Source organism: Callospermophilus lateralis, chromosome 17 (genome assembly GCF_048772815.1).
Source record: "Callospermophilus lateralis isolate mCalLat2 chromosome 17, mCalLat2.hap1, whole genome shotgun sequence".
Lineage (NCBI taxonomy): Eukaryota > Metazoa > Chordata > Mammalia > Rodentia > Sciuridae > Callospermophilus > Callospermophilus lateralis.
The window spans coordinates 50723-122811 of record NC_135321.1 but is presented as its reverse complement, the minus strand read 5'-3'; the positions used below and the strand labels follow the sequence as shown (position 1 = coordinate 122811).

Sequence of the window (72089 nt, the reverse complement as noted above, 5' to 3'; positions counted from 1 at the left end):
TCTCAATGTAGAGGATCTGGGGAAATTCCTACCTAAAGATCATGGGTAAGGTAGTCTCACACTTTGATTGAACACTGCAGAGATTCTGGGAAACATGTCCATGTGGATTGGTGGGTAATGTAGTCTAGCAATTTCACCACTCATTTCAGGAACACCTGAAAGCTTCAAGGATCACAAGACTGGGGACAATGCAATTTTCAAAACTGCCACCTAGCTACATAGAATCCAAGAACTAGTACCCTAAAAATTATAGGTAATGTAGCTCAACAATTTTAATGCTAACTGCAGGGTTAGGTTTAAGGTAAGATTGTTAGGGTTATGGTTAGGGTTAGGGTCAGGGGTTAGGATTAGAGTTAGAGTCAGTGAAGTGATTTCTATGATACCAAGACTCACAGCAGTACTGTACTCTACATGGTAACCTGGGGAATTTAGGCTCTATTGATGGTACCACTCTCAGAGTTACTGGCTATATGTGCCTAACCACAGAATAGGGTTTCTATTATAGGCAGTTTCACTGGCTCATGAACTCTGTGAAAAACCATATAACTTATCTTATATGATGGTAGGATACACAAGCCTGGTGAGCAAAATGTAGAACATAGTTAACTGTTTCTAATATGTTAGAATTCCCAGAACTATTGAGATCTATCTATGGTTCTTGGGATTTATGATGAAAAATCTACCATAGGGTCTATGGGAGCCATATCGGAGCTTTCCATTATGGCAGGATTCATAGATCTGCTGACCTTTATGTGTAGAAAAAGGAACCAGTTTCTATGATGGGAGGAAAGCAAAGCTGCTGTATCTACAAAGAGACTCAGAAAAGTGGTGTTGTATTTTCTAAGGATCCCCAGGTCTTCTGCACTTTACTTGGAGATCCAGATAAGTAGTGTCTTATAATAGCAGTTATAAAAGCTATGCTGGTCTCCATGTGAAAAGCAAGTGAAATAGGGTTCAATTGTGGTAGAAGTCAAATGACTGATTTACTGTGCGTCCAAAGCTAGGGAACTGGGTTTCTCTCATATCATAACACACAGATGTGCTCAACTGTATGTGAAGACAGAAAAATGGGTTTCTGTGATGGTAGGTACCCCAGTGCTTCTAAACTCTGTGGTGGCCAGCCAGGAATCTGAGTTTCTTTTGTTGACAATGTGATTATTGTTGCTGGGTCTACATATAGAGATAGGTAACTGGCACTATAGGATGGCAAGACATGCAAAACTGCCAGATTCTACTTTGAGAGTCAGGGAAATAGGGTTTTATGATGATAGGTGTTTGAAGGCTGCTGGACTTTATTTTGAAATCCAGACAACAGGGTTTAAATTAAGACTGACTCCAAGGACTGCATGGCTCTCCATGGAGGCTTGGTCAATTGCAATCTATGATTTCCTAATACCCAAAGCTGCCTTAAAAAATGTGGAGTCATAGAACTGGGTTTTTTTGATGACAGGACACCCAAAGCTACTTGAATCTCTGTGGAGAGTAAAAAATGACAAATTCTATGATGAAAAAACTTATAGAATTGTTAGGTTTTTCAGGGATAGCCAGAGAATAGGAGAAATAAAAATACCAGGAATTCCAAGCCTTCATGATCATATTTGGAGAGTCAAGGAACTGGAGTACTGATGACAGGAATCTCCATGGTGCAGGACTCTTTGTGGAGTTCCAGGGATTTGAGGTTCTATCATGACATAACTTGAGATTTGACACTATAATGGTGAAACTCACAAAGTGGTTGAGATTTATGTATCCTAGGGAAATGAGGTTATATTATGGCAGAATTCACATTTTTTTGGTCTCTTGGTGAAAATTGAGAGATCTTGATTTTATGTTGACAGGACTCAAAGTGCTACTGTGGTACATGCAGAGAACAAAGGGATGAAATTAAATCGATGGTAGAATTCCCATCCTGTATGAGCTGTACGTGAAAAACCAAAACAACAACAAAACAGGTTTTCTGTTTATGACATGATGCACAGGGCTCCTGGACTCTACAATGAGAGATGAAAAACTGGTGTTCTATGACAGCAGGACAACTGAGCTTGATATAGAGAAAAGAAACTGTTTTCTTTTTTTAAGAGAGAGAGAGAGGGCTGGGGATGTGGCTCAAGCGGTAGCTCGCTTGCCTGGCATGCATGTGGCCCGGGTTCGATCCTCAGCACCACATACAAACAAAGATGTTGTGTCCGCCAATAACTAAAAAATAAATATTAAAAAAAAGAGAGAGAGAATTTTAATATTTATTTTTTAGTTTTCAGTGGACACAACATCCTTGTTTGTATGTGGTGCTGAGGAAACCTGGGCTGCACGCATGCCAGGTGAGCACGCTACCACTTGAGCCACATACCCAGCTCAAGAAACTGTTTTCTATGATAGCATAAACACCAGAGCTGCTATGAGATATGTGGAAAGCCACGAAACAGAGGTTTGATAAATTGGCCTTCCATGTTTTGTTGGCTTTACTTGGAGACAGAGAAATGGGGTTCTATCGTGTCAGAACTCACAGTTCTGCAGGTCTGTATATGGTTTCTATGATTGAATGACTCTCAGGACTGCTGTTCTCCATGGATATAGCAAGTACACTATTTTTTAAAATGTTTCCAGGAAATTCAAGTCTGGTGGAGTTTACATGGAAGTCACAAGGAACTGGGGTTATATGATGCCAGGACTCTCAGTACTTTTGGGCTCTTGGTAAAAAAAAAAGGGAAAAGGGTTGTATTGTTGGAGTGACTCCCAAAGCTTATGGGCTCTATGTGCAGAGACAGGAAACTATGTTTCTGTGGTTACAGCAAACCTGGAGCTTCTGGGCTTTATGTGGAGTAAAAGTACAGTGGGATTCCATTGCTTGCAGTATTTGTAATGTTACTGGACACTTCTATGTGGACATCCAGAGAACTGAGATTTTATAACAGAATTCACAATTCAACTGAGCTCTATGTAGACAGAGGGGAACTTGGTTCTATGATGGCAGGGGACTGAAGTTCTATGAAGGTGGGTCTCATAGGGCTGCTAGGCTTTATTTGGAGATTAAGATCATGGGATTTCAATAATTTTGTGTCTCCCAGCACTACTATATCCTGTGTGGAGAGCTGGTGAACTTGTGTTCTATGGTGGCAGCACACACAGGCCAGTGAATCTGCTGGACTCTACAATGAGAGATGGGGAGAAGAAAACTGGTTTCTATAATGACAAGATGGCAAGGCTTTGGGTATCTGTATGCAGAGCTAGAGTCTTGGATTACATGTTGGCAGGAATCACAGGGCTTCTGGAATCTATTTAAAGAAGGAGAGACCTTTGTTTCTATGATGTCAGGGCATGAATGACTGCTAAGCTGTACATGGAGAGGAGAGGTGTAAAATGATGCTTATAATGACAAGATACATAGGTCTACTGAAGTCTACATTGAGAGTATAGAATCTTGGCTTCTAGACTCAGATTTTATTCACTGCAATACTTGCAGGCCTCTGAGAATTCACCTGGAGAGCCAGGAAACTGGTATTCCATGATGACAGGACTTGTAGTGATGTTTGTCTCTATCTTTAGAGCCAAGTAACTGGGTTTTTATCATGACAAGACTCCCCAGGCTAAAGCACAGTACTTTAAGAGGCTTTGGGTTATATGATGGCAGGACTCTTAGGCCTGCTGAGGTCTATGTTGAGAGCCAGGGAAATTGAATTCTGTGATGGCAGGGATGCTGGGTTCCATGCAGAGAGACAAAAGTGACTTTTATAATGACAGTATATACAGTGCTTCTGGGTGGGTTTTTCTTCAAAATCTAGGTGTAGTGGAGCACATCTGTAATCCCAGTGGCTCAGGAGGCAGAAGGATCATGAGTTCAAAACCAGCCTCAGCAACAGTGAGGCACTAGGCAACTCAGTGAGACTCTGTCTCTAAATAAAATACAAAAAAGGGGCTGGGGATGTGGCTCAGTGTTCAAGTGCCCCTGAGTTCAACCCATATCACGAAAACAACAACAACAGCAACAACAACAAAAACCCCACAGGAAACTGCAATTCTAGGGTGGTAGGACTATCTGTCCTGCTAATATTTATGTGGAAAACATTGAAGCTGAGGTTCTATTTATGGAAGAATTCCCGGTCTCCTGGATTCTACAAGAGAGACAGGTAAGTGGGTTTCTCTGGCAGCAGTGAATCCAGAATTAGACAGACAGTCAGTGTAGATAGGTAAATCGAGTCAGATCATATCTAGAAGGCCAATTTGAGTGAATATGGGCAGTTGGATATTGTCCCCTGAGGGATCTTATCAAGAATCTTACTCTATATTAGACCAGATTTATGTAACTACACTAACTACCTATCTTTAAATCTGGCTTCAGCAGTATCAGCAGTGCACTCAGTTCCTCTGAACTCTATGTTTAGAAAAATGGTACTGGGGTTCTCTTGATGGTAGCACTCACAGTGATGCTGGACTTTACATGATGAGCTTGTAAATTAGAGTCTATGACAGCAGTACTCACTGGGAATCTTGACTTTTTGTGGAGCATCCAGAACCTGGGATTTTATTATGGCATATAGCTGGGGTCTATGTAGAGAACCAAGGACCTTGAATTGTGGAGAGAAGGATTTGCAGAGATGGTTACCTCCTCATCGAATGTCAGATAACAAGATTGAGGGAGCCTTCTGGCTGGAGTGATGATGAGGTATACAGTAAAATGGACCTTAAACAATGGTAAGGATTTTAATTAAGGCAAGGACTGTTATGCTCGAATTCTGGACCACCAAAAGACCACCAGAGACCAAGGTCAATGTAAACAGCAAAGAGTTGTTTATTGCGAGCTAGCTCGGTCCTCCGTGCACATACACAGCAACTGGTGACACTGAGAGTCCTTGAGCCCAGGGTTTGCAGCAGTTTTATACATTCTTTGGAGAAGGGAGGGACCCCCACATACATCACAGCATGTCTTAGCAAATCATCACACACCGCGGGAAAATCAAATAACAACTCTAAAACATGATTAGCACATTCACTGGCAGGAACAAGTTGGGTAAGGGTGATTGGTCAGTACAAAAGGGGTATTCATTTGAACTGATTGGTTTAAGCCAAGAGGGGTGTTCATGCTGAATTTCATGGTTTCCCAACACGTTATCAACCACCATAAACTACTGGGAGGGTCATCTGGCATCCCAGGTATTTCCCTGTCTCATGCTGATTGGTGGCTGCTAGGAGGTTGTTATGGATCCCCACCTAGCCTGACTGAGTCAGGGACACCTGGCACAGCAGATCTCTCCTGTTATTTGTATATAAACAACTTAGCAGGGTGGGAATGTGCCTAGGAGGGCTCTGTGGGTCTTTCCAAGGACAAAGGTCATGTCCCTTCATTGGACAGGCTTTGCTCTGAGGTAGAGGCTGGTTTTTCAGGACATTCTAGGAATTCAGAGCAGCAAGAATCAAGGTGAAAAGAGAGGTGGCAAGTCATAAAGACACAGGATTTATTTAGAGGAGTGGTTCTTAATTTTTTTTGTCTCAGAGGCTGAGGCAGGAGGATCACTTGAGAGGTCTTGAATTTGAGACAAATTCTGGGAAACAGCACAATCCTATTTTTTTAAAAAAACATTATTTATCATGAAGAGCCTTTATCATAAGATGACATCAATTAGTTTTTATTGTTTTGGAAATTAAAATTGAGTAAACTTTGAGTTACTGTGTCAATTCCCTATGGCTGCTCAAGGAAGTTGCCACAGATGGTGACTTAAATGACAAAAAATTATTATCTAGGCTCTTGTAGTAAGAAGTCTAAGATGAGTTTTATAGGGCTAAAATGAAGGTATGCCAGGCAGAAATATCTTGATGTCTCACTCCCAAGATCAACCTCAGCTCCCTGGGATTATAGATGTGCACCACCAAGCCCAGCAAAAGATTCTTAATCATATCTACAAAATCCCTTTTGTCTCACTTAAGATAACATATTGAAAGGTTCCACAGATGAAACATGTATATATCTTTGAAAGATGATTATTCTGCTTATCACAATTAGTAATTTATTAGTAATCATTATTTATTAGTAATTTAGCACATTGGCACACACTCATAAATTCTAGGGACTTGGGAAATTGAGGCAAGTGGATCAAAAGTTTGAGGAGAGCCTGGGACACTTAGCCAGACCCTGTTTCAAAATAAAACAGAGGGCTGGGGATGTAGCTTAGTGGCCTACATCCCTGGGCTCACACCTCAGTACCACAACACATACACACACACACACACACACACACACACACACAGTCATAAATGCATTACAAGTTTACATAAAATTGTTATAAATAATAATCAAAAAAGTGAGAAGAGCAGTATTGTTTTACTCTTTTGCAAATATTTTAAAGTCTAGCATGATAAAATACCAGATTCTTGAAATTTGCTTCTGCATTCAGTTTCTAGGGTTAATGTAAGTCTGGTAGTCTCTCTCAAATTCTGCTATACAAATATGAAATGATGACAATAAAAAGGCAAATAATGTATTATACTGTTATGCTCAAGCTCAGGACCCCAAAAAGACCACTGGAGACCAAGGGGAAGGCCTGGTAGGTTTTTGTCTTACTTTATTTTTTTGCAAACAGAATGTAATCAAAGAAAGGGGAGGAAGTCATGGAGCAGAAGTGAGGGAACATTATGTTGGGAGTCTTCCCTAGTGAAAAAGATGATCCATAGGGTGCAAAATGAAGGACCTATGGCATGGGAACAATTACAAATCAGAGCAGGAGCTGTTCTCTCAAAATACAAGGCTGTACCTGGCAAGGTGGCATACACCTGTAATCTCAGCAGCTTAGGAGGTTGAAGCAGGAGGATGACAAGTACAAAGCTAACCTTCTGAACTTAGTGAGATCCTAAACAACTTAGAAAGACCTGTCTCAAAATTTAAAAAAATAAACAAAAAGGGCTAGGGATAGCTTTGTGGTTTAGGGTTTAGTGTCCCTGGGTTTAATCCCCCGATCCCCCAACCCCCCACACACCAAGCACACAACCAACCAAAACACCAGGTAGAACCTGAATGATGGGGTGCTCTGAATATATCTGTTTAGCCCTGCACACCAGGAGACTCCCCTTGGCTCTCAGGAGCTGACTTAACAGAGTCCCCCAGTAGGCCTCAGGCCTAGAGTGGGTTGGTGCTGTGTTATTCCCCCAGACCTGGGAGAAGGTGCTCAGGGATCTGTAAGATAATGTTCTGGAGTGGCTGGAGTTTGGGTCCAGTAACAAGGGAACCATTTAGACTTGGGCCTGGAAGTGAATGTGGAAGAAAAGTAATCTCTTGTTCTTGGTTTAGACATGAAATTAGAAGAGCTTGTTGAATGCCATTTTCTTCTCCAAGTCTTATTTCATATTAAGTATTTCCTTGGCATCTCTCTTTATTTTCCTGGCATCTCTCTTAGTAATATACTTTGAGCAATTTACCTCACTGTGTAAATAACGCTGGTTGGAACAGCTTCATGAAGGCTGAGGTGTACAGGTCAAGGAGTAGAAGGCTCCAGTCTTCTGTGGGAGGCATCAGGAAATGACCAAGTCCATCCTTCAGGTTCTACCTGGTGTTTTGGTTGTTTGTGTGTTTGATGTGTGGGGGGTGGGGGAGATTGGGGTATTAAACCCAGGGACACTAAAAGCTCTGCTCAGGCCTCTCAAGCTTGCTTTGCTCAAACATATTTACAGTCACATCCTCACAGAGGGACCTCAGCTTTTATCACACTGATATAAAACAAGTCATTCATCTAAGACAGGGCCCACTTTGTTTGGTTCATCTTCTCTGGTTAGGCTCACATAAAAATCTCCTTTACACTGTAGTACCTAGAAAATCAATTTATTTTAAAATTTTGGTATGTTGCCTTTTGTCAGATGATGGTGCTTATTTGACCCAGGCTTCTGTCTTGACCTGGGAGGCAGGTGACCTCCAAGCCAACCTCAGCACATGGCCATGACTTCATATTAGCCATAGCCATGCCCAGATTGTTGACATATCCTTTTCTCTTTCTGTGTGCTCTTATTTTCATTATTTCTAGATTTATTTCCTTTTAGATACACATTCAGTTTTTAGAAAATTTTGTAATATCATGGGGCACACTGTTGTGAGCAGTGTTGGAGGAACTATACTAAAGCTAGATGCTTTTCAAATGCAATTATATTTGAACATACTCTTAATACTCAGAGAATGGTAGTATTCCCATTCCACCCAGCCAGCAAATTCCTCAGATGTAACAAGACAATGTTCCACCATAGTGCTATATCTCTGGGCCACAGAAGTGGAATCTTGACTGTTGAATGCTAGTAGCTCAGTTGGGAACCTGAGCAGCAGCAGTTCATGGTGACAGCAGGGTGACACTAGTGGCACTGTGGGGAGAGTGAGAGTGCATACATGGCAAGGTTAGGAAGTCTCTGAATGTTCACTTCCCTGAGTGTCCCCTTCCGGTGGCTGATGGTTGTAGAGTAGAAAGTCTCTGAGCATTTGCCTTCCTATGTGCCTCTCTCTGAGGAGTTGAGCTTCTTTGAGAGCTTATATAGGTCACCTTTCAGTCTGCAGGGCCTTGTTGTCATCCTTATAGTTGCTACCTTCTGCTATTCACAAAAGGACAGAAGGAAAAGACAGCAGATTGTTGTCACGTCTCCAAGTTCAGCTTGCACTTTCTGGGTGCTTGCCTCTTTAGAGTGTTCCTTACACACTATATTTTTGAAAATCTTGCCTTCCCTACTTACTCTGAGCAAGTACCAAAGATATGTATTGATGGATTTGTTGCTGAGCCCTGGGAGTTGGGCCACAGGTATTTAAGATGGATACCTCAAACCTAATCAAAGCTTGTAAGAACTCCATTGCATTGAGGGGTGCACAAAAAAGTATTGTACTCTGACCTTACTCTAGGGGATTTTTTTGGGGGTCTAGTCTTTTATGGTGCTTTGCAGTGACGCATGGCTTCTGTCACTGGATAGCATTGCCAGTGTTGGGAAGGAGGAGAGACAGAAGGGATGGGGTACCCAGGCAATGATGACATGCACATGTATGTCCAGCTCTGTCATGGTGAGATCCTCTGTCACTGCCCGCATTCAGAAGAATTCTTGATGACTCTGATGGCCTGTTGTATGCCCAGTCACTTTCTTGATGACATGAGAGCCTCTGGGAGATAAGCATCAGGACAGAAAGCTAGTCCTAAAGTCACTGCATGCATGTGGAGACACCATTGCGGGTCTCAGGAGGCCTGCTGTTTCTGTACTCGGCTCACTCATCTGTACCTCTTTTGAACTTGGGTATTAGACATCCCCTGCCATGGCCCACTGCTGTCACATCTCTGTCCCTGTCTCTCCTTCCACTGCTTGGCCAGTCTGTCTGGGCAGTAAGGGTCTTGACCAGGTATTTAACATTCCTGTATAGGAGACCATGGAGACTCAGGACTCCCAGCAGAATATAGAGCATGATGCTGACACCAAGAAAGGAGTTGTAACCAAAGACAGTGATGAACCCCAGGGGCTCCCACAGGCAGAAACTTGTGAAAGCAGCAGAAACTGGTGAAAGCAGCTTCCTAATTCTTCTCAAACAGAATACTGTAAAGAGATAAAGGAGGAGGCAGGAATGAAAGTTCATACAGACCTCCAGCCATGGTGACATTCCAGCTGCCTAGCCATGACCCAGTTCCCTCAAAATGTATTTTTCCCCAAAATCATATTTTCCTTTTAAGAAAAGAGAATTATTTTAAGAATTTATCTTTTAACAAAAGAGAACATTGTAGATGACAGCAAGTCAGAGAGACATGATAGGTGTGAGGTGATAGACCCAACCTGATCTTTTATTAAAATTGGGAGCCATCTTGCCACAAAGCCATGAAAAGATAATTTTGGCTTTACTATAAATTACTGCAAATTCTGAACCTGCTTGAAATGCCTGCCCGTGCCTTGAACTCACCCATGCCTGGCTCTCTGACCAAATAGCATCCCTCTCTGAAACTTTAGTGATACCTCACAAATCTTGGCCTTCCCTGGCCAGACAATGACCCTCTCTGAGGCTCTAATGGTCCTCATAAATTCTGATGTTGGGGCCAGCAAAAATATGTAAACTACCATTAGTGTGATGCTTGTCAGAGTTCTGTTATCTGTAACCCCCCTTTGTGTAACTTTCTGGGCTATAAAAATGGGCAGCAAGAAAGTTGTAGTACTGTCTTGTTCCTGCAGTTTTGGGAGGGAGAAGCAGCCCAGCTGGTTGAAATAATAAGCTTGCTTTAATTTGATTTTAATTGGAGTCAGTGGTCTTTTCTTGCATCCTGGTCTTACAAGGTACCACCATTGAATAATAATGTGAGGTTCCTGAGTGCTCCCTGTGGAAGCAACCCCATCCAGCCTGCCCTTTGGACAAGGGAAACAAAGCAGAATGACCAGGCCTAGCCAGGCATAGCACCCTCCACCACCCATGACCCAGCCAGTGTGTAGTGCTAGACCTGGATCCTTCATTTAGGGACCATCTGAGGAGCTACTGGGAAGTTTAGCAGGCCCATGACCTCAACTCCAAGTTTTCAGAGGGTAGCAACAGTCAAGGTCACTGCTACTACCTGAGATTTTCTTTCCTATCCTGGGGAGGGTTTTTTCCCTCATGTCTTTCTTTTTCTTAATGTTTTAAAATTTAATTTATAAAAGCATTTTTATTACTAATTGTCACATAGTAATTGGACATATGTTGGTGTTATCCTGAGACATTAGAGCAGAAGAGTTCAATCAACATGTACAGGGTCAAAGACCCCCTCTCTTTGCCTTGGTGAGGGGACTCATGTAGATGGAACTGTCCTCACAGGACTGGTGTTGATTCCTTACAAGATTGGGATACATTAAAGTGGCCTTACTGGATTGACATAGATTGTCATGTCCTTATTATATTTGTAAAGATTAAAGTGTCTTTATAGGATTGGAATAGATTAATGTAGCCTTACAGGATTCATATTGATTGAACTTTTCTCACAGGATTGTATAGATCAAAATGTATTTACTACATTGATACTGATTAAGCTGTCTTCACAGGGCCAGGATCACATAACTTCTTGCAGTAGCCTTTTGTTTGAAGTGGAATAAGCCCTGTCTGTGTGAAGGGCTGATTCCTAACCTCTCACAATTCTTACTTTGAAGTCCTAACCTAGTAGCTCAAAATATTCCCATATTTGGAGACAGGGTTTTTTTTCAGTGATTATTAAATTTAATGAGGCTTTCTGGGTGGCTCTATTCAGATGTGAGCACTGAGCTGAGAAAACTGGGCACAGATTTCCAGAGGTACCAATATAAGGACATAGAGAGGGAGGCCATCTGCAAGCTCAGAGAAGCCTCAGAGGGTGCCAGCCCTGACCACACTGGCTGTCAGACTCTGGCAAGCCTCATGATGGGACTACCTACCCCACATGTACATGGCTATCCTGCCTGTGTACTGGGAGATCTTCCCATATAATGTGGAGCAAAGTGCAGTGGAAGCTTGACCATTCTGACCACCTGTCTCTGACACTCCATAATGCCTCCCCAGTGTTGTCTCTGAACCTTCCTCACCTCCTTCTCTGCCCTTAGCACCTCTTCCTGGCCTTCCAGATCAATTTTGAGGACAGCCCCTCTTGGAAACTTCCCTGAAGGTAGATCCCTAAAGTGTCATTTGGGAACTCTGAGGAGCTCTGGGAACTCTGTCACATTCTGGTTAGTGGAATGAAACTCTATGTCCTCTTCCACACTCTAAGATTACTCAAAGGTGACTTCTTGTCAACTGTGTCTAGAATTTTGCATGATATATGAGAATGTGGGCTGTCAGCAGCCTTTTGCATTACAGCCTGAGGCCCTAGGCTCTGTCCCCTTGAGGCGATTATTCATGCACATGCTGAGTACCTCTGACTTTGGTCAGCTCAAGTGCAAGAGGATGACACTCCACCCCCCCATACTGAATTTCCTGACTTTCCATTTCCACTGAGTGAGAATTCAGTTCTACCAATCTGATCTGTTTGACTTTAGATCTTTAAGGCACATCCCAAGGTCTTTATGAATTCCAAAATTCAAGAATGACACAAGTACATTTAAATACCTTTCACAATTTTTTTTAGAAATGTCTAAAAGTATCCTCTTTAAAGTAGTAGTAAATCTATGAATATGCTTAAATTCTCATAGTCAGCATTCTATGTAAGTTATTTCATTAAGCAAATTTCTGAGAATGAGTCTTGTGACATTTTCTTTTGTCAACCACTTATTTATGAACATGCAAAATCTGTGCACCCTCAGGAGCTGGATGGCAGTGATGGAGAGCCACAGACCTCATCTCGGGCTAAGGGTCAAATATTTTCTCAGAGGAAATGACAATTTTTAGAGAGTCTGTCCTTTCAGGGTTATGTGGGCAGAGTTAGCCCAGCATGCTTTGGTTTCCTGGATAGTGTCTTTTATGGTATCTACTAGTTCCATGTGGCCATTGAGATTGTGAATAGTGGCTGGGGAGACTTAGAAACAGACTTTTGGTTTTAATTATTTAGAATGGAAATAATTACATGTGGCAGATGGCTACTTCGTAGGACTCTGGGGATGTGAAGAGATTTGGACATCATAGATACCTACTTTCCTAAGAGAAGTCCCTGAGGGCCACCCATGCCCACATGGGGCAGGGATGCTGAATGGAGACAGATGACTCAGGAGCTAGGAGAAACATGGAGGACAGGACCATAGAGTGTGCTGTGTATTGCCAACCCAAAGCCACCCTCACGATAGAGGCTGCTCTGTGGAAACAAGACCAGCCTGTCAGAGGTGGGGGTAGAGAAGATGCAGGGGAATGGTGTTCTGGGTGCCCAGGACCTGTGGTCTCAAGGCCATATTAGGTCCTCAATCACTAGCAGTAGGCCCTTCTGTGTTAAGGACATTGTAGGTAAGTGATGTAAGGCCAGTGGCCTCTCAACAGCAGTGATGAGCACCCTGGTTCCCTGAAAGTATGGGCATCAGGACACCCACCAGTCTCAGAACGTGGGAGTAAGACCTAAAGAAGTTGCTGGAAGGCCTTTCCTGCAGGCAGAATGTCATTCTCCTGATTATCCTTCAGCACTGAGCACTGAAAGCAAATGCTTATCTCAGTGCCAGTTTCATGAGTGTGCCTGGCACAGCTACTGAGGGAAGCAACCAGAAGTCAAATAGGTAAAAAGAGGTGAACTGGCAAAAGCAATTCCAGGGTAATGTCTGGTGTCCACAGTCATAGAAATAAAGCACAATGGATTCTTCCTCTTATTTCACCTGTAAGAGAAAATGAATGAGGTGGAGGGAGAGGAGGAGACAGGGGAAGAAAAGGAAAAGGAGGAAAGAAGTGTAAAATGGCATAGAATAGAAGGACAGGAAGAGGAGGAGGAGGAGAAGGAAGAGAAAGTGAAAGAAGATAAAGGAGGAGGAGGAGTGAAGGAGGAGGAGGAGGAGGGGAAGAATTATTTCACACTGTGGACTATAGTAAATCAGAGAGACCCATTCTTTGCAAAGCACCACCATTGAGTAAGAATGTGGGGTCCCTGATTACTCCCTGTGGAAGGAGCCCCAGCCAGCCTGTCCTTTGGACCAGGAAAAAAAAAAGTCAGAGAGGAGACTTCATAGGCAGGCCTGGTTAGGCACAGCAACCTCCACCAGCCATGTCCTGTCTCCTTTACTTAGGGACCATCTGTGTAGCTGCTGACAGTGTAGAAGGCAGGTGACTCTGAGGGTGGCAGCAGTCAAGTCCACTGCTGCTATCTGGGATTTTCTTTCCTATCCTGGGGAGGATTGTTTCCCCTTAAGTCTGTTTTCCCCCCAGATCTTTAGATGCAGATGGACATGATAACTTTATTCTGTGTATTTATTTATTTATTTTAATGTGGTGTTGGTGATCAAACCCAGTGCCTCATGCATGCTAGGCAAGCACTATACCACTGAGCCATGACCCAGCCCAAGTCTGTCTTTTTCTTAACATCCTAAGTGGGTTTTTTTGTTTGATTTATAAAAGTAATTGTATTCCTAATTGTCACTTAGTAATTGGACATATGTTGGTATTATCCTGAGAAGTTAGAGCACAGCAGTTCAACCACATAGAGGGGCAATGTCCTCCCCACTTTGTCTTGATGAAAAGACTCATGTCAATAGGATTATCCTCATAGGACTGGTGTTGATTAAAAAGTCCTCACAGGATTATAGATTAGATTATAGATTAAAGTGGCCTATAATATTAGTATTGATTAAAGTGGCATTACTGGATTGGTAGAGATTAAATTTTCCTTATTGGATTGGTATTGATTAAAATCTCCTCACAGTATTGGCATAGTTCAAAATGGCCTTACCATGTTGATATTGATTAAGCAGTTTTCACAGGGCTTGGATCATGTAACTTCTCATTGTGGCCCAATGTTTGGATAGGAATGAGCCCAATCTGTGTGATGGGCTGACTCTTAGCTCTCACAGTCTTTATGTTGAAGTCCTAACTCAGTAGCTCAGAATGTGACCATATTTGGAGACAGGATCTCTGCTTGCCCTGGAGTGAATCCTGAAGCTGTTTTCTGAGCCCTTCCCTCCTCCCTATGCTCAGATATAGACCTGGATAGGAGTCCACAGAGCCAGAACACAGCTGACCCAGGATGTGTCAACACCCTACAAGGAGCCTCAGAGTCCAGCTTCTGGGAGGCCAACATATTTCTCACCTATGTCCTGGCATGCCCCAGGAAATTCTCAAGCCTGGAGAAAGAGGAGGGCACTAGTCCTGGCCTTTCAGGTTTGCTGAGCTCATCAGGGTGTGTGGAGTTGGGGGAATAGCTATCTGCCTGCCTTCCATAGCAGCACTGGACCCCTGTGACCCCACCGGAAAGTCTCTCCCAGAGTCAGGGCAGAGGGAGTGACTATTGTGTCTGCTATAGGGTGTGGCAGCTCTCAGCCCTCTCAGGAAACATTCAGAGCCCTGGGCTCATCCCAGCCTCAGCCTGTGGCCTTTTCTGAAGATGGGAGGGTCTAGAATTCCAGTAGGGTGAAGCATGTGAGGGGCTGGTCAATTAGAGACAGGCAGTGAGTGATGACCCTCCAGGTCATTTTGCTTCCTATGCTGGACAGGCAGTGGGTGCAGTCCTGAAATTTCCAGAACCCTGCAACTTCACCATCTGACTTCATCATGTCCATTTTTGGAAAAATGGACTAAAGTGCCTGCAGCTGACCTTTGACTAGGACAGGACCTCCTGGGAAGGGGTACCTGTGCACTGTCCAGATTTCATCTGGATGGAGGCAGGAAGTACCTCCTTAGTCCCTGTGCTCAGCCCCTTTGTGGAAAGGTGTCTATTCTCATTATACTGACAGCCAGACCCCTTACCTTCCATCCATCTGACTTTGTCATGAACTACTCTTATGGGTGTGGCTCCCAGCCTGTTCTATGCTCACTTCCTTAAAGGGCCAGCTGGGCCCAGTGGGCACAGTGAGACACCATGACCATGTGGAGTATCATCTTCTTTTTTTTTAAGAGAGAGAGAGAGAGAGAGAGAGAGAGAGAGAGAGAGAGAGAGAGAGAGAGAGAATTTTTAAATATTTATTAAAACTAAATATTTATTAAAACTAAAAAACATCTTTGTTTGTATGTGGTGGTAAGGGTGGTAAGGATCGAACCCAGGCCACACGCATGCCAGGCGAGTGCGCTACCACTTGAGTCACATCCCCAGCCTGAGTATCATCTTCTGTACATTCCTGAGGGTTTCTCCCTGCTGAGATTAAAAAGAGATATTTTGTCTGTTCCAAAGTGTGGATGGTAAGAGGGAAGCTGAAAGTGAATATGAGGGGTGGTTTGTCCAGCCCTGGACTTTCTGTGCTCCAGGGCTTTGGGAACTTAAAATATGGGTTGAAAATATTTAAACCATAGCACCATCCTTTTAGATCAAAACATGGGATGATGGGCTCTATTTTAGCTAAAATATGCAAACATATGTTGAATAACCAGAACAGTGAATTTCAGAGGTTGTGCATCAGGACTAGGTAGTGACACAGATTCTGTTGATTGATTAACAAGCTAATCAATCAACAGAATCCAAGCTCAGGATGCATTTGCAACCTGTGGAAAGAGATGAAATTAAAAGTTGGAATTGGGGTATGAAGCTGTAGCATAATGTCCTCTAAGCTGATCAGAGGTGGGTCACAGGGGCCCTAATGGCAGCCACCTCCAGGTTCTTCCCTAGATGTGGTTCTGTGGGGATCCTACAGTTGCCTCCATGTTTGTCTGTTGTTCCCCAGGAAACTCCTATGGACAAAGATGCAGGCCTGGGTTGTTGTGCTTGCATTTTTCTGAGTTTACCACCCACATCCAGAACTTTGAAATCTCTTTCCATAGGCAGCAACTGCATACTGAGCCTGAGTTTATCCAGCTGCATGTACTGGTGTTTCTATTCAGAATTCATTTTTCCCTCTGAGGTGTACAAAGGTAAGAGCAGTGCAGAGTCCAGACCAGACTAGAGACCTGAGGGAGCTCAGAGACACCAGGGCCTCCATGGCATGGATTCATAAGAGTTATGTTATTTGTTCATCCATTGAAGCACATCCTGATTTCTTAAGGTATTGGGGCATTGTGAATAGAACTACTATACGTAATTGCATGCTGTTATGTAGATATACATTTTTGAGGCAGTTGTCTATATTTTTAGGATCATGTGGTGGCACCTCTAACTTTGGGGAAAATGGCCAGTTTTTTTTATAGTGGTGAGCTGTTGTGTGCTCTACCAACAATGCACAAGAGTGCCTGTGGCTGCTTATCATCCTCATGGTTGATACTACATTTAGTAAAGACCTTAGCAGCTTAGTAGGTGTGCAGTGCACCTTGGGGTCTTAGTTTGTGCTTTCCTCATGACAGGATATACTAAGAATCATTTCTATGCTTCTTTGCCATCTCATGTCTTTCTTGTGAGTTGCCTGTTCAGATCTTTACCCACTATGTTGTCTTATTGTTGAGTGTCTTAACAATATTTTGTACACAAGTTTGTTTTAGACATATACTATCCAAAGTTTCCCCCAGTCTTTGACTTGTCTTTTCATTTCCTTAATATGATTCTTTACAGAGTAATTTAATAAGTCTACATTATTAGGTTTTTCTTTCATGGATTTGTTGTTATTGTTTATTTGTTTGGTAGCAGGGATTGAACCCAGGGGTGCTTAACCACTGAGCCACATCCCCAGCTTTCATGGATTATTATTTTTTCGGGGGGGAGGGCATATTTAGAACCTCATCATGAAATATGTGGTCATTCACATCTTCTGGAGTTTTACAGTTTCCCATTTTAAATTCAAGTCTAGAGAGTATTTTGTTATATTCTGGCATCCATATGTGTGGCTTCTTGAAGTGTGTCCTTTTGCAGTCAGTGCTGTCTAGTCTAGGTTTAAAAACAGCTTGTCCAGAATTTCTGACCTGAATCTTCAGGTCAGGTTTGAGATAATTTCATCTTAATTATATTGAGACCTGAACAAAGAATATCTCTGCATTTATTTATATTTCATTTGATTCCTTTCTAAACATTTCAAGATTTTCTGAAAGTATGATTGTACTTTAAGACTTACATGAAAGTACTTTAATTTTGGGGTCTCTGTTTTAAATATTAATGTGTTAAAATTTTTCTTATTCCAGTTTACAAATCTCACTGTTTCCTCTACATGATTGCTTAAATCAATGAAACGTTGTCTATGGGCCATGGACTTTGCTGCTTGCTCTCTCCATCTATTCTGATCAAGACATAGGATGGTAGGCTCTATTTCTTTTTGATTTCCAAAATCATGACCTGGAATAGTCAGAACTAAGAATTTCAGAGCTTCACTGTGCCTAGCACAAGGGGGTGCAGCTCTGAACAGTGAACACCCAGCATCCTGCACTACCCACAGTGGCCAGCAGGGGGCACTCAGAACAACTTTCTCTGATCAACTGCTTTTGGGGTCTGTGTTCTGTGCCCTAATCAAACTTCCTTCTCCTGGGGACCCACCTGAGAGATGCCACATGTAAGGACTTCTAGGGCCTCTATCTAAGGTGTAGACCAGAGGTGTTTTTTTTTTTTTTTTTTATTCTGGGGCCATACATGGAAAGATACCATGGCCTGGGGATGCCTGGTGGATATGTCTATGGTGAGGACCAGAGCTTTCTTCTCCTTGGCACCTACCCATGGAGACTCCAGTGTTGATTCAGGATGACTGAGGTCCATGTGAGGAAAACATGACGAAGAAGCTTCCTGGGCACTGTGTGGTGTGCTGAGAAGGAAGTTCTGCCATGTTCTTTACTTTCTCAGGTAATATTTTAGCAGAACTTATTTTACAACAGTATTTCTTATTGAGGCTTTGGCTGCTCATTATCATGGTATGTCAATGTATTTTGTGTGGCTTGAGTGTCTAAGGACACAAATGCTCCCTCAAGATGGTGCAGGGAGGGCCCAGTGCCTGGAGTCTCACTGGGGCCTGAGGGTAAGGGCTCATGAAAATGTAGTAAGAAGCCCTCAGGAGCCTCTAGGGTGAGAGATGTAAAGATTACAATGGATTGCACTACCCTGAATCCTGGGTAACTGCAGTATCCTCATTGCAGTTACCAGAGCCTTCTCATGGCCCTTGCAGTAGGGGCCTGCCAGAAAAACAGTGAGGGCAAATGACAAACTGTACTACCCCTAATTCTTGGGGACCTGCAGCTTGCAGAGAGACCTGTGCACAGAGGTCTGTACTGACAAAAAATTAAACTATGGTACCAATTACTTTTGGGTGCCTGCTCTGCCCAGGAGCTTCTGGGGTGAGAATTGCAAGGGGAGAATACCAGACTTCAATGCTCAGAACCTCTGGGATGCCTACATACCCTGTAATCCTGTAAGTCCCAGAGGTTTCTTTGGTGACGGTTGTATTGGTAGAACACACTAGCTAGAATCTCCAGGGTACCAGGGAAAGCATGGGGTCTTCAGCTTCTGCGATCCTCAGCAGGACTGTGCAGGCAAACCCTAGATTGCATTATCCAGAACCCTCAGGGACTGCAGCTCCCAGAATCCTCTGTGGTGAGTGAGCAAACCATTGAACTGCATTACCCACAATCCTAAGGGGGAATTTGAGTTTCAGAATTTTCTGCAGTGAGTAGGAAGAACACAGGATTATATTACCCACAAATCTTGGTGCCAGCAGCTCTCAGGATCCTCTGTTGTGAGGACTGTTGGACTGAGAGATTAACTACAGTATCCAGAATCCTTGGTGGGGTGTGTTGCCCAGGTGACAACTCCCAGAGGCCAACCAAGTGAGAGCTGTGCATTATTGCAGGTCAGACTATACTACCTACAATTTCTGGGGACACACTGGTGAACGTGCTGTCTGCAATTCCAGGAGGCTTCCACAGTGAGGTCTTCAGTACCAAGGCAAGCATGTAGCCTTCAGTTCTCATGGCCCTTGCAGTAGGGGCCTGCCAGAAAAACACTGGATTACCTTATCCAGAATCCTCAGGGGGAATTGCAATTCCCAAGATCTGCTATAGTGAGGGCTGCAGAGTAGGGAGCTGAACTACACTACCTAGAATTCTTGGAGGTGCCCGGTGTCCATGTGGCCTGGAACTCTCAGAGGCTTCCACAGTGAGGGCTATGGAGGCAGAAGGCAAGACTATGCTTCCCAGAATCCCTGGAGGCCTACAGCTCCCAGACACCTACCTTTGGAGTATTACCGGGGCAAGCTTTGTATTGCACTACACAGACTCCCAGGGGTTTCTAGGCAGGCTTGTGCTACACAGATCCCAGAGCTTTGATGGTGAAGTCCACTTAGGTAGGATGGACTGCACAACCCAGAATAATCAATGGCCCACAGCTCTCAGAGACCTCTGTGGTCAGGACTGACTGAGTAGAACTGACTACAATACTCAGAATTCCTGTGGGCTCTGAGCTCTAAGTAGTCACTGTACAGTTAAACAGCACAAGGCTATAATACCCATGATCCTTGGGGGCTTGCAGCTCCCAGAATCCACTGTAGTGATGGTTGCATTTGCAGAACACCAGACTACACTGTCCAGAATCCCTAGGGTTGCCTAAGTGACTGTGTAGCCTGCAATTTCTAGAGACCTCTGCTGGGGTGGGGGGCTGCATTGTAGAAGACTGGATTACACTGCCCAGAATCCTGGGTGGGTGTATGAGGGTGAATGTGGTACTTGAAGCCCCCATAGGCTTCTGGAGTGAGGGCTGAATGGGCAGAATGTCAGACTACACTATTCAGAATCACTAGGAGTGCCTGAGTAGCCTGAAACTCACAGAGACCTCTGCAGCTGGGCTACATTATGGAATACAAGACTGCACTACCCAGAATCCTGGGGGTATGAGAGTAAATGTGCTACTTGCAGCCCCTAGGCTTCTGGGGTGAGGGCTGCATGGATAGAACACCAGAGTCCACTGTCAGAGTCCTCCAGGGTGCCTGGGCCAGTACATGGCACACAGATTCCATGGTCCTGAAGGGCAAAGACTGTGTGAGCAGAGTACCAGACTACACTATCTAGAATCCCTGAGAACCCTGAATCTGTGTAGCCTGCAGCTCCCAGAGGCATCTATGGTGAGAGCTGGACAGGCAGGACAGACTGAATGACCTAGAATGCTCTCAGAGGCTACTGGGAATTTGGTCTGAGCTCAGGTTCTTCTACCCTCCTACAGTGGTCACACTGGGCTGGGAATTAACAGATTTTCTTAAAATTCCTGATGCTAAAATGGGGCAGACCCTGGCTAAGTCATTCTGTCTCAAAGACTACATGTCCCAGAAGCCTTTGTGGTGGTCTCTGACCTTGGGCGCCTAAGTGAGGGTCTAGACTCCCCTTGGAAGCCTCCCTCTGTGCCTCTGCCCACCTGGCTCAGGCTGCTGCAGCCCTTGGCCTGGTGGAGTGCAGGGAGGAGTCTCCTGGACTCCATTTCTCTTCTCCTGAGATTCCACTCCTCATGGTGCCACAGGCAGACCTACTTACAGCAGTGGCAACAGATTTTATTCAGTAACTGCTGAGGGTGGAAGAAGGTGCTGACATTCACCAGGGAGCCAGGAGAGGTCCCGCCTTTTAGCCGTGAGCAGCTGGTGCACGTGCACGTGGCCAAAGGGGCGTGGTCAAGAAGGGGCAGGGCCTCGCTGCCATCTTTAATGCTGCCTCCCTGAGAGTGAGGAGAGCTGGCTTCCCCCTCACGACCAACCCGGGAGAGCCCCAGCTCACTGGAGTGTTGGGTCACTCCACAGAGAGGGGCAGAGCTCCCTTCTCAGAGCAGATTGTGAGAGAGACCCAGGTTGGGGACCTTCGTGGGTCATGCCTCCAGGGACTCCCGGAGCTCCCTTTTCCTTAGAGCAGCCTCAGCGGACTTTTGGCTTAGAGACTTCGTGAATCATGGCGCTAGGAATGCCTGGGGTTTCTTTGTCTTCAGATCAGCCTGAGGGGGACGCTTGTCTTGGGGACCCTCATGTGGCATGTTTCTAGGGTGTCCAGGGTTTCCTGAGGGAGATGCCAGGGTTGGGGACCCTCACAGGTCATGTCTCTAAGTAGGCCCAGGGTTCCCTTCTCCTCAAAGCGGTCTGGAGGAGACGCCAGTGTGGGGACTCTCTTAGGTCACGTCTCTAGGGATGCCCGGGGTTCCCTTCTCTTCAGAGTGGCTGAGGAAGACTCCTGGTGTGAGGAGTCTCATGGGTCGTGTCTCTCAGGATGCCCGGGGTTCCATTCTCCTCAGAGCAGCCTGAGGGAGATGCCTGGTATGGAGCTGCCCTATTTTGTATTATAGATACAGGGTTTCACTGAGTTGCTTCATGCCTTGTTTTTGCTGAGGCTGGTTTTGAACTCAAGATCCTTCTGCCTCAGCCTTCTGAACCACTTAGGTTTAAATATATTACTTCTAACAAAGCCAGAATTTATTAAAAATACATCCCCTGTATTTTTAATAATGAACCACATTTTTATTCTTTAATCTTTGCTTAGTTTTGTTTAAATTTTTTTTTTAGTTATAGAATGGCACAATACATTTATTTTATTTATTTATATGTGGTGCTGAGGATCAAACCCAGTGCCTCACACATGCTAGGCAGGCACTCTACCACTGAGCTACCACAGCCACACATTTTTCTTTTGGTGGAGAGTTTAATTAGCAAGAAGCCACCCCTCCAGGACCCTCTTGCTAAGTCTTCCCCCTCCAGACCCTGCCTCTTCTCCAGACCCCACCCATATTCTTCGGCCCTGCCTTGCCTCCTGAACCACCTTCCCCCTCCTTCCTACCCTGCCTCTCTTCTATGTCTTACTCATGTTCTAGGGCCTGTCCCTCCCTCAGTTCCCACCCATCTGCCAAGCTCTGCCCCTTGTGACTCATTCTCCCCCTCCTTCAGACCCTGTCTCTCCTCAGATCTTTCCCTTCTTCCTGTCCTGCTCTGTCTGCAGACCTCACCTTCCTCTCTCTCTCTTTTTAAAAAATTTTTGTTTTGCACATGGACACAATGCCTTTATTTTGTTTATTTATTTTTATGTGGTGCTAAGGTTTGAACCCAGTGCCTCACACATGCTGGGCAAGTGCTCTATCATGGAGCCATAACCCCAGGCCAACCCTCCTCCTCTTTAAGACCCTGCCTCTTCTCCAGACCCCAGCCATCTTCCAGGCCCCCTCCTCCTCCTGACCTTCCTTCCCCCTCCTCCAGACTCTGCCCTTGCTAGTCTAGGATGAGCAGCTCCCTGGCTGCTGTGCTAATTGGCAGTATATTTGTAATGGTGCACAAGTAACGTCCGTTGTATAAACACTGACATCCTGCATTGGATGAATTATCTTGACTGTATCAGAATTCAATATACCATAAAATAAATTTAGAAAAGTCATCTTTCTCTCTTTTTATTTTCTCTATAGATCACGAACATTTGAAATAAAGTCAGAATTTACTAAAGGGCAAATGACAGTCAGCCTTGAGCCCTGATGATCCCAGGATCCCTTCCAGTGGGAGAACTCTAAGTACCAGTCCAAGGTTCTGTATGTTAATTGATTCATTTGTTATTTTAGAGTTATTTTGTAATGTAATTCCCCATGGCCTCCAGGTCTTCAGTCCTGTGCAGTAGGTTTTTCCAATTCAATTTTTGATTAATATTCTTTCAGTTTTGTACAGAATTTTTAAAATATTGTTTTAGTTGTCAGTGGATCTTTTTATTTTATTTATTTATATGTGGTGCTGAGGATTGAACTCAGGGCCTAACACCTGCCAGGCAAACGCTAGCCCTTTATAGAATTTTTAATTCTGTGAACTTCTATTTTTTTATAAGGAATATTTTAAAAATAACTTTTAGCTTACTTTGTTTTTGATTGAGAGAATTGGCTTGTTTGAGAGAATTGTCTTGTTTGGAAGTGCTCATAATCAAGTGATTTTAATTAATTTCCACTTATTAAGGTATCTTTAGAGACTGGATGTGCAGCTCAGTGGCAGAGCACTTGCCTGGCATGTGAGAGGCATGGAGTCCATCCCAGCACCACACACACAGAAGATGTCTTTGACAGGACTCAAGCATGAGAGGTATGCTTTAAAAAGATCATGTATTGGGGCTGGGGTTGTGGCTCAGTAGTAGAGCACTCACCTACCACATGGGAGGACCTGGGTTCGATCCTTGGCACCACATAAAAATAAGTAAATAAAACAAAGGTATTGTGTCCAACTACAACTAAAACTAAAGATTTTTTTTAAAAGGTCATATATTTCCACATACATATATATACCACAGTGCCTCTTCCAAATTCATATGAAATTATTCTAAGAAAATTTCAAATCAATTTTAAAAGAGAAGAGGGATGATGATATTTTTAATGTCAATTATTGATATTTCATGATATTTAAAACCACTATAGACGAAATGTTCTGAGATGAAAATCATTACAAAATGTAAGAGACAAGTCAGTAGATTTTTTTTGTAATTCAGATATATTTACTAAAATTAAGCTTTTTTAAAAAAAGATATATTTTCTTTTTCTTTAAAATTTAGAAAGCATTTCCATATGTCCTATTAAAGTTTCTTCATTCATCAGAAAGTTCTCTTATTTCTTGCATACAAAGGGATGGGCCTTCTAATGAGCATGATACTTTATGTTGTCAGGAATTCTTGTGGGAGAACTCTTTAAGTGTTTTGCCTCTGTTCAAAATATTATTTAAAAATGTATCAATTTGCTTTTGATTTCAGAAATTTTACTTTCTTTAGAAATTATGTATTTTTTAGTATTTAGGGTTATTTCATGTGGGAAATGCCATGATTACATTTTATCCTAATGTTATCCTAATGTTCTGTTAATAATTTCCTAAGCTAGATTATGTTCATTTTTCTTATCAACAGTCAATAAAGCCTTTTTTGTTGTTTTGATGGTATTCTTAATGCGAACATGCTTTATGATGTGACACCATCGTTCATGATGGTCTAGGTATGCAATACATTATAAGGAGAGTATTTTGATTCTGAGAGTTTCAAGCGTTTTAGGTCCAACATGTTTCCTTAAGAGGAATGATTATTCATTTTCTATTTGATTACACAAATAAGACACAAATTCTTTTTTTTCCTTTTGTGGTTCTGGGGGTTGGTCCTAGGGCCTCCTGCATGCTAGGAAATCCTTCTACCACTGAGGTACATCTTCAGCCCCATAGATCCTTTAGTTCTCATGAGCTTCATGATGAGCTAGAGACAATAAAATTACTTAGAATTTCAACTAGATTTAGACTCCTGCAAGAGTTTGGGCATCCATAGCTCCTTGTGATTTCTAAAAGGTAGAGTGTTTTCCCACAACACAGCAGCATCTATTATCACTCCTGGACTGAGTTGACACCTCTGTTTCTCTTGGCTCACCGCTTCCTGCAGAGGTCTTGGAGGAGATGATTATTTCTTTGACTATTTGTCCCAGTGACAAATATTTGATTATATTGCTGCTAAAAGGTCTGCATAGAAATAAAATAGAGACAAGGATTCTTTGGGATAAGTGATTCAGTCACAGTGAGTCAATTTGTATTAGGACAATTTTTTTAAATAAAGTCACTCTTTAGAGAAAGTTAAACCATGAGTTGAAATAAAATCTCTAAAATGTCATTTTTTTCTCCTGTAGTGATCACGTTTTAAGAAGGAAAACCTAGAACCTAGTGACAGCATAAAAATATAATGTTAACATATGTTATTACTTCAACATGAAATATTTAAAAGAGGCACATACTTTTTAAAAGTTTTTTTTAGTTGTAGCTGGACAGAATGCCTTCATTTTCATTTATTTATTTTTATGTGGTGCTGAGCCTCAAACCTAGCACCTCACACATGCTAGGTGAGTGCTTTTCCACTGAGCTACAACCCCAGCCCATATACTTTGAATTTAATATTAGTTTGAACTATTTGATTTTTGTGTTATAAATGTTCATAATAAAATACAGCTAAGAGTGTCAGTTACTAGTAATTAACTATATGAATAATTAAATAAGTAGGTGTTTGAGAAAATGTAACCATGTCCTAAGGTTTTACTTTAGAATAGTTTAATCTTTTTCAGGGGAGGGTACTGGGGATTGAATCCATGGGCACTAATCCTAATCCTTTGGTCTTTAATATTAATATTTACCCATACTATTGCATCAAAAAGTGATATGATAACTGCCTTGTGGACTTTAATACTAGTATAAAATCAATACTATAAAATGTAAGTGATTATAAATGTTGCCTTGTGACTTTAAATGTTTACATGATATCCAACTATTATAAAATTGATAAAATAACTTCCCTGTGGCAATTAATACTAATGAATATCCTTATTCTAGAATCTAAAGCTAATATTGTAGCAGGAAAGTGACATGTAACATCAATATGGTATCAATACTATAGCATGACAAACTAATGTAATAGATTCCCCATGGAATTTAATACTAATATAATATCCTAATACACCATGTAAAATAAATATGATAGCTCTACTGTAGCCTTTAATACTGATGTTATGTCCATTCTATAGTATTTTATATTAATATATTAGCTGTCATGTGGACTTCATACCAACATGATATCCATATTGTAGCATCTAATGCTAAGATAATAATATATTCCCTGTGACGTTTAATATTTACCCTTACTATTGATATTATAATGTAATATCCAGATTATAGCATCTAAGACTAATATACTATCTGCCATGAATTCCAGTAATAATAAAATCTTCACAGAGAAGCACATTGTCGGGAGCCATTCTCACACGTGACTGGGTGACTCCCAGTTAGGGTCTGAGGCGCTCTGGCTGTGTCGGAGCTTTCCCGGCCCTCTCCTGTTGAGAGAACCTGTCCGTGTGGGGGTGTAACTGACCACTGACCCCAGAGGCCCAATCACTGACCCTGACCTTGGAGTACGGCCCCCCTTCAACCTTCATTGGATGGAATTCTCCCCTGAATTTCTTGCTCCCCAATAAAAGGCTACTCCCTGGCGTGCTCGCTCTCTCTCTCCTGCTAGCCCTGAGTAATCCTAGCTGCCCTGCCGGGCGGTTAGAGGAGGGAACCAGAGAGGGGAGCCATCTTGGACCTGGTCATAGAAAAAGGTAACTGAGTCTGTGTGTTTATTTCGATCTCACTAGCTAACTTTTATGCCAAGAACCTCATTAATGAAACCATTGCGCTGGCCGCATGGTAGAATTGGCGCCCAACGTGGGGCATTCTAGATTAGCTAGATTGAGTGGGAGCGCGCGCTATAAAGATAAAGAAAAAAGTAAAAGATAAAGGAAGTGGTGACAATTTGGGTCACAAAAGGAAGTGGTGACAATTTGGGTCACAAAAGTACCTTAAGATATTGAAGGAAAGAGACGTTAAATTAATTAAAATAAAAAATTCAACTTATACCTATAAGGAAATGTAACTATTTTAGACAGTATAATTAATCAGAAAGGAAAACAGATAAAGAAAGCTCAGTTATTACAATTCTTAGAGATTGTAGGTAAATATTGTCCTTGGTTTTGTGAACAAGAATCTCCAAATTTACTTACTTGGGAGAAATTAGGAAGAAAGTTACAAAAGGTCTGTCTTTCTAATGAATTACCTGGAGGCATAGATAATATTCAGAAAACCTGGACGGCTTTGGAAGTTTGTCTTTTTAAATATATGGGCCAAAATTCGTGGCCCCCTGAGGACCTGCTAAAAGACATTCAAGGGGCCATCAAGTCTATTCAAATGGAAAATCCGCCTGAGGCTAAGTTAATTCCTTTTCCCTTAAGCCGCTTAAAAACAAAGGCACTAGGAACCAGGCCCAAAGTTAAAAATGTAAATTTAAACTTGCAAAATCAGGCTACTCCGCAGGGAGATTATGGAGAGCAATATCAGAGAGGAGATACCTCCGAGGTCCTAGAGAGCCCTCCAAGGGAGGTAGACAATCTTCCTGGAGAGGAAAATGCGGAAGAGGTTCCTAGAGGGGCTTAGAGTTCCTCTCAGCCACGTGACTTAGAAGCCCAAATTCAAAATGGCGATAGCGCAGAATCTGACCTTGTCTCAGAGTCAGAGGGAGAAGAATCAGATGTTGAAATTCGGGATTTACAGAGAAATTTCGACAGGCTACGTTTAACACCGCCTGCCCAGGCTACTCAAATTCGGCCCATACCTGCTAAAAGAACAAAGTTTAACAGGTACGCTGGATTAACAATGACCCTTCTTACCCCATTCCAGCGAGGTATTAAGAAGGCTCAGGAATTGGGGGAGGATACTAGTGGCTTTCAACTTTTTCCCTTTTTTGAGCAAGTTAATGAGCAAGATCAGAGAGTTAGAGTTCATGCTGTAATTCCTTTTAAAACCATTAAGGAACTAAAAAGTGCATGTGAGATGTACGGTCCAAATTCGCCTTTCGTACAGAGTCTGATAGATAATATTTGCTCCCAGCCCCTTCCTCCTAGTGACTGGATTTCTGTAGCCAGATCCTGTCTGAGCGGGGGAGATTTCTTGCTCTGGAGAACTTATTGGACTGATTTTTGTACTGAAAAAGCAGAACTGAATAGGAAACGTAATATAGAAACACCAGTCGAAATGTTTTTAGGGACAGGTGAATTTGCTGATTTAGAAAGGCAGTTAAATTATGACTTTGTAATATACAATCAAATAACTGATTGTGAAAAGCGTGCCTGGAGACAAATAGTCTCTAAGGACCAATCCAATTTAGTTCTTACCAAAATCAGGCAAGGTGCCAGTGAACATTATTCAGATTTTGTAGCCCGATTGTACCAGGCTGCAAACAGGTCGACCGGAGATCCAGGAGCCAGTGAATTCATAGTCAGACAACTAGCATTTGAAAACGCAAATAAGTACTGTCAAGATATTCTCCGACCGCACCGTAAGAAAGGCACAGTTTCTGAGTTCATTCGCTTGTGTTCTGATGTGGACTCTACACATTTACAGACTGTAGCTTTAGCCGCAGCCCTAAAAGAAACCTTAAAGCCACAGGATTTAGGGCGAAAACCCCACGGAAAATGTTACGTTTGTGGGAAAAACAATCATTTTGCGCGGGAGTGTCGCATGCGCAAGTTCAGGACTCCATCTACTGGCGATAATAGATATTGCAGGACTCAATCCCACATGGCGGATCCAGATGGCGCGGATCAGCCCGCCTTCTCGCCGTCATTTCCTCCTAGCGGGAGGACAAAAAACTTCCGGTCGGCCCCTCCCCGGGCCGAGCAACAAAACGGGGAATTCGAGGAGAGGTCGCACAGTGTGACGTCACTGGCGCCGACCAGGACAGCCCGCGATTTTTTCCGGAGGGATTTTTACCAGAACATAGATCGCAGACAGTTTTCCTAGGGCCTTCAAGGACAGTTGAATTAAGTCCTGAATCAGGACCAGAACAAATCCCTACTGGGATTTTCGGGCCGCTTCCTGATAATACTATAGGTTTAATTTTGGGACGTAATAATTTAAAGGGAGCCATTGAGGTGGTACCTGGTGTGATAGATTCAGATTTTAAAGGACAATTAAAGGTTACTGTAAGATCCAATTATGCCCTAAGGCTCACTCCAAGAGATACATTTGCCCAATTAATTTTATTGCCCTGTGATGCAGGGAGACACCTGCCGGTAGGTTCAGCTTCTAAGCCGCCGGACAGAGTATACTGGTCACAGTACGACAAGAGCGTCCTTTATTAGAACTTAAAATTAATAATAAAAAATTCCTCGGAATAATTGACACAGGGGCTGATATCTCTGTTTTTTCTAGTAGGTTCTGGCCGAGGAACTGGCCTTTACACGTAGCGCCAGCTAACCTAGAGGGCATAGGGCAGATTTCACAGCCCGCTCAAAGTGCCAACTATCTCCATTGGAAAGATTCCGATGGGAACAGTGAAGTATTCAAGCCTTATGTGTTAGAGACTTTACCAGGTAATCTATGGGGAAGAGATATTTTAACCAAAATGGGATTATTATTAGTTACTCCTAACTCTATAAGGTCAGTTGAGGAAGTTAGTCAGAGGTATTTTCCTGGAGATGATAGGGAGACCCTTCAGGAAGAGTATCTGTTTACAAACCAGTCTCCACGACAAAGATTAGTAAATGCTCCAAGCCAAAATTTTTATTAGGGGCCCTGAGTACTTCCCCGATCCCTAAGACAGCTGAAAAAATCTCTTGGCTCACAGAGGAGCCTATATGGATTTCTCAGTGGCCCATCTCAGGGGAAAAGCTTAAAATAATTCATAGGTTAGTTGAGGAACAACTTCAGGCTGGTCATATAGAACCAACGCTTAGTCCTTGGAACACACCTATTTTTGTTATTAAGAAAAAGTCAGGAAATTGGAGATTGCTACAGGATTTAAGGGCAATAAATCATGCAATTCAGCCTATGGGATCCTTACAGCCAGGACTTCCCTCTCCCACAGCCATTCCTTTAGATTATAGCTTGATGGTAATAGATTTAAAAGACTGTTTTTTCTCTATAAGGTTACATCCTGGAGATTGGGAGAAATTTGCTTTCACTGTCCCAACAATTAATTTTAAGGAACCTGTTAAAAGATATTGCTGGAAAGTACTCCCACAGGGAATGCGTAATAGTCCTACTCTGTGCCAAAAATACGTAGACCAGGCGATAGATCCCATAAGAAGTAGCTTTCCTGATGCATATATTATTCATTTTATGGATGATATATTATTGGCTCATGCTAATCCCGAGGTACTTTCAGAAATTTTTACTCAGTTAGAGACTTCGCTTACAGCAATGGGTTTATGCATAGCTCCTCAAAAAATTCAAAAAGTGTCTCCTTTTCAATATCTAGGTCAGATAATTCAAGGACGTACAATCCGTCCTCAAAATCTTCAGATAAGAATTAAGGAGTTACATACCCTTAATGATTTTCAAAAGCTATTAGGAGATATTAATTGACTGAGGCCATCCTTAAAACTAACTACTTCTGAGTTAAGTCCTTTATTTCAGATATTACAAGGAAATCCTTCTCCAACCTCTCCACGTCAGCTAACTTTAGAGGCTAAAACATCTTTAAGGAAAGTTGAAAATGCAATTAAAAATGCACAGCTTACTAGAGTTGATCCTAAGGAAATGGTGTATTTATTAATATTTCCAACTGAACATACACCAACAGGAGCCATATGGCAAAAATTAGGAGTTATTGAGTGGATTTATTTATCCCACTCCCCTCATAAAACATTAATTCCTTTTCATGATTCTATAGCTCAGTTAGTAATTAAGGGTAGAACTAGGATTTTACAATTAATTGGATCTAAACCTGATATCATAATTATTCCATTTTCTGTTCAACAGATTAATTGGCTTTTTCAAACTTGTAGCTCATGGCAAATCGCTTTTGCTGATTTTCCTGGCCAGATAGATAGTCACTATCCTCGTGATAAAATTATACAATTTGCATCATTAACGTCACTTATTTTTCCAAAGATTGTACGTGCCCATCCTATAGATGAAGCCTTATCAGTGTCCACTGATGGATCGAGTTCAGGTAAAGCAGGATTTTATAGTCGTGTTCACACAGAGGTAATACAAACTTCTTATACTTCTGCCCAAAGAGCAGAGCTTCAAGCTCTGATTTGTGCCTTAACTTACTTTGCAAATGAACCTATTAATATTTATTCTGACAGCTTATATGCAGTCGGAGTTACTAAAAATATTGAAACTTCAGTTATTGGGTATACTTCATCACAAGAGTTATTTGAATTATTTCATAATTTACAAAAGGCAGTGCTAATGCGGAAATATCCATGTTTCATAGGACATATACGAGCTCATACTAATCTTCCAGGACCTTTAGCTTCAGGTAATAACAAAATTGACAGACTCGTAGCTTTTTGTCAACAGATGTCTTCATATGACTGTGCACTAGCTTCCCATTCCTTGCATCATCAAAATGCTTCTAGCTTACGTAAAAAATTTAATATTACTAGAGAACAAGCTCGTCAGATTGTAAGCCAATGCCCTAAGTGTGTTATTCACACTCCATCTCTGCCATCAGGGGTAAATCCCCGTGGATTAAAACCAAATCAAATCTGGCAAATGGACATAACTCATATTCCTCAATTTGGTAAGCAGTGTTATGTGCATGTCATAGTGGACACTTATTCTAGATTTATTTTTGCCACAGCACGTACTAAGGAAAATTCTCAAAATGTAATTTCTCATTGCCTAGCAGCTTTTTCTGTTTTAGGATGCCCTATGCAGATTAAAACAGATAATGCTCCAGCTTATGTGAGCTCTTCTTTTCAACAATTTTGTCAAGAGTTTAAAATTAATCATATAACAGGAATTCCTTATAACCCCCAAGGTCAAGCCATTGTAGAACGAGCTCATTTATCTATTAAACTTCAATTACAAAAATTAAAAAGGGGGGATAGGCTTATGACTCCCCAAAATAGCCTTAATCATGCCTTGTTTGTTTTAAATTTTTTAAACTGTGATGCAGAAGGTCACACTGCTGCTGAGAGACAAATGTCTCCCTCAGTAACAGGCCCTTTAGGCAGAGTTTTGTGGAAAGATTTACAGACCGGTCAGTGGAAGGGCCCAGACCCGGTGCTTATATGGGGCAGAGGGCATGCTTGTATTTTCCCAGAAAATTCTTCTCGTCCTATTTGGGTGCCTGAACGTGCTATCAGACATGGAAGAGATAGAACCCAGATTCAAGCGACTGAGGATCGACCCAGAGGAGCCCCCATCCAGAAGGAGGAGATATCGGAAAAGGATGAAGAAAGACCAGATTGACCCAGCCAAAAAGCTGATTTCATGGGAAGACGTGAAGAAGCTAACAACCCAGGCTTCCCGAATACTTCGAGACCTAGGAGAAAACAGGACCCCAATGATGATGGTAACAACAGTAATTGCCCTACTGGGCTGTCAGGTAAAGGGGGATCAAGTAGACACTTACTAGACATATTTCCCAGATCCACCCCTGGTACACCCAGCTGCGTGGACTGGAGAATCTATTCCAGTATTTACTAATGACTCATTCATGATGGGAGGATTTACAGATAGTCATATTACTCCCAATCATGTGACTAGATTTAATTATTTTGGCTATAGTGCCCAATTACCCTTGTGTTGGTCCCACGATAAACATGCTGGCTGTCTGAAAGTATCATTTGAAGAAAAGACAGAGATTGGTAGACCTAGACTGACAAATAATTCTATTTATGGAGACTTAAAGCCTAATACTAGATCAGTGATTAAGATGGGACTTTCCCATAATAAGCCAGTCATTTCTACAAAACCTCCACAGATACACCACTGTCCAAATAGTTCTACAATTGAGATTGGCACCTTTCCTAAATGGATGGATTGTATAAATCCCTTTCCTGTACAACATAAGGTGTCTAAAGATAGTGGGTATATTTTAGACTGGTCTCCAAAAATTGATAAGAGACAATTACGAAGAAATTCTGCTATGACACCTGCAGAATTTGTTAGTAATATTTTGACTTATAGTAAAGGTGGTGTTCAAAAAGATATTTGGCGTTTAATTGCTGCCTCAGAATTCTTACATTTTACAGACAAACCCTTACCAAGATTTATTGGCAAGAACTGTAAAGAGGGATCTTGCTATGGCTTACGAGCTTGTGTCCAATCTCCTTATGTTTTAATTATTGGAAATGTAAAAGTTAAATGGATAGATGACAGATATATTGTTACTTGTAATAAATGTAACCTAACCAATTGCATTACTAGGTATAATGGAGGAAAAGGAGTGCTGATACTTCATCAGCCCTCTTTCGTTTTATTACCTGCTAATATTTCAGAGCCATGGTATGCTGATGCTGGTTTACAAGTCTTACAGCAAATTCATGCCCAGCTGGCAAGACCTAAATGTGCTATTGGAGTTATAATTGTTGGTGTTTTGGCGCTAGTCTCTTTTATTGCATCAACTGTCTCTGCGTCTCTGACATTGTCTCAGAATATTCAACATGCAAAATTTCTTAATAATTTAGCTCAAAATACTTCCAAGGCTCTGCGTAATCAAGTAAATATTGATGAAAAGATTGAAACTAAATTAAACGCCTTAGAGGCAACTGTTATTGACATAGGTAATGAACTTTCAGCCTTAAAATTTAAAGAAAGGCTTAAATGCCATGCTAATTATAAGTATGTGTGTGTTACAGCTGCCAAGTACAATGCTTCTCTCTGGGATTGGGAGAAGGTTAAAAACCATTTGTTAGGTTTTTACTAACATTTGTTAGGTTTTTTAGTTATTATTACTATTTGGCAAAATAGTAATAATAGCTTGGATATTCTGGAACTTCATCACCATATCCAAGACATTCAAAATAATAGAGCTGATTTTTCAGATCCTTCTTCTTTGGCTATCCAAATATTGAAGGAGTTAAATGGATTCAACCCTGGAAATATTCTCAAACACTTGGCCTGGTACATTATTGGATTATTCTCTTTGCTGCTAATTCTCTATTGCATTGTAATTGTAGGATGGCGAGTCGTCAGAACAAGAATGCAGAAACTCCAGAGAGTGAACTGCCGCCTCATTTTTACGAAAAGAAAGGGGGAATATGTCGGGAGCCATTCTCACACGTGACTGGGTGATTCCCGTTAGGGTCTGAGGCGCTCTGGCTGTGTCGGAGCTTTCCCGGCCCTCTCCTGTTGAGAGAACCTGTCCATGTGGGGGTGTATCTGACCACTGACCCCGGAGGCCCAATCACTGACCCTGACCTTGGAGTACGGCCCCCCTTCAACCTTCATTGGATGGAATTCTCCCCTGAATTTCTTGCTCCCCAATAAAAGGCTACTCCCTGGCGTGCTCGCTCTCTCTCTCCTGCTAGCCCTGAGTAATCCTAGCTGCCCTGCCGGGCGGTTAGAAGAGGGAACCAGAGAGGGGAGCCATCTCGGACCTGGTCATAGAAAAAGGTAACTGAGTCTGTGTGTTTATTTCGATCTCACTAGCTAACTTTTATGCCAAGAACCTCATTAATGAAACCATTGCGCTGGCCGCATGGTAGAGCACATAAACTTAATATAAGAGCTGTTTTGTGTCTTTTCATGATCATATGATATCTATAATATGCAATCTAAAAGTAACAGTAGCTGAATTTGGTTTAATGTAATATGATAATATTAATGTAATATGATACTATAGCATCCTAAAGTACTATAGCAGCTGCCCTGTGGTCTTTAATACTTATATAATTTCCATACTATAGCACATAAATCAAATATAATATCTGAATTTTGGTCTTTACTACTAATATCCATTATTATAGCATCTAAAACTAATAAAATAGATGCCCTGTGGCCTATAAATGTCATATATCCATACTATAGCATTAATAGTAATATGATAGCTGCCCTGTTGCCTTTGACTTTAATATAATATCAATACTTTGGCCTCTGAAACTAACAGAATAGCTGTCCTGTAGCCTTTTAATAATAATTTTATCCATATGTAGCATCATTATAGTCTCCATGTAGCCTTTTATTCTAATATTATATTCATACTGTAGACTCTACAATGAATAAAATAGCTTCCTTTTGGCCTTCAAGAGTAATATGATATGCACTATGGTACCTAGAAAACATTATAATAGCTTCCCTGTGGTCTTTAATAGTAATGATATTCATGCTATAATATCTAATACTAATAGGTGCCTGTTGTGTTTAATATTAATGATGTCCATGCTATACCTTCCAAAAACTAATATAATAGCTGCTCTGTGACCTGTAATATTAACATAATATCCATACTGTAGCATCTAAAACTAATATAATAGCTGCCTGGTAGCCTTCAATATTGAGATAAAAACTGTGGCCTCTGAAATTAATGTAATAGTTGTCAAGTGATGTTTTAATACTGATAGTGCATACATACTATAGCATCAAAAACTGATAATATAGCAGCCTTGTAGAATTTTATAGTAATATAATAATTATAACAGAATATAAAACTTTAATACTAATAAAATATCTATACTGTTGATCTAAATCTGATGAAATGGCTGCCTGTAATCTATAATAGCCATATAATATCCATACCAAAGCTTCTAAAACTAGAATAATAGTGCCCTGTGGCCTTTAATGCTAATAGGTATTCATACTACAGTATTTAAAGCTGATGCAATAGCTGAATTGTTGTCTTCCATATCAATGCAATGTCAATATTATAGCATATTGAACTAATTTAGTATCTTCCCTATGACATTTATATGCCAATATAATATCTAACCTGTTCACTTTAATACTAACATGATATTTGTACTGTAGCCTCTGAAACTGAAATAATAGCTAATTTATCATCTAAAACTAATATAGTAGCTGCCCTGTAACTTTAAAACTATTACAATTTTATAGTATAGCATCAAAATTAATATAATATCTTCCCAGTGGCTTTTATATTAATATGATATCTGTGCTACAGTATATCCAATACTAATAAAATAGTGGCACTGTGGCTTTAAATACCAATATGATATCCATGCTACTGCAACTCAAACTAATATAATAGATGATTTGTGTCCTTTAATCTTACTATAATATCCATATAATAGCATATATTACATTATAGATGATTTCTGGCTTTAAATATTAATATTATATCCATAATATAGCATCTTAAATTGATATTACATATGTCCTGTGTCCTTAGGACAAATATTATATCCATACTGTTGGATTTAAAACTAGTATAATAGATACCTTGTGGACTTTAATACTAATATGCTATCCATACTGCAGCTCCTAAACTTAATATAGTAGCTGCCTGGGCCCTTTAATATGATAAACATATTGTGCTCTTTAAAACTAAAAGTAATAACTGCTCTGTGGCCTTTAGTGCTAATATGATATTTATAATATACCATATAAAACTAATTTAATAACTTCCTTGTGTCCTTTAATATTGATAGTATAGCATCCAAAACTAATATGATAGCTGCCCTCTAGACTTTAATATCATAACATTAATACTGTGACCTCTAAATTTTTTTTTTTTTCAGGATTGACTGTCTTTATTTGGTGGCGATAAAAATAGCTTCAGATTAGTTGTTAAATGTACAGTTAACAGTGACCCTTTAACACAGGCAAAATAAAGAGGGGATAGAAAAACTGAGACCAGGGCAAAGGCAGTGTGAGCCCAACCACTGCAAGCTCTGATGTACCCCCGTATTTCAACAGGGGCAAAAAGGCCAAAGGACTGATTGCTTTCCAAATAGCATGTTTTCTCTTTTGAGTCTATTGATGGTTGCATTTCCTTGTACCTTGTAAAATATAGTCAGCCACTGTAAGAAAACCATCACATTTTGTCAGAAGATATATATTCATATAATATGTTCAGAATCACTGCTTGGTTTTTGTCTTCGTCTTTTCTTCCCTGACTGTTTAGGTGTTGGAGTCTCTACTGCTCCTTCTGCATCATATATGGGCAGCTTGAAAACTATTTCATCATCTTCATCATCATCCATTCCCGCCACTTCAGATTTTCGTTTCTCTAAAAATGTTGGTGTACAAACTGGTGTGGGGCCCTGGCTATCTATAGACTTGTCAGGAGTGGCAGCAGTGCCTTTAGAAACCCGCTTCTTCTTCTTCTTTGGTATGCCTGAAGACTTTTTCTTCTTTGTAGGTTTATCTGAAGGATCTTTGGTCTTACTGGATGATAAAACCAATGAAGGAAAATCATAATTAATTCCTTTTGCTGCTATTTTTTTCCTGAGCAATTTTTCTTTCTTTTTAAATCGCTCTTCCATTTGCAGTTTTTGAAAAAATGTCCGCTTCCGATTATACCGCTTCACGGCTGGATACGATGGCTGACGAAATGGAGTATTCCACTCTTTAAAAAGTTCTTTGTGTACTTTTTCTGGTGGCATAAAACGACACACCAAGAGTCTTTCACCAAAAAGGTAGTTATTCATTGTTTCAGCAACTATCTTGGCAACATCTTCAGACTTAAACTCCACAAAGGCATAGCCTCTGCTATTTCCAGTCTTTTTACTTCTGGATAGTCTAAATCTTGTAATAGTGCCAAACTGGGAGAAATATGCTTTGATTTGGGTTTCATAAAGTGCTGGAGGCAGATGGCCCACAAAAATTACTCCAGGAATAAGTTTTTCTTGCTTTTTTGGCTGGGTTACGCGCTGGCGGACGTGCTGCACCTCCTTCTGAAACTGGACGTCTTCCTGCGGGTTCAGAGAAAGAATCGGCCCGGGTGGGACGACGAACGGAGACCCCACCATGTTGAGACCCGCAGCAGCACACCTCCACGCGGCGCGCTCCCAGAAATGTGACCTCTAAATTTAATACAATAGCTGTCTTGTGGCCTTTATTACTGGTTTGTTATTCATACTATAGCATGGAAAACTGATTAAATAACTATTCTGTGGCCTTCAGTATTAATATGATTTCCATATTATAGCAAAAAAACTGATATTGGAGGTCTTTATTACTAATAGATGCAAACTATAATGTCTAAAACAAGTAAGTAGCTGGGCAATAGAATTTAATACTAAGTGACATCCATGCTAAAGCATGTTAAACTAAAAGCTCCCCTATAGCTCTTGAAAATAATATTATAGCCTCCAAAACTGATGTAATAGATGTCCTGTGGCCTTTAATATTAATGTTACATCATTCCTATAACCTGTGAAGCCAATTTAATAAGTTTCTTATGAAATTTAATTATTCATTTAATATCCATATTATAAATCTAAAACTGATAAATAGGTGCTCCATATAAAACTGGTAAATAGGTCCTATAATATTAATATGATATTGTATCACCTTAAACTAATATAATGTCAGCTTTGTGGCCATTAAACTAATATGATATTTATAGGATAGTATTAAAATCAATATATTGCTATGTTGACTTTAATGCTAACATGATATTCATACTTGAGTATCTAATAGTACATAATTATTGACCTGGAGTGTTTAATTCTTATATTCATATTGGAACATCTGAAACTGATGCAATAGTTTCCCTGTGGCCTTTGATATTTATATGATATCCATCCTATAGTATTCAAAGCTAATATAATATAATAGCTGCCCTGTGGCCTTTAATATTAATATAATATCCATACTGCTGCATTTAAAATAATAGATGTACTGTGGCCTTAATACCAAATAATTGTTTCGGATATGCTCATGTGTGAGACAATGTAAGGAAGTTTAAAGGTGAAATGATGGGTTATAAGAGCCTTAACCCAAATTAGTAATCCTCTGACAGGAATTAACTGAGTGGAAACTGCAGGCTGATAGTGTGTAGCTGGAGGAGGTGGGTCATTGGGGCTGTGCCTTTGGGGTACATATTTGGTGAGCTGAGCTTAGGTTCTCTGCTTCCTGATCACCACTTTCCTTCACCACACTCTTGTGACCCACCTTAAGCCCCAAGGAATGGAGTTGGCCATCTATTGGCTGAGATCTCTGAAACTGTGAGCCCCTAAATAAACTTTTCCTCCTTTAAAATCGTTCTTGTCAGATCCTTTGGTCAAAGCAGTGAAAAAGATGACTGAAACAATAACATGCATGTCATAGATCTAAAACAAATACAATAGTTGCCTTAATATGATATTAAGAGTGTAACATCTAAAACTGATATATAATAGCTTCCCTGTGACATTTAATGTTAATACAATATTCATGCCATAACATACAAAACTAACATTATAGCCTCCCTATAGCCTTTTATACTAAAGTAATATCCATACTATAGCATTTCAAGCCAATATAATATCTTCCCTGTGGCCCTTGAAGCTAATGTAATACATACTAATGTATCTAAAATTGATATAATAGCTGCTCTGTATCCTTTAATATCAATAGACATCCTTATTATAGCATCTTAACTTGATATAATAGTTGCTCTTTGGCCTTAACATTTATATGATGCTCATAATAGCATCTAAACCTGATAAAATATTAGCCCTGTGACCCTTAGAGATAATATGATACCCAAACTATATCTCCTAAAACTAATATAGTAGCTAGACTGTGGCATTTAATATTAATATTTTATCCATATTACACCCTCTAAAACTAATAAAATAGCCCCCTTGTCATTTTAAGTAAAATATCCATATGATAGCAATAAACACTATAATATAGCATATCCATATGATAGCATATAAAGTTAACATAATAGCTGACCGCTGTCATTTAATAGTAGTCAGTTGGGCTGGGGATGTGGCTCAAGCAGTAATGCGCTTGCCTGGCATGCTTGATGTGGAACTACAGATCTTTTTGCCCAGCTTGATTTTGGTCTTGTTTTGATCCCATCTCTTCTTTCTATGCCCCTATTTATCACTTGTAGAATGGAAATGTTTAATCTATGCCATTATATATTGGATTATGTAGCTTGCTTTGATTTTTATGGGGTCTCATGCTGAGTTTTCCTTAAATTTCAGAAGAGGTTTTGGACTTTGACTTTTGGGGAATACTGGAACTGTTAAGAATATATGGGCTTCTGGAAATGAATTCAATGTATTTTGCATCATGAGATGGACATGAACATTTGGGGGCCAAGGACACAATGTTATGGTTTAGATATGAAGTGTTACTCTAAAGCTCATGTGTGAGAAAAGGCAAGAAAAATTTAAAGGTGAAATTATTTGGTTATGAGAGCCTTAACCTAGTGAGGGCATTAATCCACTGATAGTGTTTAACTGGATGGTAACTGTAGGAAGGTAGTGTGTAGCTGGAGAAGGTGGGTCACTGGGGCCATTTCTTTGGAGTGTATATTTGTCTCTGGTGAGCAGAACTCTCTATCTGCTTCCTCTTTGCCATGTCTTGATTTACTTCCTACCTCTATACCATTTGGGCAAGAGCCATGGAGTTGGTCTTCTATGGACTGAGACCTGGAAAATATAAGTGTCAAATAAAATTTCATTCTCTAAAAATTGTTCTTGTCAGGAATTTTAGACACAATGGCAAAAAAGCTTACTAAAACAATACTGTACTATCTGGAAATAATAGTGGCCCTTTGGCCTCTTATATCAATAATATAGCATCTAAAATTAATAGTTACCCTGCAGTGTTTAATCATATTGTGATATAAATAGTATAGCATCCAAAACTAAGATAATACCTTCAATGGCCTTTAATACTACTATGATATCCATAATATTGCAACTAAAACTAATATTATAGCTTCTCTATGGCCTTTAATACAAATGTAATATCAATAATGTGGTCACAGGGTAGCTGTTATATTAGCTTTATAGATCACTGTATGGATATTAATATTAAATGTAAGGAAAATAAAAAGAGAGAGAGAAGATGCAGAGTCAGAATGACAGAATGGCAGAATGGTCAAGCTTTCAGCTTTATTTATATCAATAGGTTGCATTTGGTCATTGGCATCAGTAATATACTATTGTTTATTGTGTCATTTGGAAGTTTATAGAGTTAGCAATGTTATGCAGCTTATTCCTCAGTTACATTCTACAGTTACAATATGCAATGTTAGAAGTTTGTGTAGCTATCAAGAAAGTTTATTATTTACAGTTACTGTTAGGTGGGCAGGTCCAGGAGCATGGGAGCTTGGTGAAACATTTTTATTGTATAACAAGAGTGTTTCTTTATTCCCAGGAGCTGTGTGCCTGCAATCAAGGTCAAAGCCGATAAGACTCTAGCACAGAGCCTTCTAATGCAGGGCATTGCTACAGCAGGTAGGCATCCTGTGTCTTTACACAGAAGTTTTCCTAGCATCCAGACATTCCTCATCTTGGCACAGAAACTTCCTAACCACCAAGCATGCCACATTCATGAAGCCATCAGAGACCCCAGTCCCAAACACAGAACTCTTGTGGGCCAAAGGGAAGCTTTAAGGCCAGAGGAAAGCTGTTATATCAGTTTTACATGCTATAATGTGGATATAATATTAGTTTTAAAACTGAAGAGCTGCCTGTGACCTTTTAAGACAAACATGTCATCCATACTATGAAATTGTAATGGATATAATAGCTCCCCTGTGAACTTTATAACTAATATGGTATCCATATTATGGCATCAAAAACTGACATAGTAATTGAAATGTGTAATTTAGTATTAATATTATATCCATACTGTGAACCTAAGACTAATAACATACCTTTCCTGTGGCCTTTCATATTAATACAATGTCCATATTATAGCATCTAAAACTAATATAATAGCTGTCCTGTGGCTTTTAGTACTAATATGATATCCATATTATAACATTTGCCAAGGTCCCTTAATATTAATATGATATTGATAAACTAGCACCTAAAAATAATAAAATATTTACCCGTGGGCTTTAACACTTTTTAAAATATATATATATATTAAATATATATATATATATATATTCATATATACCATCTAAAAATAATATATTAGCTTCCCTATTGCCTTAAATATTAATATAATATTCATACTGTGACATATAAAACTAATATAATAGCTACACTGAATTTTTTAAAAATATTGTTTTAGTTGTATATGGAAATAATACCTTTTTTGTTTTTTTAATGTGGTGCTGAGGATTGAATTCAGTGCCTCACATGTGCTAGGCAGGCACTCTACAAATGAGCCACAACCCCAGCCCAACTACTCTGTGACTTTTAATAATAATATAACATCCATAGAGTAACCCATAAAACTAATATTGTAAATTCCCTGTATATTATATTAATATAATCATTATATTATCATTATATTATTATTAATATGACATCCTTGTTACAGTATCTAAAACTGAAGATCTCTTCTATGGCCTTTACTATAGCTATTAAAAGTGGCATAATAGTTTTCTTGCAGCCTTTAATACTATACTAACATGATATCCATACTCTACCATCTAAATATAACAAAATAGCTTCCCTGGAGTCTTTAATAATAATGTAATATAGTACTACAGCATCTAAAACAAATAGAATAGCTGTCATGTGGCCTTAAATACTATCTTATTCATATTATTAGTTAATGCTGACAAAATATCTGCACAGAATAGATGCTATAACAGAAACATGATAGCCTCATTATGGCATATAAAACTGATACAACAACTGCCCTGTGACCTTTAATACTAACATTATCCATATGATAGCTTTGAAAACTGATAAATTACCTGCCTGTGGTAGGTAATTTATCCTTACTATAGCATCCTTATTATAGCATCTAAAACCAATACAATAGGTTCCCTGTGGATTTTAGTACTAATATAATATTCATATTACAGAATCTTAATCTAATATAATATCATATAATATCTGCCCTGTGGTCTTTAATACTAATAAGATATCCATACAATAGAACCTAAAATTAATATTGTAGCTGTCCTGTGGGCTTAAATACTGACATGATATTCATATTATAGCTTCAAAATTGAATATAGTAACTGTCTGTGATTTTTAATTCTAATATGATATGCATATTATTGTATCAAAACCTAAGATAATGTATGCCATGAAGCTTTCAATAATAAGATATTCATATTATAGTATGCAAAATGAATAGCTGCACTGCCTCATTTATTACTAATATAATATTCATCCTATAGCATCTAAATCTGATATAAGAATTGCATTTTGGCCTTTACTACTAATATAATATATAATAATATCTAATTACTACTAATATAATATCCATAAAATAGTGTATAACTGTAATGTAAGAGCTGCAAAGTGGCTTTTATTATTAACTCAAACTCCATTCTATAACTCCTTAAAAATAGCTTGTTGTGGCATTAATATTAATAAAATAAGTATCATGTGGCTTCCAGTACTAATATAATAGGTAGCTTTCAATATTAATATAATATCCATATTATGAACTCTAAAACAAATATACTAGCTGCCCTGTGACCTTCAATATTAATATATAATCTGTACTATAGCATATAAAACAAATATAATAGCTGCTTTGTGGTCTTTAACTAAGAAGATATCCAAACTATAGCACTTGAAGCTTACATAATTGTTGCCCTGTGCCATTTAATATTAATAGGATATCCATACCAGAACATCAAGAACTAATATATGCCCTCTTACCTTTAATACTAATACAGTGTTCCATTGGTATTAAAGATCACATTATGTATGTTATATTAATATTGAGGGCCACAGTTCAGCTATTCCATTGGTATTAAATGTGACTGGGTGGATGTGTATATACTAATATTTATGACTTCTATTACTAACTTAAAATCCAAAATATAGCATCGGAAATGGACATAATAGTTTCCCTATGGCCTTTAATACTAATATAATGGACATATCAGAATATGTGAAACTGATATAATAACTACCCTGTACCTTTAGTATTAATATGATATTCACACTATATCATTTAAAGCTAATGTAGTAGCCGCTCTGTGTTTTCTAATACTAACATTATATTCACATCATATCATCTGAAACCGACATAATCACTGCCTTGTGCCTTGAATACTAATGCAGTATTCATGCTATAGCCGATAAAATAATGGCTACCCTTCAGCCTTTAATAATCATATGATGTGAGAATACTAGCATCTAAAATTGATAATAGCTGCTCCATGGACTTTAATATTGATATAGCATCCATACTTGGCTTATGAAACTGAAATAATAGCTGTCCTTTGTTCTTTTAATACAAATACAGAATCCATACTGTAGTATCTAAAACTGATATAATAGCTGCTCTGTGGCCTTTATAACTAATATGATTTCCATACTATAGTATTTAAAAGTAACATAATTGCTGCTCTGAAGAATTTAAGATTAACACGATGTGCAAACTGTAGCACCTAAAACTACTTGCTGTCCTGTGTAGTTTAACACCAATATGGTATCCATATTATAGAATCAGATATTAATATATTAAGTGTACTGTGATTTTAATAGTTATATATTCATACTGTAGCAACTAAAGCTGATATAATATCTGCCCTGTGACCTTGAATAATTATGCAACAGCCATACTATCCACACTAAAGTCTCTTAAACTAATATAATGGTGAGTCTCTGGTGTTTACTACTTGTAAAACATATTTATTTCAACATGTTAAACTGTTCTAAAAGCTGCCCTGTGGCATTTCATATTAATGTAATATCCATATTACAGCATCTATTACAAATAAGACAGGTGAACTTTAATCTTTTTGTGAAATATATATATTTTATGTATTAACATATAATGAATATAGCAATATATTGATATATTTATTAATATAGAAAAATTTATTAATGTATTTTATATATTAATTAAAGGTTAATATAACATTAACCTTTTAATGTGAAATATATATATATTTCAGCCTCTGACACAAATGTAATACCTTCTCTGAGTCCTTTATTACTAATATCCACAGAGTAGCATCTGACATCTGATATAGTCGAACTATAGCCATTAATATTAATATGATATCCATGCTACAGCATCAAAAGTTTTTAAAAAGTTGACTTTTGGCCTTCAATACTAACATAATATGTATACTATTGCATCTTAAACTACTATGAGAGCCATCCTGTGGCCTTTACTACTATGTCCATAATCTGGCTTCTAAAACTAATGTAAAAGCTGCCCTGTGTCCTTTAGTATTAATGTAACATCTTTCCTACATCAAAACTGGAAGAATAGCTACCCTGAAACTCCAGTATTACTATAATATCCATACTATTGCATCTGAAACTAATACAATATCTGCCCTGTGCACTGTGTACTGTAGCATCTAAAACTGATGTAACCGTTTTCCAATTGCCTTTGGTATTCATACTAGTGCATCAGCAACAAACTTAGTAGCTATCCTGTCTTTTAATAGTATTATATTCATACTATAGTATCAGAACTGATATTATAGCTGCTCTGAGGTCTTTCATATTAAGGTGATAATCATACTTTTGCTTCGAAAACCAATACCATAACCCTCCTTTAGGTTTTAATGTAATGTGAATACATTACATTATTCTCGCTCATTAGCTATTCTCGCTCATTAGCTGCTGTTCGCGTGCACGACATTACCTCAAAAGAACGCTACAGTATTCCTGTTGTTCATCTTTAGTGCCTCCAACAAGGTGAGTGCAGGCTTCTAACTTGCTGGGTTAGGGGTTAAGGTAAAGGGTTAGGGGTTAGGTTTGGGGTTGGGTTAGGAATTAGGGGTTAGGGGTTGGGGTTAGGGTTAGGGGATGGGGTTAGGATTAGGGTAGGGTTTAGGGTTTAGAGTTTAGGGTTAGGCTTAAAGTTTAGGGATTAGGTTTTAGGTTTTAGGGTTAGGGTTTAGGGATTAGGGTTTAGGGTTTAGGGGTTAGGGTTAGGGTTAGGTTTAGGGTTTAGGGTTAGGGTTTAGGGTTTAGGGTTAGGGTTAGGTTTAGGGTTTAGGGTTTAGGGTTTAGGGTTGTTTAGGGTTTGGGGTTTGGGTTTGGGTAGGGTTAGGGGTTAGGGGTTAGAGGTTAGGGTTAGGGGTTACGCTTAGGGTTAGGGTTAGGGGTTACGCTTAGGATTAGGGTTTTAGGGTTAGGGTTTTAGGGTTAGGGTTTTAGGGTTAGGGTTTTAGGGTTAGGGTCGGGGTTAGGGTCGGGGTCAGGGCCAGGGTCAGGGTCAGGGTTAGGGTTAGGGTTAGGGGTTAGGGTTTAGGGTTAGGGTTAGGGTTGGGGTTGGGGTTAGGGGTTAGGGTTTAGGGTTAGGGTTAGGGGTTAGGGGTTGGGGTTAGGGGTTAGGGTTAGGGGTTAGGGGTTAGGGTTAGGGGTTGGGGTTAGGGTTAAGGGTTAGGGTTAGGGGTTAGGGATAGGGTTAGGGTTAGGGGATAGGGATAGGGATAGGGTTAGGGATAGGGTTAGGGATAGGGTTAGGGTTAGGGTTGGGGTTGGGGTTAGGGTTAGGGTTAGGGTTAGATTACATGGATTTTCTTCTGTTTCTCTTTAATTTTTTTTTTTCAAATTTTAGTTATGGATGATTATGGGTCAATTTTTGTGGAAGTTTTGGTTTGCATATACTTTCATTTCACTGAATATAGTTTTCAAACCTTGTTAAATCACCACCTTTTGACAAATAGTGTTTAATGGGTTTCATTTCCATTTGAATTTCCAAAATCATGTGCCAGGTTTCTCTTCTTGCAACTAAAAGGCTCAGGGGCCACTCCAGGTAAACTGGGCTGCCTGAGCTGTGCAAAATGACCACACAAGAGACACAAATACCTTTTTCTTTGGGGTCACTGTGACGGCTCCTCTGACCTTAAGGGTCCGCAGGAAGAGAGAGAGAGAGCATGCGCTGACCCTTTTATTGAGGAGAAGCTTTTCAAATGAGGCAAGGGGTCAGGTTTCAGGGGGCTGAGTCTATCTTCATGATGTCCACTGTCAGCAGGGGACTGACACCTGGGTAGGCCACACCCAAGGGCTCAGTAAGAGAAGGGGACACACACAAGGCACTTCCATGGAAGATTCTACCCTAAACAGGGCAAGGGGTTATATCACAAACGAACAGGTGAGTGTAGCTCCACCCATGGGGCTGTAGCAAGACACACCATGCCCCAGACACCGACCCTCGAACCCAAGAAGGTGGGGAAAGTTCTGCCACATTTCTGTGACTGAGCACCTCAGCACCCAGCCAGGGAGTGTGACTCAGTCACGTGCAAAGTTGGTCTCCCACACAGTTGCCTCCTGGACTCCCAGCCCCTGAGCAGACAGTGGTGGTCAGCAGGAGGACACCCACTTCCTGGGCCCCTGCTTGGCCTCCCTAAGGTCCCCAACTGACCCCTCAGCACCCTGTATCAGTGGCTGCACCTGAGACCAGGTCTCTCCCTCTTCCCAGGCCAGCTGCCCCTCTCCAGGACTGACCACTTGGCCAGGACCAACTCCACATAGGCCTCACTCCCAGGATGGAGGCTCAAACCCCAGGATGGCCCTTCCTGGTCACAGCACTGCCCGCCCCTGTCAACAGCACAAGCTGCACTCTGCCACATGTTCACGGGGACCCCAGGACAGAGACTCCCGGCAGCTGGCAAGCAGAGCCGTGTGCAGCTGCAGGCCACCTGTGTGGGGACCTCCAGGAGCTCTGTGCTGAGCCCTCTGGAGTCAGGGACTCAATGTTCTGCATCACTCTTAGCATGTGTATGTGGGAGGGCAGCGTGGAGCCCCTGTGCAGGGACAGTGCACAGTGGCCTCTCTGGGTTATGCAGGGAGTTCCCATTCCACATTACCTCCAGCCTCGGTACGCCCCTGAAGACCCAGAAACAACCGCTGGAATGAAAACTTGTGTGTGAACATTCACAGCAGCACCATGCACAAGGGTCAGAAAGGAGAAATGACCCAGTTGTCCACTGAGGAGGAATGGGGAACAGGACGACTCCATCCACATGATGGAATATGACTCAGTCCTGAAAAGGACTTCAGCTCTGACACATGCTGCAAGTGGGACGGACCTTGAGACCTGGGGCTCAGTGAGAGAAGTCAACACAGAGGGTCACACCGTGTGGATTCCATGGGCAGGACCTATCCACAGTAGGCCATTCAGACACAGGCAGTGGGCAGGCTACAGGGCTGGGCAGGGGACTGGATCACTGCTGGAGTGCGGGTGCCTTCCAGGGGTAAATGGGCTGTTTGGAAGTAGAGATGCTGGGCGCCTAGTGCTGTGAAGGCACCTGATGTCTGGCTTGATCCCTGGCTGATGGACTTGTGCAGGTCCAGCATAGCTACAGCCCATGCTCAGGTTCCAGCACCAAGTGGAGGCAGAGAGGCCAACCTCAGAGACACAAGTGTTGGCCACATGTTCTGGGGAATGCAGGTGACCTGTGGAGACCTTGGAGAACACACGGGGGCATTACAAGCTGAAGCTGGGTGACACTGGGCATAGCATGGGGCAGTCCTGGGGGGGACCACATCCCAGGGCAGCAGCTGCAGAGATGGCGTTGAGGTGGCCACATTTATTATTAGCTGTGAACAGCAGTCAGGCAGGGAGCACCCTGCCAGAGCCGAGCCTGGCCTGACCCCAGGGACGAAGGCCTGGCTTGAGCTGCGCTGGACGGTGGGGTACCCTCAGCTAGCGAAGGTGCGGGACGCGAGGCCCCTCACCCCCAGGCCCGTGACCTGTGGGAGGAGAGGGTGGAGGTGAGTCCCTGGGCGCGGCCGAGTCTCCCAGCAGCACCAGCCACGGCAGTCCCAGCCACGCCAGCTTCCTAAACCTCCCGTAAACGTCTCTGTGCACAGCAGGGCATGTGGGGCCTCGGGAGGGCTGTATTCCAGGTGGACAGATGTCCCCATGGATGCTGCCAAGCCCGCTCCAGTCCCCGAGGCCAAGATGTATTACACCTGGCCGAGCAGACATGGCCGGGAGCCAAGCTGACCCTGGCAGGGACACCCCACTGACCTTGAAGACATGTCCTGCCTGCAGCTCCCGCAACAGCTGCTCTGGACTCAGGCTGTCCGCTGCAGTGGTCCCATACAAGTCAGAGTATTCAGCCCCGCCGAAACAGCAGGACGTCACCCTGGACACTGGCATCTCCAGGGTGCACAGCCGCGTCCCTGTGAGTAAAGCTCAGGTACGTCCCTGAAGCCCAGCCACCCGCCTGCTGCAGGACCCCAGGTGGCCTGACTGTGTCCACTCCCCATTGGGGCCCTGGGCCTACTGGTTCTCCCTGGCACCTGCAGCACTTGATCCCCAAGTCTGCCCTGCTTCATGGACTGCAGGGGTCAGCAGGGCCACCTGGAGCCCAGGAGCTGGAGAGGCCAGTCTCCTGGAGGGAGCTGGACCCATTGTAAGAAGTTGGTCCTGTCCACATTTGCACCACAGAACCTGTGAGTGGGACTTGGTGTGGGAACAGGGTCTCTGCAGAGGTCGTTAGTGAAGTGTCCTGAGATGGGCTCCTCCTGGGTCAGGGGGCCCTCATGCAATGGCCATGTCCTCCCAAGAGACAGAGGAGGGGACACAGACACAGAGGAGGAGCCCCGTGGAGACAGAGGCAGAGACTGGAGTGAGGGGCCACCTGGAGTCCAGGAGCTGGAGAAGCAGGAGGAGCCTCTCTGGAGCCCATGGAGGGAACTGGACACCATGGTAAGAGGTGGGTCCTGTCCACATTTGCACCCCAGAATCTGTGAGTGGGACCTGGTGTGGTAACAGGGTCTCTGTAGAGGTCGTTAGTGAAGGATCCTGAGATGGGCTCCTCCTGGGTCAGGTGGCCCTCATACGATGGCTGTGTCCTCTCAAGAGACAGAGGAGAGGACACAGGTACAGAGGAGGAGCCCCGTGGAGACAGAGGCAGAGACTGGAGTGAGGGGCCACCACCCCAGGGTCACCTGGAGTCCAGGAGCTGGAGAGGCAGGAGGAGCCCCCTGGAGCCTGTGCAGGGAGCTCAGCCTGTGACCCTGGTCCAGCCTTCTCCCTTCAGGGTGGGAGAGGACAAGGTCTTGTAGTTTTCAACCGCTGGTTTGTGGTCAATTTCTACCTCAGCCCCTGTATTCCCTGCACTTCCCAAGTGCTGAGGGGCCACCCTGGCATTCTCGCCATCTGCAGAGGTCCCCCTGTAGCTGGACAAGCAAGTGGTGCTGCCCTCCCACTCCTGGACCCTGAACACCGTGGCACAGAGCACCCCATGGCCCCTTCTTGACTGACTGCCCTGTGCACACACCTGTCTCGGGGTTCATGCGGATCACTCTGCCTCCGTCAATGCAGGCCACCCAGAGTGTCCCCGTGTTGTCCATGCACAGCCCATCTGGCATGCCTTGCTCTGGCTCCAGCTGGCACACCTGTCGTGGGTTTGCTGCGGCAGGACAGACAGAGGCGCGTGGCCCCTCACTGCCCAGACCAGAGGGTGACATAGTGTGGCCTCAACAACGTGAGGGAGTGACATACCCCGTGGTGCATCTGGGACCCCAGGAGGGGACTCAGGAGGGTGTGGGGGGCTGGCCATAAAAGGCCCTCCCCGAGAAGGGCATGGGGGGCTGGCCATTGTTGGTCCCGCCCAGTGAGGGCTTATGGGGCTGGCCATGGAGGCCCGTACTTCAAGGAGGATGTGGGGAGCTGGCCATGGAGACTCCTACCCCAGTGAGGGTATGGGGGGCTGGCCACAGAGGCCCATACCTGAGGGAGGGCGTGCTGGGCTGGCCAGGGAGGCCCCGCCCAGGTAGGGCATGGGGGCTGGCCATGGTGGCCCCACCCATAGAGGGTGTGAGGGCTGACCACGGAGGCTCCTACCCCAGGGATGGTGTGGGGGGGGCTGGTCACGGTGGCCCCATCCAGGGAGGGTGTGGGGGCTGGCCACGGAGGCCTTCCTCTGGGGAAGGCGTGGGGGGCTAGCAACGGTGGTCCCTACCCAGGCCTCCTGTCTGCACGTCGTAGTCATAGGCCCGCACAGAGTAGTCCAGGCCGTCCACGTGGTAGAGAGTGTGATGGTCCAGGGACCAGTCCAGCCCTTTGGGGATGCCCAGCTGGTCCAGCTGTCTGACCACGGAGCGGTCAGCATAGAGTGTGTACAGGGAGCCCTGCCCCAGCTCCCACACTCCTGGGGTGGACACCTCTGGCATGGTGCCTTGAGAGAATGGAAGGTCAGTGGGCAGCACCCCACCCTGTCCTGCCCACCCCACACAGACCCACTCTGCAGAGAGCTGTGGTCACCCTCAGTCGGGGGACAGCAGGCAGGATGGCCCTCAGGCGGTATCTGTGAGTAAGCCTCTGTGATGGGCGAAGGGGGGACCCCAGGGATGTTCCACTGGGAAGAGTCCTGCTCAGGCAGAGGTGCAGGGCCCTCAGCCACACGTGAATGGCCTCTGGCCAGCGGCCCTGGCCACTGCCCCACCCTGGCTGCTTTGACCCTCCCAGAGTCCTCTCTGGGCAGGGATCTGGGAAGAATGACATGGAAGCCATGGGCTTTGGAGCGGGAGGGAACCTGTGGGCTGCCCAGCACCTGCATGGCCCCCGGGGGCAGCTTGCCAGCAGCCTGGGGAGGGCTCCTGAGGTCCCCACCCAGCCGGCATCCGCCATGATGGGAGGCTCTGCAGGTGGCCTGGGCCAGTCCTTTCAGCAGCCCACCTGCCACAAACCTTCCGGCGGGGTCCACCTTCCCATCGTTGAACCTGTTGTGGGGCTTGTCCCTGTCCAGCCAGGCCGCCCACTCCACCTGCCCCTTCTCCCAGTCCAGGAGGCCAAGGCAGGTGCCAGAGGCCACCACGTAGCTGCCCTCTCTACGCAGAGCCACACAGCCAACAGGGTCTCCTGGGAGGACAGAGGACAGCAGGGTGGCCCGGCTGCTGCTTCTCCAGGAGACTCCACCCACGGGGCTCCCGCCAGGAGGCACCATCAGGGCACAGAGCACATCTCAGCACAGGACCAGTCCTGCTGGGCCTGCGTGTACCACCTCTCTGCACCCCCTCCCCACGATGGCCACCACAGGGCCTCCAGATGGGACTGGAGGCTGCCAAGCCTGCCTGCAGGGCCACCAGGACTGCAGGAGTGGAGAGCGCTGGCCTCTCCTCACATCACTGCCAGTGTGAGAGCCACGGGTGCCCCTGAGCCCTTGGGCAGGACGCTGGGCCTGGGGCAGGCTCCACAGGAGGGTGCCTGAGGCCAGACACAGACTTGGGGCCAGCCCTGATCTGCAAGGAGGACAGTGGCACCTGCCCTTGGGGAGGGGGAGGGTGAGTGGGGGATGCTCCCAGAGTGCTGCTTCTGCTCCTCAGAAAACCCACAGGGGTCGTCAGCCACACAGGTGTGCAAGCCTCTCAGACACACAGGTACCTCCCAGGTGTGTGAATCCACAGGGGTCAGCAGTCCACACAGGTGTGCAAGCCCCACAGACATACAGGTACCTCCCAGGTGTGTGAATCCACAGGGGTCAGCAGTCCACACAGGTATGCAAGCCCCACAGACACACAGGTACCTCCCAGGTGTGTGGGTCCATGCACACACATGAGCCTGGAAAATGCACAGTCACCCCCACCCTAGCTCCTGAGTCAGGACAGGTGCATGTTTGGCATAACCCGGGGTCAGAGCCAGGTGCGGGCTCCACACAGCAGCCAGGAGGATGTCAGTGTTTCCAGGATTTAACCTGGATGACAGCAAGCCCGGCTTTGGTCCTTCCAACTATAGCTATACACCAGGACTTCCCACCCCATGGTCTGTCCTGTGCCCAGGGTGTGACAGCCCACACTTCAGGGGCTCTGGAGCAGGGGGACAGGTGCTGAAGAAGCAGGTGCCCCGGCTGGGCCCCTGCAACCCTCAGGCCACGAGTGATGCTGGACACCTGTGGCAAAGGTACCAACGAGCCCTAGGACCTCAGGGACATGGGTCCACAATCAGGCAGGACAGCTTCAAAGCTAAACGAGCCCCAGGACTTCAGGGGACACGGGGCCCTGGGCACATAGGATGGGTGATGGGCCTCCATGCAGAGCACCTAGCTCTCCCAGAGACACACTGTGAGGGCGCAGAGCCCCACACGCCCTTTGCTCCCACATTCCAGGGGCCCTGGCACCAAACCGCTTGTCATGCCCCTGTGACCCCACAACAGGACGCCAGGCACCCACCCTTCTCCGCTCCCTGGTGGTCCGGCCGTCCACCTGTGCTCGTCCTCCACCTGCCAAATGCTGGCCCGTTCCCAGGCCCTGCCAGGAGTCCCGGGCAGCTTCCTTCTGCACCTGGGGTGGATGATCTCATCTGTCTCATGACTTACACCCTCTGACCTCCCATGACTCCCCCGTTTGTAGATGAGAACACACGGGCTCCCAGACGGGACTCCGTGCCCAGCACCCTGCTTGGAAGTCTATCAGGCATCCCACATGGGCTGGCCCACTCGCCCCTGCTCCCCTGCCTTCCTCCTCCTGTCAATCACCTGCCTTCCTCCTCCCCACCTGGGATGCCTCCCCATGTCCTACCCCAGTGGGCTGAATAGCACCCCAAGTGCACTGGGACCTCGGGTAGGGCTTCTTTTGCATGTAGGGTCTCTGCAGATGTAATTAGGTAATGATCTCAACATGACACCATCCTGGATCAGGTGGCCCTCATGCAATGGCCGTGTCCTCACTAGAGACAGGGGAGGGGACACAGGCACAGAGGAGGACCCACGTGGAGACGGAGGCAGAGACTGCAGTGAGGGGCCACCAGCCCAGGGCCACCAGGAGCCTGTGCAGGGATCTCAGCCTGGGGCCCCTGGCCTTGGCCTCTGCCCTCCAGGGCTGGCAGAGGACAGGTTCCTGTGGTTTTCAACTGCTGGTTTGTGGTCATTTCCTACATCAGCCCCAATGTTCCCCTGCACTGGCCAAGTGCTGAAGAGCCACCTTGGCACTCCCGCCATCTGTAAAGTTCCCTCTGTAGCTGGACAAGTCCTGCCTGGAGCCTGTGGAGGGAGCTAAGCCCTATGACCCCTCCTCTCAGTCTTCTGGCCTCCAAGGCTGGGGGAGAAGATCCCACTGGACTGGCGAAATGGTTTAAGCCCCTGTGACTCTTTGTTTCCAAGCGCAGGACACTAACAGGGCCATGAAATTGCATCCAAAGTTGGCCCCTCATCCCAGCCTTCCAGATGTCCTGTCCACCAGGCTCCTTCCACCCCCCCCACCCCCCCCTTCTCAGCTCTGCAGCTCCCTGGGCCCTGGGGCTCCTTCCCCCCTCCCCCCTTCTCAGCTCTGCAGCTCCCTGGGCCCTGGGGCTCCTTCCCCCCCCCCTTCTCAGCTCTGCAGCTCCCTGGGCCCTGGGGCTCCTTCCCCCCTCCCCTCTGCTCAGCTCTGCAGACCCTTGGGTTTGGGAGCCTCTTCAACCAGGTCTCCCTGGCACCACCCTCTCCCCGTCTGCTCCCCCAGAGCAGGAGCCTTGTGCCGAGTCAGTGTGAGCCTGTGTCCCCTATAGTGACTCCTCTGATGTCCTGCTGCGACGCTGCTGGCATGGGGTGGGCTCCCCGACCAGAGCAGGGCTCAGTCACATGGAAAGTGTCCAGTTCTCACCCTCCTGGTGACACTCCTTCCTCCCTGTGGGACAGCTGGAGATAGTTTGCTGGACCCGGCCTGCTGGCCCCACGACCCACTTTGCTGTCCATTGAAGCCGTGATGGCCCTGAGGCATCTTGGGAGGTGCAATGACCTGTGTGCTTGTGGTGAGCCCACCAGGCGGTACTCCCTGTGGGAGACCTGCTGGAGTGACTCGCTGGACCCCGACACAGGCCTAGGCCCTGGGGTCATGCCCCCTGCCCCCTGGTGGGTCAGCTGGCTCCCTCTGTCCAGAGCATGAGACCCTGCCCTCCTCTCTTTGGGTCTGTGAGTGGTGGCACTGCTTTATCACGTCTCCTGTCTAGGAGTGGCCCCCTCTGGGGCTCAGCTGAGCACCCCTCATCCCAACTCCTTCCTGACTGGTGTTGTCGCCCAGGGACCCTGTGACAGGAAAGCACCCTGGGTCTGCCCAGAGCCTCGGGTCAGCTGGCCTTAGGCTGCTTCCTGGGAGAGGCACAGGGGCAAGGTGGGGCTCAGGCTGTGGTCTGCCTGGGGACAGACGTCTCCCTGAGAGAGAGGCTCAGCTCTCCTCCATCACCAAATCCCGCAGCCCAGGGCCTGAGCCTCTCTCCTCCTGCGCCCAGCACTCCATGTCCCTCATGAGCCCTGGCTGGGCCTCAGGGTCCCGCAGGAGCACTTTCCTCTCCCGCAAGTGACAGGCTGACTTCTTCCCCAGGCTGCGGCCTGAGCCTCCACCTGAGCCTCTCCTGAGTGACTCTGGGTCCTGCCGCTGCCCACGTCACAGCCCTGAGTCTGTGTCAAGGTCACCTTCCATGAGCACCTGTTCATCAGACTGCCCGGCTCACCTGCCTGGTGTGTCCAGTTCGGGCAGGACCAGGACAGCCCCGCCCTGCTCACCTGCCCTGTGTGTCACCATGGGATGGACCCAGTCCCTGCCTCAAGGCTGACAGCGGCGCTGATGCTCAGAAGACTCCCTGCGCCTCCTGCTGGCCGCCGTCAGCCCTACACCCTCGGGGCTCAGAGCACCTCCTGCCTCTGGTCCACATCTCTGGGGCTGGGGTCCTGAAGGGCAGGCCGTCCTCTGCAGGGTCCTGGGAAGCTCCTTCCTGCATCTCCCCCCACCCAGGACCCCAGGCCCTAAGCTTGGGTCCTCATCACTCCAGTTGTCTCCCTGTCCCCTCTGTCCCTTCTCCATCTGCCCCTCTTCTCAGCACCCTGCTGACTCCTTGGGCCCCAAGACCCTCCAGGTCACCTCCCTGTCCGCATCCCTACCTATCAGGCAGCAGAGGGCCTTTTGCATTCCCAGGGCCGGCAGTGGATGTGGACACTGACATCAGCGGGCCACAGAACTCATGCCCTGGGCAGCAAGGACCTCCCTAACCAGAAGAGAGTCTCTGGGAGACCCTGCCCCAAAGGCATGACCCCCATAGTCCCAGGAGAGCTTCTGGGGGAAAGAGGGGGCTCTCATATGGAGAGACTGGAACCCTGCATCCTGTAGACCTGGGGTGACCATGGCAGCTGTGGGGTGGGGTGCCCAGTGGAAGGTCATCTGCATGTAGAGGGAATCTGGGCACCCACACACCCATCCCTGCTCACAGACCCCTGTACCCCTCCCTCCCCCCTCCCTGCTCACACCCCCCTGTACCCCTCCCTCCCTCTCCCTGCTCACACCCCCCTGTACCCCTCCCTTCCTCTCCCTGCTCACACCCCCTGTACCCCTCCCTCCCTCTCCCTACTCACACACCCCTGTACCCCTCCCTCCCTCTCCCTGCTCACATCCCCCTGTACCCCTCCCTTCCTCTCCCTGCTCACAGGCCCCTGTACCCCTCCCTCCCTGTCCCTGCTCACACCCCCTGTATCCCTCCCTCCCTCTCCCTGCTCACAGGCCCTGTACCCCTCCCTCCCTCTCCCTGCTCACAGGCCCCTGTACCCCTCCCTCCCTCTCCCTACTCACACCCCCTGCACCTCTCCCTCCCTGTCCCTGCCCCTGCTCACAGCCCCTGTACCCCTCCCTCCCTCTCCCTACTCACACCCCCTGTACCCCTCCCTCCCTCTCCCTGCTCACAGCCCCTGTACCCCTCCCTCCCTCTCCCTGCTCACACCCCCTGTACCCCTCCCTCCCTCTCCCTGCTCAGTCCTGCTACACTACTGAGGGTCCCCACCTGTTGCAGAGCTGACCTCTGACCCACCTGAGTCAGTCTGGCCAAGGGGCCTGGGGTACACAGCACAAGATCATCAGGTAGAGGGCAGCCCCCAGGGTGGGCACTGGGTGTTTGGGGCCCTCTGGTCTAGTTGGTAGTGACCCCAGACATCAGCCCTGACTTCACATCAAAACTGAGATTCAGAAGCAGTGAGGCCCCGTCAGCATGAGGGGAGGGTCCCCATGGCCCTCTGCACAGGGGGCTTGTGCAGCACCTGAGGTGGGATGCCCACATGTGACAACAGGAAGGACCCCAAAGACACCAGCTCCTCCATGGTCATTCGTCCAGACCGTGTCACACAGCTCCTGGTGACCGCTGCAGCAGGGTCCATCTGCTTCATGAGACCCACACAGCAGAGGGTCTGCTGAAGCCAGTGACCACCAACCTGGGGCCTTAACTGGAAATGCATCTTCGACGTGGCTCCTCCTTTGAGTCTGTCCCCTCTTCTGTTTTAAGGACATGGCCATTGCATGAGGGCTCCCTGACCCAGGAGGAGCCCATCTCAGGACCCTTCACTAACGACCTCTGCAAAGACCCTGTTTCCACACAAGGTCCCACTCACAGGTTCTGGGGTCAAGATGTGGACAGGACCTGCCTCTTACAATGGTGTCCAGCTCCCTCCACAGGCTCCAGGGAGGTTCCTTCTGCCTCTCCAGCTCCTGGGGCTCCAGGTGGCCCTGGGCTGGTGGCCCCTCGCTCCAGTCTCTTCCTCCATCTCCATGTGGCTCCTCCTCTGTGTCTGTGTCCCCCCTTTCTCTCTTGGGAGCACAGTGGCATTGCATGAGGGCCCCATGTCCAGGAGGAGCTCATTTCGAGACGCTTCACCTGTTACACCTGCACAGGTGGCAGGCAGCCTGGGGAGCCAACAGGGCCCTTCCCAGGGCTTGAGGACCTGAGTAGGGCTGAGTCCTTCCCGCGTGGGCCAGGAAAAGGGGAATTGAGTCTTAGCTGGGTTTGTGGGCCAGGTACCTTTGTTGCTAGGGCAAGTCTAAGTTCTGAATGGAGAGTCCACAGACAGGGCTGGAGGCGGGGGCCTCCTCCACTGGGCAGCCTTGAATACAGGTGTCCTCCAAGGGAAGTGCCTTGTCTACTTCTGGGGTGTGCACACACGCGCTCCTCCTGGTCACTCTCATGGGAAGCCAAGGTCACTGAGGAGGATGAGGTGTCCAGTGTGTATACTGCAGAGGACACTGTGTCCCAAGTGTGGGCTGGAGGAGGACACTGTGTCCCCAGTGTAGACAGGAGGAGGACACTGTGTCCCCAGTGTAGGCTGGAGGAGGACCCTGTGTCTGACTGTAGGCTGGAGGAGGACACTGTGTCCCCAGTGTAGGCTGGAGGAGGACCCTGTGTCTGACTGTAGGCTGGAGGAGGACACTGTGTCCCCAGTGTAGGCTGGAGGAGGACCCTGTGTCTGACTGTAGGCTGGAGGAGGACACTGTGTCCCCAGTGTAGGCTGGAGGAGGACACTGTGTTCCAAGTGTAGATTGGAGGAGGACACCGTGTTGCGAGTATAGACTGGAGGAGGACACTGTGTCCGAATGTAGGCTGGAGGAGGACACTGTGTCCGAGTGTAGGCTGGAGGAGGACACTGTGTTCGAATGTAGGCTGGAGGAGGACCCTGTGTCTGACTGTAGGCTGGAGGAGGACACTGTGTCCCCAGTGTAGGCTGGAGGAGGACACTGTGTCCCAAGTGTAGGCTGGAGGAGGACCCTGTGTCTGACTGTAGGCTGGAGGAGGACACTGTGTCCCCAGTGTAGGCTGGAGGAGGACACTGTGTCCCAAGTGTAGGCTGGAGGAGGACCCTGTGTCTGACTGTAGGCTGGAGGAGGACACTGTGTCCCCAGTGTAGGCTGGAGGAGGACACTGTGTTCCGAGTGTAGATTGGAGGAGGACACCGTGTTTCGAGTATAGACTGGAGGAGGACACTGTGTCCGAATGTAGGCTGGAGGAGGACACTGTGTCAGAATGTAGGCTGGAGGAGGACCCTGGGTCCGCAGTGTAGACTGGAGAAGGACACTGTGTCCCGAGTGTAGACTGGAGGAGGACCCTGTGTCCGCAGTGTAGACTGGAGGAGGATGGTGTGTCCCGAGTGCCGACTGGGGGAGGACGCAGTGTCCTGGGTACATTCAAGACCCCATCCCTGCCAGGACTCTTCAGGCTCTGTGCCCTGGACTCCATCAGATCGGAGGGGTGTCGGGCTGGGTACTTCTGCAGGGAGGCTTCCTGAGGGACACAGGCTCCCACGTGTCCTCTTCCCTACACTGACCACAGAAGTGAAAGTGGTGTTCCTCTGGCTGTTCTCAGGCTACCCCTGACCTGGGCCGACCCTAGGAGGTCCCCGCTGAAGGCCCTACTGCCCCGCCCCAGGCCCTCCCCCGACGCGCCCTACCGCCCCAGGCTCTGCTTCCCGCCCGGCCACTCCGGATCCCAGCGTCCTCCAGGGCCTCCCTCCTCCAAGCCTGCGCCGCCCCCACTCCCCGCCGGACCCAGAGCACCTCCCACCGCCCCGCTCCCCTCCCTGCCTGCCGACCGCCCCCGCCCATCCACCGCCTCTGGCCCTCCCGGTGCCCTCTGCGTGGCCCGCCGCGGTCTGCTCAGGACCTGGACACTCTGCGCCGCCCCTGAACCGGTTCTTTGGCCCTCGACTACTCCCTGCCAACATCGGCTCTTTGGGTCCCCTTTTTGCACTCTGCCCTGGACCCTCGGCCCTTTCCGTACACACTCGGCCCTTCCGAGGCCACTTGGCTCTCTTCGCGTTGTCTCTCGGGTTTCTCCGTACACACTCGGCTCTCTTCGTGAAGTCTCTGCACTTCCATCTCCCTGGGCCCTTCGCGTTGTCTCTCGGGTTTCTCCGTACACACTCGGTGATGTCTCACCACCCTATATCTGACCACCCGTTCCCCATAATGTCCCATCACCCCGTTATTGATCAGCTTCCTCTCCCTCCCCCCTCCCCTGGTGGCATCTGCTCACCCCAATATCTGATCTCATGTCCCACCACCCACTCTCCCAGGGGACCTGAGGGCCTGTGCACACAGGAGCCAGCCCTGTGTCCAACCAGCTGTGATGAGGAAACACCGCCCGCTGCCCAGGAGGCAGGCTGGGTGCAGGCTGGTGGGGTTGCTGAGCCAGAGCAATGAGCTGACAAGTACCTAAACAACAGGGACCAGTGTCCCTCCATTGCCTCCACTGGGGACCCCCGCTCTCCCCTCTCGAATCCCTCTGAGCTCAGGCCAGGGGCCTTGATCTCCCAGACCCCAGGTTCCCCTCTATATGCCTGGGTTGTTGGTCCCCTCACAGCTTAGCCCCCAGGCAGACGAGGGGGCAGGAGCCCTGAGGGTCCAGGCCTGTCCCCCTTATCTCCAGGGAACACAGGTGTCACTGGGATGTCAACATTCTTGGCCTGCAGCTTCTGTCCTGCCTGGTAGCAGCCACCCTGGAATGCATGATGACCTTGGGCTAGTATGGCAAGGCCAGGGGTCATCCCCCCTCATCACAGGCCCCTCGAGACAGCATGGCTCCTGCCCGCTGCCCAGCACCTGGGGGCCCACCTGTGTGACCAATTTTTACGGAACTCCCAGTAGGTCCCACCTGGTGTCCCATTCGTGGGGTGCAGCTCCCCTTAGTGTACGCCAGGAGGGGCCAGGAGGATTGTTATGGACACAGCTGAGGGGTCGACAGATCCTCTGTATTGGGGGCTGAATAGGAGAACCCTTGACTACAATATCCAGAATCCTCCCACCCACAGCTGCCCAGGGTATCTGTAGTGACACCGCAGAGCGCCAATACACTACCCAGAATCCCAGGGGGGCCTGCTGCTTGGCGGGGGAGGGAGTCCATCTTGGTGAGAGCTGCGTGGACAGACCTCTGGACTACACTACCCAGAATGCGAATGGCCCCCGGCTTCCCGGGAGGGCCATCACGTAATGGTTACATGAGCAGACCTCTGGACTACACTACCCAGAATGCTTGCTCCCCCTCGACTTCCAGGAAGGGGGGGAAATCACCATAAGGGTTGCGTGGGAAAACCTCTGGACTACACTACCCACAATGCTCAGGGTCCTTGGCTTCCAAAACGTGGGGCAATCACGGTGAGGGTTGTATGAGCAGACCTCTGGACTACACTACCCAGAATGCTTGGGGCCCCCTACTTTCAGGAAGGGGGGGAAATCACCATAAGCGTTGCGTGGGAAGACCTCTGGACTACACTACCCACAATGCTCAGGGTCCTTGGCTTCCAGGACGTGGGGCAATCACGGTGAGGGTTGTATGGGCAGACCTCTGGAGTACACTACCCAGAATGATCGGGCTGTGGCTTACAGGGAGAGGCATCACGGTGGGAGTTGCATGGGCCGACCTCTGGACTACACTAGCCAGAATGCTAATGACCCTCGGCTTCCAGGATGGGGGGCATCATGGTGAGGGTTGCGTGGACCTACCTCTGGACTACACTACCCAGAATGCTCGGGGCCCTCAGCTTCCAGGAGTGGGGGCATCATGGTGAGGATTGCGTGGGCAGGATGCTGGACTGCAATACCCAGAATGCTCCAGGGGCCATCATGGTGAGGGTTGCGTGGGCAGACCTCTGGACTACACTACCCAGAATGCTTGGGGCCCTCGGCTTCCAGGAGGTGGGGCACCATGGTGAGGGCTGTGAGGGCGGACCTCTGGACTACACTACCCAGAATGCTCAGGGTCCTCGGCTTCCAGGAGTGGGGGCATCATGGTGAGGGTTGTGTGGGCAGGATGCTGGACTGCAATACCCAGAATGCTCCAGGGGCCATCACGACGAGGGCTTCCCGGGCAGGATACTGGACTGCAATGCCCAGAATGCCTGGGGCCCTCTTCTGCAGGGGCCTCTGCTGCCGGCAGCTTGGGTTTCCTGCCTCCCACAGTTGGGCACAGAGGTGGGAGTCTGGTGTGCTGTGTGGAGTGCTGGCCAGCGGCAGGTGGCCACCCAGGGCTGACTGGGACAGGCGTGTTCTTTCCTCTGCCTGCTCCACGGGCTGCAGCTGTGCTTGGAGGGGCCGAGTGCAGAGGATGGCGCTTAGGAAGGTGGTCTCCTTAACTCTCCTCCTGAACGTCCACTGCAGTGATGTCATCGATGGGTACAACTGGGCATCAGATGATGTCCACGTCTGTGATGTCCCGATGGTTATAGCTGGACATCATATGATGTCCACGTCTGTGATGTCATCGATGGGTACAGCTGGACTTCAGATGATGTCCAAGTCTGTGATGTCACCGATGGGTACAACTGGACATCATATGATGTCCACGTCTGTGATGTCACCGATGGGTACAGCTGGACATCAGATGATGTCCACATCTGTGATGTCACCAATGGGTACAGCTGGATATCAGATGATGTCCACGTCTGTGATGTCACCGATGGGTACAACTGGACATCAGATGTAGCAGTGGGTCAGATTTCACTAGGTAGCTACTGAGGGTAGAGGAAAGAGCCGTTCCCTTATGGTCTGCACAGAGGTGATTTGGGCATAATAAAGGGGGAAGGAGGGAAGAGTTCAGCTTGGGGCTCGGTGAAGTAAGAAGTAGAGTCAGTCGTTGTGAACGCGGTTAGGCCAGCTGTGTCGGTGGCAGTGGTCTAAGAATTCTGTCTTCCCCCAGAGACTGGGAGAGAGAACCTGTCCTGCTGGATGATTGTATTTCGAGGTAATGGCTCTCAGGCTCTGAGCCCCTCTGAGTTGCAAGAGGTGCATGTTGTCAATTGCAAGTCCTTTCTATTAAATGATGGAGAAAGGGAGGTTGGGGCCTGTCCTCAGGTGTTGGCCAGGATATAGTAAGTTTTCTTGGAAGCCTTGAGCTTTCCTCAGGCAGTTGTTTTGAGGGACGAGGTGGAGGTGGGGGTGTTGCACATGAGGCACAAACTGAGCTGAGTCCCTGAGCTCAGGGGATTTGCTTCCAGCAGGTGTGTGGACTTGGGGGAACACCATCTGCCTACCTGCCTCAGGAGGTCTGGGCTCATGCATCCCCCACCAGGAAGCCCCCTCACCCCAGACTCTAGAGGGCAGAGGCAGTGACCTCTCTGCCTTTGGCTGCCATGGGGAGTGCCCGTCCTCAGCCCCCCAGGAAACACACAGAGTCCCTAGCCATCCCATGCACCTCTGCGTGCCTTTTCATACATGCACACACCCCCATCCCTGTCTGAGGCTGCAGATTGGAGGAAACCAGGAGAGGAGCCAGGAGCAGCCTAGGAGGAGCCTGGCTGCAGACAGAGGGAGCATGTGGTCATGCACATCTTCTAGAGTTTTGCAGTTTCGCATTGTGAACGCAAGTCTCTGGAGTATTTTGACAGGTTCTGGGCTGCAGTTGTGTGTCTTCTTGAGGTGCGTCTGGATCCTAGGTTCAGAAACAGCTTGCTGGGAATTTCACTGGGAATGCACTGAATCTGCAGAGGAAGTTCATCTTAACGACACTGAGATCTGAACAAGGAATATCTCTGCATTTATTTATATTGCATTTGATTTCTTTCTACTGTTTCAAGATTTTCTGAAAGCAGGTACTTCAATTTGGGGGGGTGCTATTTTACATGTTAACACATTTAAAATCCTCTTATTCCAGTTTACACATTCCACTCTTTCCTCTACATGATGCTACTATATAGGAAATCAGTGGAATTTTGCCCAGGGGCCATGTACTTTGCAGCTTTCTATCTCCATCCATTCTGACCAAGATATAGGAAGGCTCTAATTTTTTTTTTTCTTTTTAGATTTATAGTTGTAGATGGACAGCATGTCTTTATTTATTTATCTTATTTATATAATGCAGTGCTGAGGATCAAACCCAGTGCCTCACATGTGCTAGGCCAGAGCTTTGCCACTGATACCGCCCCATCCCTCTTTCTTTTTGATTTATGAAACTATGACCGGAAATCATCAGAACTATGAATTTCCGAGCTTCTCTGTTGACTGGCATGAGGGTGTGCAGAGGCAGCTCTGAAGGCTGAGCCTCCGGCGTCCTGCGCTGCCCATGGCGGCCAGCAGGGGGCGCGCATTATAACTGTCTCCACCACCTGCTTTTGGGAGTGGTGTTCTGTGTCCTCTGCAAGTTTCCTTCTCCTGGGGACCCAGGTGGGAGCTGCCACATCTGGGTATGCCTGGGGGCCCTAAGGTGGGGAGCAGCAGTTCATTATCCTGGGGACCCACGTGGAGAGACACCATGGCCTGGGGATGCCTGGGGGCCCTAAGGTGGGGTCCAGGGCTTCCTTATCCTGGGGACCCTCTTGGGGAGACACCATGGCCTGGGGATGCCTGGGGGATATGTCTAAGGTGGGGACCAGGGCTTCCTTATCCTGGGGACACATGTGGAGAGACACCATGGCCTGGGGATGCCTGGGGACTCTGCCTAAGGTGGGGACCAGGGCTTCCTTCTCCTTGGCACCTACCCATGGAGACTCCACTGTGGATTCAGGATGACCGAGGTCCAGGTGAGGAAAACATGAGGAAGAAGCTTCCTGGGCACTGCCTGGTGGGCTGAGGAAGAAGTTCTGCCATGTCCTTTGCTTTCCCAGGTAATATTTCAGCAGAACTTCTTTTACAACAGTTTTCCTCACTGAGGCATTGGCTGCTCGTCATTATGTCCCTTCAGTGTGTTTTGTGTGGCCTGAGTGTATTTTGGGGAGAAATGCAAGGACACAGGAGAAACCTAGATGGCCACTCAGGATGGTGCAGGGAGGCCCAGTGCCTGGAGTCCCACTGGGGCCTGAGGGGACCTCATTGCTTGCTCTTATTCATGTTTTAATGACTAAATTTTCTTATAGGTTTAAGTACTTGAGAAATAATGAGACGTTGATGTGTTAAAATTCAAAGTTATGTTAAGTGTAAATATTGCACTTGTGTCGGTTACAAGAAGGACCTTGTGGTGGGGTTCTAGACCAGGGGTGGAGTGCTCCGTCCCAGGAGCTCTGAGATGAAACCAAACGAAGAAGCAAGACACAGACTTGAAGATCTACAGTGTGAACCAACCACAAGTAAAGGAGGACTTCAGATGTATCGATCCCGTGCACTGCATGCTCCCATTAGAACCTCATCTGTCATTGTCTAAAGTCTATTGGAAATAGCTGGAGAAATCTGCGTATCAGTTGGGTGTTAGATATTAAAGAATTACGATTATTTTCAACTGTGGCTGTATTAAAGACTTCTTTCCATTACGTGACTACAATTTTTTAGAAGAAACCGGATGATGCTGGGGTTTGCTGGGTGAATCTGTTCCCAGTGGGGTGGGCCCTCTGGCCAGTCCCACAGTGGGGATGGCTGTGTGGGCAGTTTCTTGGCTGAAGTACCCATAATACTTGGGGTACCAGGGCCACAAGCTCTGAGGGGCCTGTGGGCAGAATGCTGGACAGCAGTGCCTAGAATCCTCAGGGCCCACAGTTCCCAGGAGCCTCTGGTGAGAACTGCATGACAGACCACTACTACCCAGAATGATGGGGGCTCCTGGCAACTGTGTGGCCTGCAGACCCCAGAGGCCTTTGTGGAGGATTCTTGACTGGGCGGGCAGTCGCTGGGATATGCTGCCCAGAATCCTCAGTGTACCAGGGCAAGCACGTGGCCCAAAGCTCCCAGGGGCCTAGGTGGGTGTGAGCGGCAGAATGCTGGACTGCAGTGCCCAGAGTCCCCGGGTGGTTTGTGGGAATGCAGCCAGCAGCTCCCAGGAGACTCTGGGGTGAGAGCTGCGAAGGTTATGGTGGCTGTCCTACCTAGAATCCTTTAGGGCCTGCTGTCACCAGAGCCCTTTGCAGTGAGGGCAGCATAGGTCAAATGACAGAAGGCAGTATCCATCACTCTCGGGGACCTGCAGCTTGCAGGGACCTCTGGAGTGATGGCTGTACTGACAAAATGACAAACTGTGCTACCCATTACCCTTGGATGCCTGCTGTTCCTAGGAACCTCTGGGGGCAGGGCTGCAAGGGCAGAACACCAGGCTTCAGTGCTCAGAATCCCTGGGGATCCCTGCAAACCCGGTAACTCCCAGAGTTTCTGTGGTGAGGGTTGTGTGGGTAGAGCATTACCTGGAATCTCTAGGGAACCAGGGAAAGCAAGGGGTCTGCAGCTCCTGTGGTCCTCCCAGCACGGCTGTACAGGCCAAACCTACCCTACCTTACCCAGAACCCTCAGGGGCTGCGGCTCCCAGGATCCTTTGTAGTAATTGAGCATGAACACTGTACTACATTACCCAGAATCCTCAGGGGCTGCGGCTCCCAGGATCCTTTGTAGTAATTGAGCATGAACACTGCACTACATTACCCAGAACCCTCAGGGGCTGCAGCTCCCAGGATCCTTTGTAGTAATTGAGCATGAACACTGCACTACATTACCCAGAATCCTCAGGGGCTGCAGCTCCCAGGATCCTTTGTAGTAATTGAGCATGAACACTGCACTACATTACCCAGAACCCTCAGGGGCTGCAGCTCCCAGGATCCTTTGTAGTAATTGAGCATGAACACTGCACTACATTACCCAGAACCCTCAGGGGCTGCAGCTCCCAGGATCCCTTGTAGTAATTGAGCATGAACACTGCAGTACATTACCCAAAATCCTCAGGGGCTGCAGCTCCCAGGATCCTTTGTAGTAATTGAGCTGCACTACATTACTCACAATCCTCAGGGGCTGCGGCTCCCAGGATCCTTTGTAGTAATTGAGCATGAACACTGTACTACATTACCCAGAACCCTCAGGGGCTGCGGCTCCCAGGATCCTTTGTAGTAATTGAGCATGAACACTGCACTACATTACCCACAATCCTCAGGGGCTGCAGCTCCCAGGATCCTTTGTAGTAATTGAGGTGCACTACATTACCCAGAACCCTCAGGGGCTGCAGCTCCCAGGATCCTTTGTAGTAATTGAGCATGAACACTGCACTACATTACCCAGAACCCTCAGGGGCTGCAGCTCCCAGGATCCTTTGTAGTAATTGAGGTGCACTACATTACCCAGAACCCTCAGGGGCTGCAGCTCCCAGGATCCTTTGTAGTAATTGAGCTGTACTACATTACCCACAATCCTCAGGGGCTGCAGCTCCCAGGATCCTTTGTAGTAATTGAGCTGCACTACATTACCCACAATCCTCAGGGGCTGCAGCTCCCAGGATCCTTTGTAGTAATTGAGCATGAACACTGCACTACATTACCCAGAACCCTCAGGGGCTGCAGCTCCCAGGATCCTTTGTAGTAATTGAGCTGTACTACATTACCCAGAACCCTCAGGGGCTGCAGCTCCCAGGATCCTTTGTAGTAATTGAGCTGTACTACATTACCCACAATCCTCAGGGGCTGCAGCTCCCAGGATCCTTTGTAGTAACTGAGCTGCACTACATTACCCACAATCCTCAGGGGCTGCAGCTCCCAGGATCCTTTGTAGTAATTGAGCATGAACACTGTACTACATTACCCAGAACCCTCAGGGTCTGCGGCTCCCAGGATCCTTTGTAGTAATTGAGCATGAACACTGCACTACATTACCCAGAACCCTCAGGGGCTGCAGCTCCCAGGATCCTTTGTAGTAATTGAGCTGTACTACATTACCCACAATCCTCAGGGGCTGCAGCTCCCAGGATCCTTTGTAGTAATTGAGCTGCACTACATTACCCACAATCCTCAGGGGCTGCAGCTCCCAGGATCCTTTGTAGTAATTGAGCTGCACTACATTACCCACAATCCTCAGGGGCTGCAGCTCCCAGGATCCTTTATAGTAATTGAGCTGCACTACATTACCCACAATCCTCAGGGGCTGCAGCTCCCAGGATCCTTTATAGTAATTGAGCTGCACTACATTACCCACAATCCTCAGGACTACAGCTCCCTGAACCCTCTTTGATGACTGAGCCAGCCCTGGGACTGAAGTACCCACAACCCTAAGGGGGAATTTAGCTCCCGGAACCCTCTGATGTGAGTGGGCAGAACTACATGACTCACTACCCTCAAGGGCTGTAGCTCTAAGGGTCCTCTGTGGGGAGAAGGAGAGAACTTAACTGGAATCCTTGGGGGAGGGGTTGTCCAGGTGAGTGTGCAGCCTGCAAGTCCCAGAGGCCTTCACAGTGCGGGCTGTGCAGAAGGCCAGACTACACTGCCCAGAATCCCTGAGCCCTGGAGTGCCCAGACACCTTCCTGTCGAGGTCTTCAGGGAAAAGCATCTGGGGTGTCCAGGCAGATCCCAGGAGCCTTGATGGTGGGATCCACTTAGATAGCATGGACTGCATTACCCAGAATAATCAATGGCCCACAGACCTCTGAGGTCAGGGCTGCCTGCGTAGTACAGACTACAATGCCCAGAATTCCTGGGGGCTCAGAGTTCTAAGGTACCACTATAATGTGGTCTGCACCAACAGAACTCCACACTACAAGGTCCCTGGTGCTTGGGGGCCTGCAGCTCCCTGCCGCAGTCTGGCTGGGTACAAATCACGAGCCACTCACAGCTTTGTAGATTCAAACAGCAACTCTTTATTCCCGAACTCACACCGGCCTCTACAAACACGTTCTGGGGAAATCCACGTTCTCTGCCCAAATCCACACCTCCACTGGGCTTCTGTCTCCCAAATATATTCTGAATCCCGTGAGAACTCAAGGGGAACTCAGGCAGCAGGATATGCCCTATTCTAAACGGGGAACGCCCTAAACTCGGATTATCCTAAACCGAGAACACCCTAAACACGGATCCGCCCTGGTCCTTGAGCAAGGTCACCTTACATGCAATGTCGCTGCAAAATGTCCTATTTCCATGAGTCCTTCCACTAAAGAAACATGGGGGTACGCTGGCAAGGAAATTGTCATACCTACTTGGCTGATGGCTCCCAGCAGCTCCCAGGAGCCTCTATGGTGAGGGCTGCATGGGCCAAATACACTTCCCAGAATCCTAGGGGCCCCCATGTAGCACCTCACAGAAACTTCGCAATGAGGGCCACATTGTAGAATACTGGACTGCACTGGCCAGAATCCTGGAGTATGTGGTACCTGCAGCCTCTGTAGGCTTCTGGGGTGAGGCCTGCATGGCCAAAACACCTGACTACACTGCCAGGGTCTTCCAGATGCCAGCATGTGGCACAAAGCTCTCAGGTCCTCTGTGGCTAGGGTGTGTGGGCAGAACACCAGGTGACACTGCCAGGGTCCTTCAGGTGCTTGGACCAGTGTGGGGCAAAGAGTTCTATGGTCCTCTATGGCAGGGCTGTGTGGGAGGAAAACTAGATGCCACTGCCAGAGTCCTCCAGGGCATCTGGACCAGCACGTGGCAAACAGACCCATGGTCCTCAGTGCTAAGGTCTGTGTGGGCAGAACACCAGGTGACACTGCCAGGGTCCTCCAGGTGCCTGGACCAGCACGTGGCAAACAGCCCCATGGTCCTCTGTGGTTACAGTGTGTGGGCAGAACACCAGGTGACACTGCCAGGGCCCTCCAGGTGCCTGGATAGCTCTCAGAGCCTCTGTGGTTACAGTGTGGGGGCAGAACACCAGATTTCACAGTCAAGAATCCCTGGGAATTCTGAATGAAAGTGTAGCCTGTAGCTCCCAGGTGCATCCATGACTAGAGCTGAATCATCTAGAATGAATTATTTAGAATTAGTTAGAATGCCCCAAGGCAGGGGCTGAAGCCTGCGTTCCCAGAATCATCAGAGGGTTTGATCTGAAGTCAGTTCTCCTCCCCTTGACAGTGGTCACCATGGGCTGAGATTAAACTGTTTTGTTTTGTTTTTCCACCAGGTGTTGAACTCAGAGGTGCTTAACAACTGAGCCACAACCCAGCCCTGTTCAGTTTCTATTTTGAGGCAGGGTCTTGCCAAGTTGCTTAGGGTCTAACTAAATTGCTGAGACTAACCTTGAACTTATGAACCTCCTGCCTCAGCCCCCAGAGCCACTGGGATTTCAGGTGTGTGCTACTGCATCCAGCCTTAACTTCTTTTCTGAAAAACCATGATCTGAAAATGGGGCAGCCTCTGGCTAAGTCGCTCTGTCTCCAACACCTCACTTCCCAGAGGCCTCTGCAGTGGGCCGTTTCTGGGCTTCTGTTGGGTGCATGAGAGAATTTCCCAGCTCCTGCAGCTGCACATGTCTGCACCCCTGCCCACCTGGCCCCTGGCTGCAGCAGCGCTTGGCCTGGTGGAGTGCAGGGCTGGGGTGCAGGTGTTAGGTAGTAGCTAGCAATGAGCAGTGAAATGCAGGCAAGGTCCCAAGAGTTCTTTAAACTACTCCCAAAGTAGATGAGAAAGCAAAGGTGGTAGTTAATTTGTAGAAATAAACTGAAGCAGAGGAGCTAATGGGAAGACATGTCAAGAGAAAGGAGTAATGGGACTAACTCTGTCCACTGAGGTTGGTGGGAAGCTAGAAATCATGACTAAAGGTGGCTCCATTTGTCTGGAAAGGAAGTGCTGCAGGGCACAGACCAGGCAAGACACCAAACAAAAAGCAGATTTTATTTGTCTATAGCCAGGTTCAGAGGGCACAGCTTTTGGTGTAATCAATCAATCCCCCTGAACTTTGAGTTCAGTAGTTTCAGAACTCTATACCCAGCATGTAAGGGGAGGGGCTCAGAAGTTCCCAGTCTGCAGAAGTTCACGCACAAGCAGCTTTGTCTTTCACTGTTGTGGGCAAGTTAACCCTTCAAGGACAGCGACTGAGAAGGGGGGAGCTGGTTCTCCCCTCCCTTCCTCCCCTGTCAGCTCTTACCATGGAGCCTGATTGGTAACTTCTCTCAGAGATGTAGCCATCTCAGTGAGGCTCCACCTCAGGGCCAGAGGCCTGGTTACAGGATTTGTCTTTTATTTATTTATTTATTTATTTATTTATTTATTTATTTATATCACATTAAACAGTAAGAATCATTGGGCAATAAAGATCTTCCTTAAAGGAAATAAAAACATTTTAATAGGTTTTTATCATGTCAAAATATGGACAAAATGTTAGCTCACATTAGCATAGTAAAATTAGGGAAATAGCCTGAAATATTCTTGAGTTGATCAGTTAAAATTTTGATAGTCAGTACAGTACATATAAATCTCTTTTTTAATTGTTTTTGCTTTTTATATTATCTGTCTAGATAATGATATAAAGATTTTCTGGTTTAGGAAAATACTTTTAAAGTTAAAATCTAGAAGACCTTGTTTCACCCAAAGATGATTTTTTGATTCTTTTTAGGACCTCCAATGTGTGCTTCCTCTCAGTTGAAGAATCTTTTCCTTTTAGAATTTTTCCTGGTTATACTTTGGAGTAATTTTTGAAAACCTAGAATCTAAACAAATTTTTGTACTTTGATAAGAAGAAATATCAATGAAAATATAGTTAAAGCCCTTGAATATTTCTGAAGATAGAATTATATTTGTTTATCATCTTATAAAAGTTTATACAGGAGCTGGGGTTGTGGCTCAGCAGTAGGGTGCTTGCCTAGTACGTGCGGTGCGCTGGATTCAATCCTCAGCACCACCTAAAAACATTAAAAAATACAAATATTGTGTCCAACGACAACTAAACTAAAAATTTTTAAGAAAAAAATTTGTATAATAACTTTGAGAACTAGAGATTACTTGAAGGTTTTATTCTCTCTTGAAAGCAAATTTATAGTAAAATATATTTATCTAAGATGTCTGTATCTAAAATATCTGTAAACAGAAGCAGAGGAGCTAAGGCAGAACATTAGATAAATGCATGTATAAGAAGTATATAAATCATGTGTTTTTTGTTGAAGAAAAGCAATTAGATAAATATATATTAACTAAACAATTGGACATATATGCTAATCATTTTATGAATTAAGAACTATAGGTTATCCAAGTACCTAGAAAAATATATTAATAATCAGGGCATAACTTATAATTGTATTAACTTTATGTAACCACGTGGTTCTTAAGATATTTGGATCCATTTTAATTTACTTTTAACTAGGAGTGCATTAATAAATGTGTGATGTCACATGATGTCGCTGAAATAAGACCCTTATGTTTATTTTTTGGTAATTACTTAGTCAGGAATGAGAGTAAGGGTTTTATGCTCATCACAGGAACATTGCTGGCTTTTGTTCCTGCGACAAGCAAGTGCACCCCCATAACCTTCAAAATTAAAAGCAAAATATAAAAAAGCATAGTTGGAAACCGCCCGTCAATAGCATTACTGAGTAACATAACCACAGAGAAAAGTCAGGTTATTTAATTCAAAAATAACTGAAATGTGGGAGGCGGGACCAGGAAGCCCACTCTGCCAGGCTTCCAGTGGTTACCATGGTGACGGAAACAGCATGGAGCCTGCTGCCCACAGTCAGGCAAGGGTTCCCTGAGCTCCCCTAGCTGGTGGGACTCTGTTAGATTTGTCTCTATCCCCAACCTGGGCAGGATCCTAGGGACGGGTAGCAGCTGGCCTTGTCTCTGCGACCTGCGCTTGCAGCTTGTATTCTCCTGTGTTTTGTACTTTTCCTTGTAGCATGGAGGATTTTAAAAGTGAGTTTTAATGGCAGACACCAGTGTTTCTCTCAGATTTTAGGGCAGTCTTCATTTGGCACCAGGCCAGGTTGCTTAAGGGTTAAAAGCACTGCTGGATGTGAGCCTAGGTACAGACCCCACAGGGAACAGCAGCTAAAGTCTTTTGTCCTCAGTGGCTGAGTTCCAGCCTTTCTGATTCAGTAGGACAAGAATGTAGCAAACAGGTTCAGTATAAACCTTCTGAGTATTCACAAAAATAACATT

The 72089-nt window shown here is 45.8% G+C and overlaps 2 protein-coding genes and 1 long non-coding RNA gene across 3 annotated transcripts; 1 reads left to right on the top strand and 2 right to left on the bottom strand.

Annotated features, from left to right (window-relative positions):
- The first annotated feature begins 27498 nt into the window (after nucleotides 1-27498).
- LOC143638127 (uncharacterized) lies at nucleotides 27499-32162 on the top strand. Its single transcript, XR_013154554.1, has 2 exons — nucleotides 27499-27545; nucleotides 31967-32162. It is a non-coding gene; the product is annotated as an uncharacterized LOC143638127 (long non-coding RNA).
- A 4412-nt stretch (nucleotides 32163-36574) lies between these two features.
- LOC143388344 (MKI67 FHA domain-interacting nucleolar phosphoprotein-like) lies at nucleotides 36575-37622 on the bottom strand. Its single transcript, XM_077105638.1, has one exon. The coding sequence runs from the start codon at nucleotides 37575-37577 to the stop codon at nucleotides 36666-36668; it is 912 nt and encodes a 303-aa protein (XP_076961753.1). The 5' UTR covers nucleotides 37578-37622; the 3' UTR covers nucleotides 36575-36665.
- A 10692-nt stretch (nucleotides 37623-48314) lies between these two features.
- LOC143388345 (regucalcin-like) lies at nucleotides 48315-51571 on the bottom strand. The gene is made up of 5 exons (XM_077105653.1): nucleotides 51304-51571; nucleotides 50588-50803; nucleotides 49904-50035; nucleotides 48646-48800; nucleotides 48315-48365 (listed from the first exon to the last, which is right to left on the bottom strand). The coding sequence occupies exons 1-5, from the start codon at nucleotides 51569-51571 to the stop codon at nucleotides 48315-48317; spliced, it is 822 nt and encodes a 273-aa protein (XP_076961768.1).
- Nucleotides 51572-72089: the final 20518 nt, after the last annotated feature.

Bases quoted from the DNA above. Each gene is read 5' to 3' on its own strand.
- LOC143388344 (XM_077105638.1), bottom strand. From the start codon at position 37,577: ATGGTGGGGTCTCCGTTCGTCGTCCCACCCGGGCCGATTCTTTCTCTG.
- LOC143388345 (XM_077105653.1), bottom strand. From the start codon at position 51,571: ATGGTGCCTCCTGGCGGGAGCCCCGTGGGTGGAGTCTCCTGGAGAAGC. The intron at 50,804-51,303 runs GTGGGCTGCTGA...CATTCTCTCAAG, and splicing joins CGCCGGAAGGTTTGTGGCAG to GCACCATGCCAGAGGTGTCC. The intron at 50,036-50,587 runs GTAGGGACCACC...GTCCTGCCGCAG, and splicing joins CGTGCAGACAGGAGGCCTGG to CAAACCCACGACAGGTGTGC.